This window comes from Nuphar pumila, chromosome 9, assembly GCF_984573655.1.
Source record: "Nuphar pumila chromosome 9, dmNupPumi1.hap1.1, whole genome shotgun sequence".
NCBI classification, from domain to species: domain Eukaryota; kingdom Viridiplantae; phylum Streptophyta; class Magnoliopsida; order Nymphaeales; family Nymphaeaceae; genus Nuphar; species Nuphar pumila.
In genome coordinates, this window is record NC_143257.1 from 92,634,786 (window position 1) to 92,706,874 (window position 72,089).

Sequence of the window (72,089 nt, forward strand, 5' to 3'; positions counted from 1 at the left end):
TGTAGATTTACCTTGTGTATTTAAATTAGATTATTAAGTTCTTATTCATTATTTCGTAAGTTCGATTCATGTATTCAGTCCAAGTGTTATTTTATGTCAGAATTTTCTTTAATAAATCTCAGAAAATTAATGCTAAATAGAGGCATGTGTTCTGAATTTTCTGCTAAAAACCTAGATCCATTTGGGTTTTGGAACCCTATTAAATAGATCAAACCCTAATTCAGGTTTTGAACCCTCTGGAAGTTCTAGATTTCATTTTAGCAGACACGAGGACCCGAGATCTCCCACATGGGAGATCCAAATCTTTTTCTAAAAAATACAGTAGATTCAGGATAGAATCTACTATTTTCATGTATTTTTCTGGATTTTTCCAAAATGAATTGATGCCTGTCAAAAACCTATTTTCCCAATCCACTGTGAATAGCCTGTTATATCCTTGTCAGGGTCTACACCGACCCTAATCGGCTGTGGAGCTTCAATCTGTAGGTTGAATGTAAAAAACTTTAACAATGGAGTTGTTTTTAATGAACTCCTTTATCATTTCCCAGAATTTCAGGTATTTTAAGGTTCAAATTCTTAGTTTTCCAGATTTTATAAATTCATTAGTTAAATCTTTGTTTTATCAATTTTATCAAAATTAGAGGTCTGATAAACCTCTGTGTTCGTCCAATCCGCATGCCCAATGCAGAAACAATTAAAAGAAGAATTGTTCCTCTGTGTGTCAAAGTCATTCTCTTAAAATGTAAGAAGTTTTGGCCTCTGTCTACAATTTGTCTTTGAATTTATGTGAAAACCTGCCAGTCTGCCCTAAATTCCAGAGTCGCCGGATTTTGATCCGACTTGCTGGAGCTGTCAAGCTCCGACCATAGGTCAAAACCAAAATCTGTAAAAGGAAAAAATCTTTGACTAACTGTCTTCTATCCCTCCAAAAAATTTGGTGAACTTATATGATAGTTTAGTACCCCAAATTGGATTTTCATTAGGTTAGGTTTAGAATTTTAGGCAAAAATCTTGATTTTTAGGGTTTTTAATTAATTTTCATATTAACAAAATGTCAAAAAAATATATTTTCGAGTTCCATTCTGGTTTTAGGGTTAATATAGGTGTCCATGACAAATTTGAGCCAATTCCAAGCTCATTTTCTTTTTAGGTTAGTTCATTTTTAAAATCAAAGGCGAAAAACAGGCGAAATTAAGTGTTTTATGATATTTTTGCAATTTTATGGTTTTTAATATGCATATCATCATTTAATATCATGTTATAGTTGATTTTCATATCATTTGCATTCATTGGAAGTTTAAAATTTGCATTTTTCCAAAATTTATTTCAGAAAACCCTGATTTCAAGGCCATAATCTTGCTATCAAGGGCATTTTGGTCATTTGGCCTCAATTTCGAATTTCCAGACTTTGATTTTCAGATTTTCAACCACATCATATCATTTTGTATTTTATTTATTTTCATTTGTACTTCAAAATCCCTTTTTTATAAAATATCTTTCTGAAAAACCCTAATTTCAAGGCCATAGTGTTGTTATCAGGGGCATTTTGGTCATTTTGACCCCAATTTCGAATTTTTAAATATCATTTTTGTATTTCCAATCCAATTTCATCATTTATTTTTATATCAGGGAGGTATGAATTGGGTTTATATTTGTATAATATCTAACAATTTTCAATATTTTTGGATAAATCTGGATAAACCTACATTTTTGTGCTAACATGTTTTCTAGTTTTGTAGGAACGTTCAAGAAGAATACTTAGCTATTTTATTTATTTTTCAATTCAATGTAATATCAAAATTGTAATATTTGGAATAAGATTTACATTTTCTGCTTAGAATAAGACTGCATTACATATAGTTTAATTCTACAAATTTCAATATCTGATGCATGATTTATGTGCATTTATTTCAAATCCACTATGGTTGACATGAATGACACGTGCACAAGCTCTTAGGGAGTTGACAAACTTGGTGAAATTTGTATTTATGGCCATAGTCAGAATACAAATGAAACCTAGATTTGTAATCTTTCTATTAGCCACATTCAGCCTATACTCTTAGGCTAACTTAAAAAATGCACTGCATTTCTCAAAAATACAAAAGGATTTTCTCAATTCTTCAGAAAATGTCTTTCAAATCCATATTCATTCATTTCATTCAATTTGCATCATTGTTTCTAACTTAAATTCCAATTCTATTTCACAGAAATCGATTTTCTCAAGATTTTTGAAGTCTTTCTCAGGAATTGATTTTCTCAAAACTCTGGATTTTCAAATGATATTTTAAATATTTACCAGGTTTAAATCATGATTTTTCAATGTTTTAAAATTCTCAAATTTCAAAATCCCAAGTTTTCAGAAATCGATTTTCCCAAAATCCTTGAATTATTGCTGAAACAGTTTTTTCTCAAAATTCTCAACTCTTCTTCAGAAATCGATTTTCTCAGAATGAGCATTCAGATCAAATTTTAAAAATCGATTTTCTCAAAGTTCTACTTTTCCTAAGAATCAATTTTCCATTTCAAAAGTTGTTTTCCAATGTAAATTCCTGATTTTCAATGAAATTTTGATTTTCACAGAATCATCACTTTTTCCAAGTATTTCCAAGCATTTTCCCAAGCAAACATCATATTTCTCAAACTTGCATCTTTTCAAATATCTATAGCACATGCCTGATTCTCTATGCATTTTAGGAAAATAGAGCATAATTTAGATAATTGCACTTAATCAAAGCATACATTTGATCCTTGGTTCAATTACCCCTGGTGAAGGCGCCAGGAACGATTGAACCTCGTACTGACAGGCGGATCCCATTCCACAAAATTTTCCTACAAAATTTCAAAACGGAGGTGAGTAATTTTTAAAACCAATTTTTAAAACCTTGGTCGAGTTTGACTCGCAGAATCGTTTCTCTCTCTCGCAGAGGGAGGGGAAAAACTTTGCGATGATAACAACCCTCCTTGCCTGACGCTGCTTATATTAATAGATGTCTGGTTCTTGGCTCTCCACCATTTGAGAATTGTCTTCACGTGGAGACTAAACTCCTTTTTTCCAGTCTAGAGAGTCATCGTAGGGTGCATAGGGGTAGAGTGTGAGGAAACATAGTGTGCAGTGTCACAGATGACACTATTTTCCTTAGAACCCCTGATTGAGTATGACTTCATGTTCATTGATCTCATAGACGATGAAGGGTCTTCAGAGATCTGTCTGGCTGTGGGAGGCAACCTATATTTATGATATACCAATAGTAGCTTTAGTAGTTTTTCTGTTTTTAGGTAGTTTTTCTTCAAAAGCGTGAATGATAAATCATATATGCACTGTATTTTTTTGGTATATTTTTATGAGTTGCATAACAAGTAGACAAGTGAAATCTCTACAGGGCCAGTACAAGGCAACATTAGGTAAGATTCTACAGTATGGATCTGGTGACTTCTACTCCTTTTCTCCCAATTACTTATGTTCTCATATGCATTCACTTAGTTTCATGCAAGCATGAAAGAGTGCCGCTGAGGACAGTGTCATTCAAGCATGGGGGAGGGTGTAGTTTGCACACCCAGATTTTTTTGTCTTTGTACTTGCATATTGATGAAAACTCATAAAAATTAGGCTTTTAAGGAATGAGTTTGAACTTATATGAATGCTTTATATAATCTAATGTTTTTAGAGAATTTTTAAGCCCCACAATTTTTTTTCTTACTCTGATCTAGAAAAACTGTGGTTGTCTATGTGGATTTCAAAGAAATGGTAATAGATGCATGTTAGAGTTATTTTGAATCATAAGTATGAATATGCACAATTTATTTTTGAAAACATAAGCAAATGAATAATATTGCATTCATGAGCTCAAAAAGTGAAAAAGAGCATACGTTTAGTTGTTTGATATCTTCGTATTCCTCAGTAGCTAGGCTCAGACACAAGTTGAAGTGTTTGAGTTTTATGTTGAAAAAGATAACAAAGGAAGTCACTTCTAAGTCTAGTTGATATCTGTGACCTATTTGGTTCGAGCAAGTAGAGTATGAGGGGTGTTTACACCTGGTGCCCTAAAGCCATATGTTTTGGGAGCCACTGGTCTGAAAGCTCGTTATATGGACATTATAGAGAGCCTAATAGATGTTGATATTGCACATGATAGAGAAGCAAACTATACGTAAAACTATGAAAATTGAAGGTCTAGTGACTCAAGCAATTAGGTTCGAGGGATACTTCATATCTGGTGCCCTAAGGTCATCTGGCCTGGGAGTCATTGACCTAAAGCTCGTTACACGGGTCACAAAACTGGAAATTTGATATAGTGCTCAATAAAAGAAAGAAAAGAAAAAATGTGAAAAAGTGAAAATCAAGAAAAAGAAAAGAGCGTAAAAGAAAAAGTCCACTGCTTAGAAGCAAATATTGAGAAAACCTATATAGAAAACATGAGTAAGAAAAAGTAAATAATAACATGTATATATTTGATTTTCTGATAATAAAGCATAAATAATTATGCTATTTAGAAAAGTAGAAGAAAAGGTTTTATTCTGTGGTGGCCTATGAAAGACTTTAATCATGTTTTGAAAATATAATGCCATGAAATATTTGTGAAAATAAACTCCTTAATTGCCTAATGGTTTTTTAAGTTGAAGTTTTATGCATACATGATAGAGATGTTTGTGGGTAGCATCACTGCAAACCTTCACGAGACCTTACTCATCCACTGGGGTAACCCAGGGGTTGAAAGGGCTTGTTGCATATGCTAAATGCAACCGTGATTCTTACGAAAGTGAGTTAGGTTTTTATTTTGATTAGTTTAATATTTTTGCTTTTTGCTTCAGTTTGCTTGACGACTAGCAAGCGATAAGCATGGGAGTATTTGATTATTCATATATTTTATTCATCTTTATTTATGCATGATCCATGATAAAATTGCATTAAAAACCCACCTTTATCGTTGTTTTCGAGTATCTGCTTTGAAATCGAATTTTCAGAAAAAAAAACGTATTTTTCAATGCGGCCCTACACTTTTCAATATTTTTATTAGTTTTAGAAATTTTTTAATTATAATTTAGTTAGAGTAGGACTTACTTAATTATTTTGAATGAGTTTTAGAAAAATATCCCTTTGAAAAATATATTTTTTAAAAAGAGACCCTATTTTGGAAATTGAGAAAAAATAGCAAACTCTTTTTAAAAATTTAAATTTTAACCTAATTAGGGATTATAAATAGGATTAAGAGGGCTGGAGAAGATGTTTTTTCTAGCAGCCTCAAGCTCCTTTTTCTCCCTCTCTCTCTTCTCTTCCTCCTCCTTTTCGATCCTTACCGATTTCTCTCCCGCTCTTCTTTTTTTTTCTTCTTTCTCTTCTTTTTTCATTCAATCCATTGTCGGCAACTGTGCTTTTCATCGGAGCAGCATGTGTGCAAATGGAACAACTATCTTCTCCTCTCAACCCTTCCATCAAAGGCTATCTGCGGTAGGTCATTTCTTTCCCCCTCATTTTCACTGTAGTTTAGGTTTTGCATCTCATAAAGCATAGCATCACATTTAGTTTTAGTTGATCTTCACATCATCTACAGATTTAGTTTAGTTTATTTTAGTTTTATTGCATCTAAAAAATAAAAAGAACAAAAATATGTTACGTTTTGATAGTTTATCCGTTTTCTGGATTTAATGATTGAAAAGTCTTGATTTAGGTAGATCACAGTCTTAATATAGGATTTATATTGTGTTTTCTTGTTTCTTGATTAGTTCTAGATTAGTTTAGGATTATATTTAGTTTAGAATAGTTTGCAACAAGTTTTCTTTTATGCGGTTTACTTCTAGATCATATAAATAGAATTTTTGTTATTAGTCGATTAGTTTTTTTTTCCTTTTTATCGTTTTCCTGAAATTTGGTTTTGACACCAAGTAGTTTGTTGTTTAGTTTCAATACCAGGTTAGTTAGCTATTGTTACTCCATGTGCTTAATGTTTTAGTTAGTTAGTTTAATTGTTGGTAGCTTTTGTTTGTTTAAATAAAGTGCTTCAGCCAATTCAATAGTTGTAGTTTAAAATTTTTTAGAAAGTGATTAGTCGTAGGTTACTTGCAGCCTTAATTTCTTTACAATAGTGTCTTTTGTAGTTTTGTCAATTATGCAGCAATGTTTTAGTTTTTTATTATTAGTTGTTTTCAATCAATGGTTAGCCTTAGTTGTAATTATTTTTTTAGTTATACGCTTTCATTAGAATTATATCTTAGGTAGTTTTTATTTCAGCCGAGTCCTTGTTTTTTACTTTTAGCAGACTTTTTTTCTTTTTCTTTTATAGTTATGTGAGTTAGTGCTTTACGTTGATTAGTGTATTGCATTACTTAGTTCAAATCATGTTAATTCATGTTGATTGAGTTTTAGATTTAATAGTAGTTCATATTTTTATTATTTCTCATGAATAGTTAGATTGGTTAAAACATCAATAGCTGATTGCTTTGTGATTTTGATAACTTTAATTTCTCATGCATAGGTTAGATTATTTAATTGCATAATTTTGTCTTTTAGTGGGTATTAGGCCCAGCATGTTTGTGTGATTCACGTTAAGCTAATTTAGTCTTTATTTTATTATCCATCCCGCATATAGTTAGCATTAGCCTTAGTTGTTGATTCGGATTAACCGATTAGCATAGCTTCATTTAGTCGATTTCTCTTTAGTTCTTGCTAATTGTTTTTCTTTATCACTTGTTAATTTTAATTAATCAATTAGTTCAGCTGAGTACTTTCTGGATTTTTTTAGTTTACTTTAGTTTCTTGAATTCTTGAATTAGTTAGCCATTAGTTTGTTGCAATTTAGTTTTTGAGTAATTAGTTAGGTGGTTTTGCTATTTTGTCTTTTAGTGTTAGGTTGTTACATTAGTTAGTTCATAGTTTAGTTCATGTTTAGTTTAGTTAATTAAATCTTGTTTTTGCTGAATTTGTTTAGTCATTAGATAATTAATTCCTGTTTAGATCGATTTGTACTGCTTCATTTTGTTTTTGTGTCTTGCAGGGAAGCGTTTGGACGTGCAGTAGATCCCTTTTTGTACCCCTGAAGTACCCTCTGAGGTTCCTTTAGGCCCTCAAAAGTGTCCTCAGAAAATCAAAATTTCAAGAAAACAAACATTACCTAAAGTGGGAAGGACAAATGTAAGCAAATCAATTCAAAAAAAGGGGACAAGAAGACTCAAGCACCGAAGACATTTTTTCTTTCTTTTAGAATTAGGTTTTTATTTTTATTTCAATTATTTGGGTTGTAATAAGGCCGTTAATTATTGTTTAAAGTCCTCCACAGAGGGTTGCACTCTCTTCCTTATTTACTCAATTAATTGATTTTCTTTTTGGTAATAAAGAGTAGTTTAGATTGTGTGTTGAATACAAAGTATTTCCCATTCCCTGAGATCGACCCATACTCCACCACTCGTGTGAGCCGATTTTTATTATTTGGTGTCTGGATTTCACTTGATTTTGATTAAAAATATTGTTTTAAAAAATATTTTCATAAAACTCACACCACTGCATATTTGAACTATGCACTGTGTGTCCTCTGAAGTTATTCAATTGCTGATATATGCAATTTGTTTTGGAAAAATATTCTGAATATAGGTTTAATATGGAAATCTCTGAATCTTCATATTTGAACTATGTATTGTGTGTCCTATGAAGTTATTCAATTGTTGATATGTGCAATTTGTTTTGGAAAAATATTTTGAATGTAGGTTTAATATGGAAATCTCTGAATCTGCATATTCGAACTATGCATTGTGTGTTCTCTTAAGTTATTCAACTGCTGATATGAGCAATTTGTTTTGGAAAAATATTCTGAATATAAGTTTAATATGAAAATCTCTAAATCTACATATGTGAACTATGCACTGCATTTTCTCTGAAGTTATTCAACTGCTGATATATGTAATTTGTTTTGAAAAAATATTTTGAATATAGATTTAATATGGAAATCTTTGAATCTACATATTTAAACTATACACTACGTGTTCTCTGAAGTTATTCAACTGTTGATATGTGCAATTTGTTTGAGAAAATATTCTAAATATAGGTTTAATATGAAAATCTTTGAATCTGTATACTCGAACTCTGCATAGCGTGTTTTCTGAAGTTCATTCAACTACTGATGTGCATAATCTATTTTGGGAATGTTTTGAAGCATTTACAAATTCTGAATATGCGATTTGCATTATATTGCACACCAAAAGGAATCTATATTTGATGAAGTTTTAATACACTTCTGAATGCCTTTGCGCACTCTGCACGTTCAACACATGTCTCTACATTTTCTGTATTTTCAATTAACAACTGAAGGTTTTTGTGTTTTGTAATTTGATACGCTTCAAGTGCTTATAATTCTGCATATTAATACCAAACAACATGTGACTGTGTTCGGTATTTTAATGCACTTTAAATGCTATATTAATACAAAATGGCATGTGCCGGTGTTCTCCAATTTGATGTACTTCAAAGTGTATAATTTTGCATATTAATACAAATTAGCATGTGCCTGCATTCTGGAGTTAGGCACTTCAAGGTGTTTATGACCTATATGCTTTGCCTCTAACATTTTTGTAAATAGTGCACATGAGAATTTTAATATAGTATTGATGATTTAGCAATAGTGGAGTTGTGACATTTGTGATTATTGCTTTTATTAAACTTTATAATTGCATTAATACTTAGTAATTGTTGAATGCAAAAATAAGTTAATAATAGAGCTTATAATTTGAGTGGACCATAGTGATGACTTGTGAACACGGGTTTTGCCCTTATATATAAACAACTATCATGGCTGATGCTAGCACATGAGTTGCAAAACCAGGGAATTGAGGGTTTCACATTGGCCCCTCGAGTTTATAAAAGTTAATACATGAGAAAATTTAAATATTATATTTCTGCTTGACTGGTTTAAATGTACCGAGGCATTTGTGCTCGTCGGGTTTAAACGTACCAAAGCACACTGAGTGGGATTGAATAAATAACTTAATAATTGGCAACCTACCTACTTAAGGTAGAAACCTCTAGGCTTATGATACCACGGTGGTATGATTTATTCATGTGAATACTTGTAATATTAATTTTTAGGGTTCAAATAAAGGGAAGCCGTGAAAAGTCAGGTAACAAAAGTGATGAGTTAAGCAAACCACTCAAACTCGGGCTTACCTTGGAGAGGGTAGGTGGTACACAACTTTGGGGACATATACTAGTTAGCTTTGAGTGACAATGGCTCGTTGGTCCCCAGACCTCAGAGTTAGGGAACCTGGACTACCAAATTGTCCTAGGTGGTAGGTCCATGTTCTTTTGCAGAAGTTGGGATGCATCCTGTTTGTTTGGCCTTCAAGATGTTTTCTCGGTTATTTAATCGTTTCCTTAAGATTTCAGTTTCAGTTAGTCATTCAGGTTAATAAAACACCAAGCATAATATACCCTCAAATATTATCTGCTATTATGGTTGACTTGGCCTGCGAGTACCCACAAGATAATTAAAGAGAAACTTAATTAAAAAATTTATGTTCTTTCATCCTGTGAAAATTTATGAGATTTTGTGTTTGAACCTGTTATTATTTATTTATGCTTATTCATGCATCAGAAATGAGTTATGCTATTAAATGATCCTGTGATATTCATTTAATTATTCCATGTTATGTCATAGCTTTAATTTTCATTGAATATCCAATAGCATTGCACATTTTTGTTGCATTGTACACCTGCTTAATCATAGTATTCTACTGCTCAGACTGGTTGTAGTTTGATCCAATTACCTTACCATTTTTAGGTGAAGAATAGAGGAACCAGAGCAGTTGCGAGATGATGTATGGATTATGATGCATGAATTCTTGATGTTCTCAAGATATTTAGAAATAGAATAATTATTTTCATTTCTATTATTATAGTATTCAAAACATTTGGTTATTATTAAATTTCATTAGGAATGGATTGTGTTGTTTTGATTTCCCTCTGACGTACCCGAGATGCTTAACCTGAAATGGATCGAATAGTTTCATTGTTTTAAAAAAAAATTCTCAAAATTTTGGTTAAATTTTGGGTCATTAAATTTACAGTTTTATTGAATTTGGATTTCAATTTAGAAATTTTAATCCTTGTTGAAACTAAAATTAAATTTTAATTGAATTTGGATGTAACACTTGTGATTTTTCAAAGCATTTTTAATGAATAAAATGATATTAATAAGGATTTTATGTGAAAGAAATGTAAAAATGCGAATTTGTCTAAGCTGAATTTTAGAAGATGTTTTATGAAGAATTAGAGTTGATTTTAGTAAAATTCGCATTCAAAATCAAATATATGAAAAATTAGAATTTTAATGAAATATTTGGCAAATTTCATCAAAATAAAGTCGAATATGATTTTAGATGAATTTAGGTTTAATTTGAGATGTTTGTAATGTAATTATATTAGATTAGAATTGGGTTTATATGGATTAAAAATCCATAATCTAAAATATTAAATATAGATTTTATGGAATGAAAAACTTGAATTAATTACATGTTATAAAATTGCATAAATCCATAGGGTGGGGCATCCCCCTATGTGGGCTCATCATATGTGGCACCTCATGCTCGAATTTAATTTAAAAGTGTAAGTTAAAAACCTTAGTTAAAATATCTTTCTAAAAATTTCATAAAAACAAAAACAAGTAAAAGTAAAAATAAAAATAATGAAAAATAAATTCAAAACTTACCAAATAAGTGGTGTAGTAGTGTTAGGCTATCTGGTTTTGGAATTTATAAAGTTTGGGCTGAAACTTGAAGAATTAGGAAGGTTTTAAAAATGAGAAGAAGAGTTATAAAAAGCCATGGAAGGGCTCATGCCCCCTATTGGAATTTTCTAGAGTTTTGCTTATTTTCTCTATCCTCTTCTCTCTCTCATTCTCTCTTTTTTCTCCCTTTCTTCCTCCATTGGGTGTAGGAGGTCTGAACCTCCATTGAAGGTGGGCTGACCAAGGAGTTGCAGTTACACATCAAAGGAGTTGAGTGGATCGAGCCATTGAACCAATCATTTTGATGTTCACACCTACCAATTTCGACAAAACAAGGTAGGGGATTTTAAACTGATACGAGTGAATTGGGATTTGTATACACAAATCATACTTCATATGACATCACTAATAAATACAAATATCAGTCCTAACTAGTTAGGAGTGATATTGGTTTCATCTTAAAGAAGAAGAAAAACTAATTTTTATTTATATGTGTGGATCAGTGTAGTGTGGACAACACTAATCTGCTTAGGGATCAGTGTTGGTTGGACCCAAGAGATTTCAATCATAAAATATTTATTTCAAAAAAAAAAATCTTTCTTTTTTTCTTATTATGTAATTCTATTAAAATAGATGTTGTAGGAAACAAAGTTTTACATTGTCTAAGATGCTCGCTTGTCATGGTCTTTCACGCTCCATGTTTTGGTTGTATCTAACCACATAAAGCTCACAACCATGGAATGATGATTTAAATAATTTTATATTTATTTAGTTGAAGCATATAGAGCAGCTAAGTTATTTTTTTGTTGGTCATGATCGTGCTGGTTGCCTTGGTGTTTTAATTTTCTTTTCACTATGGTATTAGAGTATAAGGTTCATGGACTAGGTTGTTATTATTGTCTATTGCTCAACGTATTTTTTTTTGGATTTCAATATTCTGTTTATTTTTATTAGTGCAAACGTGTTTCTTAATGCATAAATGTTTTATGAATCCATCTCATGATATGCACACCTGAATGGACACTAGGACTGATCGGTCTCAGTAGGGTTTTTCAAAAAAAAAAAAAGTTTTTGGCAGTTTGGACGGATCCTCTTAGTATTAGTATGAGGAAATTCATAAAACTGATCGACTTGTGGATCAGTCCTGAACCTTCCTGAATACAGACCAGCCCTCAAGTGGGCTAGGCCTGTTTTGTTTAAAAAAAAAAAAGGAAAGACGTAATATATATATATATATATATATATATATATATATATATATATATTGCTCAAGAAAGTTCATATCAGACTTTGGTCTAGCAGGGACTGCTCAGTGAAAAAAAAAATAATATGTAATAAAAACAAAAAGTGGTCATACGAATTCGTGGGACTGATCCAGTTATGGATCAGACCTAAATCTGAACTTGAAATGGGTCAGACCAGTTCCCTTTGGCATTGGGTCTGATCGGTTTCAATAAATCTGTTTGTATATGAAAAAAAAATAGAACAAAATGTGATCAATGAAACTAAATTGCCTCACTAGCATTAATGTCAAGTTTAGTGCATCAAAAGAAGAGTATAAACCTGACCTCATGCATATGCACCTATATGAAAATTCTTATGTGAAACTCTCTCAAATATCTCAAATTATTCATTTTCATGAATTCATCTTAGTAAATAAGGTATTAATTGATTTAAGAATACCTCATAAACACCGTGAAGCAATAGACAATGAAATAGACCTTTAACTTGTAGTTCAAGAGCCTCTTCATATCCACTCTCCTTGACAAAAGCACGCATTAATTCATGCAATACATGTAGTTATCAAATCAAGGCTTCATGTATATTGTCATTTGTAAAAGTTTAAGGTAAAAAAGAATTCCAAATAAGTATGGCTCCAATGAGTCCATTCAGTCAACTAGACAACCTAAAAAACTAATTAAGCTTACAATAATTACATGTATTTACAATTAATTGAAAGTATATATATATATATATATATATATATATATATATATATATATATATATATATCCCATATTCTAATTATTGGATCACACAAAAATAGACACATTGATATTTGTGACCTGGAGGCACGTATGGTGTTAGAAGAATGACTACACATAGACCGACTTGGGTCTGTTGATGCCCAACTGGCTTTGATTTTGATGCCGCAAGCTGTAGTGCTTGCTGCACACAGTAGATGCATTCTGCTGTGTGGGTTATGCATAGCAACTGCTGCACCTGTTGAGGTGCAACAGACTGGGGTCAGTTTGACCCCAGCTCATCGATCAGACCTAGGTGACCAGCAAGGTGCAATCTTGTTGGCGCACCTTGGCCGGACTACAACGAGCTGAAGGTGCCCAACACTTGCAACAACTTAGTTGCAGTCCTGATATAACTATATTGTTAACTGTCACAGTGTATGCAAATGATTGAAAAAAATGGTGGTTGATATCTAAATGCTTGGGTTGTACTTACCAGTATAAATGTGGCAACCCAGCTCTACCCAGTAAAATGTTCGTATCTCTTTCGTTCAGAAGAGTTTTTATGAATGGTTTACGACATTGAAAAGCTAAGAAAATTTTGCATATTCTGAAATTTTGAGCTCTATTCTCATATTATGCACAAAGTTGTGATAGTCAGAACAATAGCGTAGATATGGGCCTAAGCGGGTCTCAAACTGGTTATAGACCAATTAAACAATGCATGAAATAAATGTATGATCTGAGCTTATATTTTTTAATACTAAATGATTATGCAGATGTAACATATAATGTTGTATTTATGCAGGTGCTAAGTGCTTAAAGGGGCATGACACGAAAAAGCTCATTTTTGTATGCTTACGATTAAATGCACATTGTTATTGAAGTGCATGTGTTGTGCATTATATTGTTTATGTGATTGTGTATGAATGCATAAAGTTAATCATGATTAATACATATAAGTGAATATACAAATGAGTTTAATATGTTATAAATTGCACATGTGACATGATAGCATATTTGGCATTGAATTATGAATCCTTGAACCCAAATTAAAGGTCTGAATCTTAGATTAGATCCATTATGTATGTGCATGGATAAATAATAGAATTAATGGATTAAAAAGAATATTCATGTGAATATTAATTTTATTTGGCATACAATGAGGGTGTAAGCGGTACTTTTGGCTTCGTAGAATATATTTTGAGCATAGCCGATTGCTCCTCCCCAGCCATGAAGATAGGAAAAGTCTCAATATTAGCCACGGGGTTGTAAGTTAAGGAACCCATGAATGAAGTTTGATGCATCACGATAGAGGTGTTGAGAGTTCTCTATCGACTAGGTCGTCTCTCACCCAAGACTGGTGAAAGGTGTCCAACTAGGATAAAACCACAACTTGTTTGAATATACCTTCTTGAGCCATGATCCTGATTTAGGTATCGCCTATGTAGTACCCACAGGGCTAAGAAGTGAAAACCCTAATTGTTTTGTGCATTTACTTAAGCATAACATGCATCATGTAAAAAAAAAATTAAATAAAGGCAATTAAAGTCACTCATGTATAAAAGATCTCATGTCCTGCAATGGTAAGTGCATGCATGTTTATTTGTTCATCTATAAGAGTAACTATTTAAGAATGATATTCTTGTGATGCACTGTGATGATATGCATAAAATATCTATTGGCTTTTAAAATATAATGTAATCCTGTCATGCAATTGTTATAACATGTATACTTGAATTGGATGTTTAATTATTATAATGGTTGAATGTATGTCTCATGTATATTGGTTTCAGTTTACCTGTATTGGCAACTCCTACCAGGCTTTCACGAGTCTGACCCGTTTTATGGGTTTTTAGGTGAAATATGATGTATAGTTGTGGAGCAGATGCGAGATGCTTGGGTAATGTTGAGATCCAGTCTTTTCTTTTCCCGAGAATGGTTTTGGAAACACATTTATTGTTGTTTTGGATTGAAAATACTCTGATATTTATTTTAAATTATTGAAACATAATTAATTTTTAATAGTAAATGTTATTCGTATTTTAATTTAGTTATGATGATTGATCATACTATAACCCGCCAAAAATGTTTAACCCAAAGAAAAATATTATTTTTGCTATATTTAAAAGAAAAAATATTTCTCAAAAAAAATTATATTAATATTTTGGGGCGTTACAATCCCCTCCTAGGTCAAAATGCTTCATCCACAGAGCTTGATCCTTCTTAAGCAAATCTCCATAAAATCTATACAAAAATATGCCAATAAATACTTTGTAATTCATAATTCTAAAAGAAACAAAATAATAATGCATGTTATGGAGTAGGGTGGAAGATTTCTTGATTTCTCAAATTTAAAGCTTTACAAAATTCAAAATTCACATGTTCTAGAACTTCTAACATATTTAAAAATTGCAACATGTTGTCTTTAGGCAAAAATGCACCTAAAATAGAATACTTAACAATTTTTTCTTTAAGCAAAACAATCATAATTTCAAAAAAAAAATTTGAACATCAACATGTATATTTTTTCTATTTAGCATTTCACACAAAAGATAAGATTTCTTGCTAAGTTCATGCAATTTTCTTTTCAAAACTAGAATTAAAATACATTCTAAGGATCAATAATTTAAATGAACTACATGCATTTTTCCTAGTTTCAAATGCAATGTTCAATGCATGTTCTAGAGCAACTAAGTCCTGATAAAACCAAAAGATGTTTGGAATTTTCACACGCAAAATATCTAATGTTTTCAACTCATGTTTAGGAATAAAATGGATAATTGTACACTCTAAAGGCTCTATATGAGGAATTTCCTCCTCAACTCCTAATTGCTCGACAAAATATGTATCTGGATGATCCTCCCTATCATCAAATTCATCAAAAATAGATTTACCCTCAATTTTGTGCATAGGTTCCCTACAAATCTCATCAACAACTAAGGTATCCTAAAAAACAAATGGATACTCTTCTTCGATTTTCTCATCGACCTCGTTGAAGATCGGATCACTAAGGATTTTATGAGAAGGTTCTTCATGAGACCCTAATTCAAAAGGAGTTTGAATAAGGTCTTTCAATTTCGTATCTTCATCGAAGATGGGTTCACCCTCGAATGTAAGTAGAGAATCTACATAAACCTCCTCTATGAATGGGTCACTCAACTAGGACTCATGTGACGTGGTTGACAACTTGGACCTTACCAAATTAGGAAAATCGATAGACTTACATTTCAATTCACAATCAAAACTCGATTCTTTTTCAAACTCACCCTAAATGCACTCGCGAACCTAACCCTAGATGCCACAAGGTTGGGTTGGGGTGTGGATGATAAAAATGATGGCAATTAAGATTTCTTACACATTCATCTACCCTGCATGTATCATGTTCGAGGTTCTTGTACCTCGGGTACAATTCTTTGTGATAATTATAAGGCAAAAAATGTGTGCAGTTTTCGCTATATGTGTGCTCATGTGGAGATTGAGGCTTTGCCTTGATTGTACAAGGCTTGCTTGACTCGATGCCACCATGAAATTGCCCTACCTTTAAGTGTAACGGCAACCAACCCTACCTTTTTATGTTAAAAAACTTCTTGGAACTCCAATAAATTCTTGACTTCTCCTAACCAATATAAGAAATCCTCAGGAATGTTAGTTCCATTAAATTTAGGGATTTCAAATTTAATCTCAGCTTCACAGTTAGTTCTTTTAAACATTTGATGGGATCTACTCGATTGGGTACAAGTATGGATCTCAAACTCATACTCTAATGGGTACTAGTGGGATTTGTGCGATCTCGCAAAGAGGGTTCTACCATTTCACTCAAATGGGCGCTCATTTTGCCTAATGTGTGCTTGATCACATTCTCGTTCTTTTCCCAACTCACAAACCTTATGAGTCAAGTCATCAACTTGACAGCATAGGTCATATCCATGACTCCCTAGCTTTAGAATCATCAACGTAGTCATGGCGACTATGTTCACCTCATCACCAAGCCATTGCAAACCATGCAAGATCTCTCTAAGGAATGAACCCTAGCCTAGGGTTCTTATACCAAAATGGCATAGACGTAACCCAACTACTGGAGGGCGGTCTCTCGAATGCGCGTATGCGCCAAGTGTATGATGCAAAAGCGACTAAACCTAAATGAAAAAATAAATTTTGAAACAAATGCATATATTTTTTTGAAACTAAAACTAACTAACTATGCCTAACCACTGAGGTGGTATCCCATGTGGTAAGCGGGGTCCTATGTCATGCTGAAGGCCCATGGTCGAATCCCTCTGCCACATGGGACAGCTGCTGGTAGGAGTCCACCTACCCCAGCTTGCCTTTACAAAAAACACTATGTTCACCTAAGACTATATATACATATTTATATATAGGCATCAAAGATGATATATATATATATATATATCTGACAAGCTGAACCCGGCCAGGTTATGTTCACCACTCAAGGTGTGTGTGTATATATATATATATCTTCGAACAGGCAAAGTGGAAATGAAGTTCACACAATCAAAATTTAGATTTAAAATTTCCCACGACAACTTAATTGAGCATGCATACAGAAAATTACAGACATTGTGATAGGAAATACGCTTGCTCAAACGCCCTCAAAGATCCATTAGAATTCAACGATAATTTTATTCAGTCCATACTAACGTATGCAGTCTAAATTCTAAACAGGTTCTGCAGGAAACAACGATGGCTGTTGGGTTAAAGTTGTCAAGACCACACATGAAATAGGTAAAAAATAAAATGACTTGATGCGGGACTGATTTAATGAATGGACAGAAATTAAATCTGAATTCAACGCAGGTCTGATAAGTTTAGAGGTTCACGAATGCCACATAGGAGCACACCATATAAATGGAGGTCGTCAAAATCGATTCTAAGGACATAAATCTCCAACATTAGGCTGAGTTCCAGACCCAATCAAAGTTAATCAGGAAATTTCCAAATCACAAATACACTCTCAAGAATAATTTCAGACTGCAACAAGAAATTCTATAAGTTAATAACAAACAAACAGGATGTGGTTTTCTGCAGAGATAAAAATTTGTTCAAGCGTCCAATACATACAATGCAATCAAGTTTGTGACATGCATAAGCAGTGACAGCCAGTAGTCAAATGCCAAACTGATTTCCAATCAAATTCAAACAGGGTTTTGGAAAACCGATTTGAGCAAAGACAACAGGTTCACAAGTACAGGATTCTGTTACGAGATGGTAGTTCTGAACAAAAATATAAACTAAAATTTAACCGGATGTGTTCGAACAAGTTCAATAGAACGACAATTTATTTGAAGGTTCACAACATTTCAAATCAATCATGCAACAAAAATCATAGAGATGTAATTCGGATTTAAAGGAAATGTATCTGGTAAAAAAAATGCAGCCACGAGAGACATGGTCCAACTACACTCGTTCACCACAGCTTGGGATGCACACGGACTGGTTCAGTAATGGCCTGGTTATGCCCAACCACAAGTTCGAACTACGCCACAAATTTAGTTCACGCCAACCACAAGCTGGTCTTCACGCCCAGCTGATCGAAGACACCTAAAGGGGAGCTGTCCTAGGCTTCTCTCAAGCTTGGACGGGTCCAAGAATTTTCTAAGCCACAAAAACTAGTTCCTCAAGTTCACAAGTTCACTCACAAGAGTCACACTCGCAAGCTCAGCAAATCTCTCCCAACCTTTTTCCAGAATTTGTTTTCACAAAATAGACAAAAGACCCTCACTTTTCTTGTTGGAAAAGTTTTATATGAAAGAGTCAAAGTAACCTGGGATCTCATTGGCCACAAGGAGGTTACCCCTTAGGCCAATGAAAAGCTCATTTTTCAAATTGTTTGTCTTATTCTCTGAATGACCAATGAAAAAACATCAAGGTAGAATGAACTAGTGGTCTTGAGTAGCACTTTCATTCTAGACCAAAGAGGATTGAGAAAAGGCTGCTAGCTATGGTTGGTCACTTAAATAGCCACCTTCCTTCAAAACTAATCACATTAAGCCATTTGTCAAGTGGGATCCCATACTCAATTGGATCAAAAAAAAAAAATCTACTCATTTACCCACTATACCATTTAGTACTAAAAAAAAGCCTATTGCATACTAGAACTATCCAGATTCATAAGATCCAGCCTTATAAAAAATAAAATAAAATAAAATCAAAATATTACAATATTTTTCTAGCTTTCAAAAATCACAAAATAAGAACCAAGCGTGAGATACAGTTTCTGAGATGTGAAAACCAGAGTTCTCATAAAATTATTAATCTAAAATTACTAAAATGCCCTTCAAATCCGTTTCGACCCAAATGGGTCAAATTTGAATAGGATCTTTTTGGGTAAGCTTTCTCAGATTGCGTAATCATCAGCAGATCCTCCTCTTGCTCCCTGTAGAGTGTAGAATGGCCCGGATGCTCTGCATCAGAGAGAGGACCTCACTCCACCTGTTTAGTTTCCTTTCTGGTTTCTATAGCGGCCTCACACTTCTTTTTGTTTTTTTGGATGAGACGAAAGACTCTCACCTAAAACCGGCACTTAATGGGCCCACTTCCTTCTTTAGCTGTGGTCTAAGTGTATAGGACGTTCTCTACCATTTTTTTTTATTTAGTAACATTTGCCTGATACAAATCTTATACTGTAAAAATATTCAACTACAGATGGTGCCCGTTTTTTATATAACAGAAGAAAGTTTCACGCTTAATAGAAATTCAGCTTCATATATGTACTATAAACACTTTTTTTTTTCTGGCATGGTCCAAAGCAGCTTCATCTGAAACGAGAAACACGAGGATAGATATTCATTACTACTATGGTTCTGATATTAAAAGGGTTTTTGTCAAGGAAGAAAGCTCCACCATAGCTTTTGCGGTGGTGCTCTCTTTCCAGAAAGATGATTAATGACATACATTGATTTAGTTGAAAATAAATCAAAAAATTGATAAGTTAACTGTCAGTTAACCATATGGTTAACTGATCCAAAGTAAACCAGGAAAAGTGGTAATTAAACACAATCAAGTCACACATGTCAGTTAAACAGGAAAATAAATTTTTTTGCATTGATCATAGGATTTTTCATTTAAATTCTGAATTTTTTATGGATCTTACAATCGACATCATCAATTTTTCATTCTTAAAACCCATTTTTATAATTGATTCATTGATAATTGATAAAAAATAACAACTGACCAAATTCATGGATCTCTCGTCTATGCTAATTGACAAAAATAAAATAAAATCTCTAATATTCTAACCAAAATCAAGCATTCATTATTCATGTATTCATCTTTAATGTTAATTGAAAGAAGAAAAATGCATAAAAATACTAAGACCATAATCAAATGTTTAAGCCAATTAAAAAACGAAATCAAATCCCTAATTTCTACAAAAATATCATAAATTATGCATTTTATAAAAAACCACTAATATTCTACTAAAATAAAGCATTCATTATTCACGAGATTCATGCCTAATGGTAATTAAAAAAAAAACACAAAAAACCCTAAAACTATAACTAAATATGTATGCCATTATTAAAAAAACTAAATTTAAACCCTAAATTATAACAAAAATCATTTATAGATGTGTTAATTAAAAAAAATAAAACCCCTAAACTTCTAACCAAAATCAAGCATGCATTCATGAAATCATGTTTAATGTTACTTGAAAAAAATACCTAATTGAATATTCATGAAATTTGAAATGCCAAAATTGAAAACCTAAACCCAAACAAAATAAAAAATTTAGGGTTTTGATAAGTGATTAAAATCAAGCATTTCAATAATGGAATCATGCTTAATTATAATTGAAAAGAAAATGAACACAAAAAAACCCTAAAACCCTAATTAAGAAATTTTTGTTTTGTTTCATGGTGTTCTGAATTATCATTGTCTTTCGTTTTGTGCATAATTTCTGTGATAATTGCTGCAATCTTGTAGATGTCTGCATATTTTGCTCCAGCTTTTTTCAGCCATCACTTAGGAAAATACCTAAGGCATCAGATCCAGCTTTTCAAATCTTAAAACTAGGAATAGCAGTACATTCTTTGTTATTTTGTCGCCTTCCTCTAGTCTATTAAAGTAGTCTTAACGGTGAGAATGCACGACTTCCTTGTGTTTAATCTGATTACCACAGGTTTCCTGTTTAGCTGCATTTGAAAGGGGAAACTACCAGAACTAAGTGGCTAACTTTTAGTGCAACACTTGAGTTTTTGCGAAGGTGGCTCAGTTTGACCCGAGCCCACCCTGGCCTCAATATTGGTCACTGCTATATATATATATATATATATATATATATATATATATATATAGAGAGAGAGAGAGAGAGAGGAATGAAAACCTATCACTAGAAAACCTACCAAATCTACCCACTAAGAAATATTTTATCTCTGTATTTTTTTTCAAAATTCTGACCTTACAAGTGTGTTCAGCATGATTGACTTATAGAAATTGATACTAGGATCATGCATTTTGGATGAAAGAAATGGTATTTGGAGTCTCAAAAATTTATAAAAATTGTAGGCGGTTGATTTTTTAAACCTTTTAAAAACCTATCCATCCATGAAATCAAATGCTCCAAGGACTGATTAATAATAAAAACATGCGCATAGATCACATCTGTAAGAACAATGGTATGAACCATCAAAGAAGACAGTGAACAAAAACTGATTATATACGTCATATGATTGTAAAAGACGTGGTGGTGTGCAAGGGCTTATCCATGAAAGAAGACAAAGGTATGGACTATCCCACTTTTGAAAACACTAAACCACTTGTCTTCGTACATTCCAAATAAATGTCTTTGTCCGTGTGTCAGCCGGTGAAATACGTCTCAGCCGAGTATTGACTATGAGGTCCATCTCCGTAATTATGAAGTAAGCCTGGATCCTCATCAGGTTGGACAGGCCAGGCTCAACCACAATCTGGGAGCATAGCCAGTATTTCATTCTAGGTAATTAATTTTGCCCACCAATCTCACTCTCTTTCTGGTAGGGTAGGCAACGGTGCCCGCCCCCTCATGGGCTGGGTTTGGGTTAAAATTTTAGACTTGGGCCCATTAGGTATCAGGCCAAAACCCGCCCTATTTCATATGTCGGCCCGGCCCAAGCCAACTCACAGGCTACTAGTCCGATAGCCCAATAAGCCTGAGTTATTTATTAATTTTTTAATAATATAAATTTTTTTAAAATTAACTATTACATAGTAACTTGAATAACTATTACTATTTACCTAATTAATTGCACGAGAACTTGCTATTTACTTAATCAGTTGAACTAATTAAGAATTAGGTTTTCATGTCATATCATAAAAATAATAAAAAAATAAATGGGTTTGGGAAGAGTCAGGCTGAACCTGATCCGCTTCACATTAGCACGTTGGATCAATGAGCCAGGCCATGGGCTTTTCTTCAAACCCTAACCCATTAAAAACTGGGCCAAAACTCAGCCCGATAGTAAACGGGCCAGGTCGGCCCAGTCGAGCCGGCCCCATGCCCACCCCTACTTTGTGGTATATTCGACGTGTATAATTCGAGGTTCACAACAAAAGGCTGCCGACGTAAGGTCGAGTTCTCGATGCCCATGTGCACCCGCAACTATTAGCAACGATCCAAACAACATAATTTCCTTGAAAAAAAAAGAGCCACAAAAGAAAGGCCAAGAAACAACAAACTATCACTTTCATTATTAGTATTATTACCATGTCAGCTCAAGCGCTTAAGCCAAAATATATAATAATAAAATGATTAAACGGTGATGGCACAAGCAGTAGAATCAAATTGAATGTGCCTGTTGGAATCGAATTTGTTTGTCATCGATTTTCTAGAACATCCGATCGGTTTTCATTATGTCTTCTAGTTTTGATGACAATTACAATATTTATTGGCAATTTTGATTGTTTTAGGAATTAAATAATTATTTCAGAATTCAATGGTTCCTATAAGTCATCATTCACTTTATTTACGTATTTTCATAATTTTTTTATTTTTTAAAACCTTTTAAAAATAAAAAATTTAAAAAGATCAATTGGTTTGGTTCTTAATGGACTGATTCTCCGGATCGGTTTGAAAAAAAAGGATTCGGACAACATTGCTTGAAACAACTGTATTAGTCATTTGAACCATCACTTTTTATGCTGACGTTAACAGCTAGCTAATGTGGCCATATGAAACCGGAAGTCGACCGGAAAGCAACTCTCTTGTTGTCATTTTTTTGCCATCTAAATATAGCCATCCTTCACAGACCATGAAGGTCATCATTCTTACCTCTGCTAAGTCTGTTCTCAGGTGAAAGCCAAAACCTAGACGATGGGATTCTTGGAGAACACAAAAGGTACTTCTTTTCTGGTTCACCTTCTCCTTAAGATCATGTTTTTGATCCATTTCTTTAGTAAAATTTTGGTTTGAACTTTTGTTTGTTGTTGGGTTGCAGATGGGTGGTTGTCACTGGTCTGTGCTGGTGAGTATGATTCTCTGTCAGCGTGTCTGCAGAGGAGTTTGATAGACGGTCTCAACATAGCTTTCCTCCTGGTTTACTTGCCTGTTTTTCTTGTGAATATTATCAAGAAAGACTCTGTTGGTGGAAACAGTACCAGGAATAGATTCCTCATGGTTGTTTCATTGTCATGCATTCTTATAAGCTTTGCTCACTTTGGTTTTGGACTATGGCTTCTGTTGGTGGCAAAGGATGGCCTTAAGCATTTTGACTGGCTTGTTCATCTTCTAAGAGGATTCATATGGGTAGCTATAGCAATCTCATGCAATTTTCAGATGACATATTGCGTGAGAGTTTTGATTTTGATCTGGTGGGTGTCTTTCTCATTGTTGGTATCTGTATTTAATGTGAAGACTTTGGTGCAAACTCATACCTTGCAGATTTTAGAAGCTATTTCTTGGTTGATAAATCTGTTGCTGCTGATTTCTGCATGGAAAGTCCTTCGCTTGTTACTTTACCATAAAGTTTCAAGCCAAAGTATACGTCAATCTTTGTTGAAAAAAGATGTAGAAGGGAAATCAAATAAGATCAGTTTGATTAGTCATTTAACTTTTTCATGGATTGATCCTTTACTGCGTTTGGGTTACTCAAAACCATTAGTTCTTGATGATGTTCCAGAATTAGAAGTGGAAGATTCTGCACTAACAGCATACCAGTCGTTTATAAAGGAGTGGGAGATCCAAAGGGAGACTAGATCAAATTCCAAAAACTTGATTCTCAGAGCCTTGACTAACTGTTATTGGAAAGAGGTGTCGGTGATAGGTGCCTGTGCTTTTATTCGATCAGCTGCTGTTTCGGCTTCCCCTCTGCTACTAAATTCACTTGTGCAGTACATTAGTATGCATAACCGGAGCTTGCGTGCTGGCATCCTTTTGGTAGGGTGCATGACTATAGTCAAAGTCTCTGAGTCCCTTTCTCAGAGGTACTGGTTTTTCTATTCAAGAAGAATTGGTATGAGGATGAGATCAGCACTAATGGCTGCTGTCTTCCAAAAACAGCTTAGGCTTTCTAGTTTGGCAAGAAAAAATCATTCAGCAGGGGAAATTGTGAATTATGTTGCCATCGATGCTTATCGTTTAGGAGAGTTTCCCTGGTGGTTTCACACTGCATGGACTTCCCCACTTCAAATGATGTTTGCCATTTTCCTTCTCTTTGGATGTGCTGGGTGGGCAACTCTTCCTGGTCTCATTCCAATCGCATTCTCAATCTTTCTAAATTTTCCCTATGCAAAGTTGATGCAGAATTGTCAAACCTGTTTCATGGAAGCACAGGATGAGAGACTCACGGCCATGTCTGAGATCTTGAACAGTATGAAGATAATCAAGTTACAGGTCTGGGAGGGAAAATTCAAGAACTTGATAGAGTCTCTTCGAGCTTCTGAATTCAAATGGCTGTCTTCAATACAGTTCAACAAGACATATAATACTGTTCTATATTGGATGTCACCCACATTTGTCTCAGCTGCAATCATTGCAGGGTGTGTGTTAATGAAAAACACATCATTGAATGCTGCCACAATTTTCACTATTCTTGCTACTATGCGGGTAATGGCAGAACCTGTGAGAATGCTCCCTGAAGCTATCTGCATCTTGATTCAAGTTAAGGTCTCATTGGACAGACTAGACACGTTCTTGCTTGATGATGAGCTTAAACAAATCGAGAGGAGTGACCCTCACAATTCCAATTACAGCATTAAAATAAATGAAGGAAATCATAGTTGGGATCTGGATGCTAAAACTCCAACACTCAAAGGAATAGATTTAGTGGTTAATGAAGGAGAGAAAATTGCTGTTTGTGGACCAGTTGGTGCCGGGAAATCATCACTCTTACATGCCATACTTGGAGAAATACCAAAGCTCTCAGGATCTGTAAGTACTTGTTTTACAATCACCAATTTCAGTCATATGTGTCCATTAAACTGAACATCAAGTTTTTCTTCAATTCAGGTTAAACTCCATGGATCAGTGGCTTATGTCGCCCAAACAGCTTGGATACAAAGTGGGACTGTTCGTGACAACGTGCTGTTTGGAAAGGAGATGGTGAAATCTAAGTATGAGAACGCCATAAAGGGATGTGCTTTGGATAAGGACATAGAGAACTTTGATCATGGAGATCTCACTGAGATTGGAGAGAGGGGGCTTAATTTGAGTGGAGGACAGAAACAGAGGATTCAGCTGGCAAGAGCTGTCTACAATGATGCAGACGTCTACCTTCTAGATGATCCTTTTAGTGCAGTTGATGCTCATACTGCGGGAATACTTTTCAACGTAAGCACAATATTTTGCAAGCACTTTTCTGTGTTCCTCTGTTTCAATTGATATATGTGATGAGCATCTAGTTGCATCCAATTCTCATTTCCCCCCCTTCTTCCTCTTCTTTTTTTCCTTTCTTTCCCTTATTCTTTTTTCCAATATGGAGATTTTGAGAGCAAACTTGTGAAATGCAGGACTGTGTTATGACTGCTTTACAAAAGAAAACTGTAATTCTTGTCACCCATCAAGTTGAATTTCTGTCAGATGTTGACAGAATTCTGGTAAGTGGTGTAAAATGTAAGGCAAATATTCCAACATTTTATTTTAATTGCAATTATTGTTAAGAAGAAGAAAAGTTCAAAACTTATGACTTTTCTTTTTCAGGTTATGGAAGGAGGGGAAATCAGACAGTGTGGAAGTTATGCTGAACTTTTGAATGCTGGAATGGCATTTGAACTGCTAATAAGTGCACATAAGGAAGCAATGACAGTGTTTAATCCTACAGCTACTAGGTGGTCCAAGGAAGTAGAGAACTCAAACTTATGTACCTCTGAGTTTGCCTGTTTTCAAATTACACAAGAGAACAGTGAGGGGGATATTCCAGTTAAGGAGGCACCAATGATGCAACTAACTCAAGATGAAGAGAAAGAGGCAGGAGACATGGGACTGAAGTCATACCTTGATTATTTAGGTGTCTCAAAGGGGCATCTTCTCTTTCTCACAGTTATCTTATCACAATCCATGTTTGTTCTTTTGCAAATGTTGTCAACATATTGGCTGGCAGCAGCTGTCACAATTCCTCTTGTCAGCCGTGCTGTTTTAGTGGGAGTTTTTTCAGGAATTTCAATCTGTAGTGGCGTTTTCGCTTATCTTAGATCCTTCTATACCTCTGTTCTAGGACTAAAGGCTTCAAAGGCCTTCTTTTCCGGCTTTATTGATTCTATATTCAGAGCTCCCATGTCATTCTTTGATTCAACTCCAGTAGGAAGGATTTTCACAAGGGTAAGTTTCTAACTTCATTTTTTATCAATAAACTGGATGTTAAAATATATATATATATATATATATATCTTTTGTAATGCCTACTAGGGGCAATTTAGTCTTTTCATTATTTTTATAAATAGACATGTCCATTAGGGACATTTTTGTATTTTTATATTTTTCTTTTTGGTTAATTAAAGGGGTAAAAGGGGATCCCTTAAGAGTCGTTGGGACTCTCCCCAATGGTCACAAATGTGACCATTGGGGAGCTCCCCTTGGCCCCTCTTGTGGTGTATATAAAGGGGACTTCTCCCCTATTCTTCTCAATGCTTTTTCAAGCATTTCAATAAAGGTTCCACTATTATTTCAAGTTCTCTTCTCTCTTGTGTGTTTTTGGTGTTTGCACTTTGTGGCATATTGTATCTTGTCCATTAGAGACATTGTGCTTATGTGATTGTGCCTTCTTGTAGTTATTTTGTGACATTGTTTTGACACTTGAATTTTATTACATGGTATCAAAGCCCTTAGGTGTTGGAAGCACTCTTGGGACTTCTCTCTCTTATGTTTGAGTGTTGTTAAGCTTCATACTCTTATTCTTCTTTAACTCTTCCGCAATGGCCAACAAAGATGCAAAGATCGACCTCTCATTCAAATTAAATGGAATCAACTATACTATGTAGGCGGCCGCTATGGAAAACAACCTCAAAGGTACGAAACTTTTGAGATATATATGTGGAACCGTTCCAAAACCACAATTGAAGCTCACCAAGAAGGAAGGGAATGAAGAAAAAGCTTTGGGTGATGAAGAAAATGCCAAAGCTATTGAAGAATAGCAATCCAAAGTTGAACATTGTGAAAGTGAGCATGCCAAAATATTGGCATGGTTCATGAATAATGTCGAGCTTAAGATTTGTGCTAATCTAGCCAAATTTAAGAAGGCAAATGAAGCATGGTTCTTTATGAAAGGTATGTACACTCAAAAGGACCTTCCTAGACATTTCTTTTTACAAGAAAAAATAAGAGGAACCAAGCAAGGGGATATGAGTATTAGAAACTATTATAGTACTATATCCCATCTATGGGATGAACATGGTCTCCTTGAACCACAATGGGAAAGAAGCGGTATTGTCATGATGCAAGAGCAAATGGAGAGATAATTTTTTTCAATTTATTCATGGGCTTCGTCCTAAATTTGAACAACTAAGAAAATCCCTTCTTCATAGGGCTTTTACTCCTCTTAGTGAAATCCTTGTTGATTTATGCCAAGAAAAAACTTGCTTAGTTCTTAAAAAAGACTTTGATAAAGTCCATGCGGTATCTAGACCGGGAAATAACATGAGGACATATAAACCTCCTCATTTTTCGAAAAATAATGGTGGAGGAAGAAAAATTGTTTGTTGCCATTGTAATGAATCGGGTCTTAGATCCGATTGTCCTAAGCTTAAAAAGAAGGTGGCTTCCATTGGAGATAGTCCAAGCAATTCAAGTGAAGAATCAAGAAAAGATGAAGACATAAATGACTCCATTGCTCAATTTACGAAAACTCTCCAACAATTTATAAGAATAAACTCTTTCACACCTTTCACCTTCAGTGTCGCAGTCTCATTAACTTTCGGTATGTCCTCTTAAATCCTTGATTCGAGTGCCTCCTTTCATATGATTCCAAATGCATCTTTTTTATCCAAACAAAGTCTTAACTCTTTTAAATCATTCGTTTCTACGGCTGATGAAACATCATTAGATATTAAAAGGATGAGAAACCTTGAAATTTTTTTAAGTCAAGACAAAGAATTTTATGTTCAAAAAATTAGGATTATTCCAAAACCTAACTTAAATCTTTTTTTGGTTTCTCAAATATCTGATTTTGGATGTACTCTCTTTTTTACCAACCAATTGCTATATGCAGGATCTCCGGTCCGGAAAGCGGATTGGGCAAGGCCATAGAAGAGGCGACCTATATTACATGGATTTTTTGTATTTGTGATCCAAATCATTTTGTAATCTTGTCTAATATAAAGATATTGTTACTTAGCAGAAATGGCTTGGTCACCCTAGTGTTTCTAAGTTGTTTCTTTTTATTTTTTTTGAAAAATTTTGTAATGAAAAAGAATTTATATGCAATGATTGTATCTTTTAAAAAATGCATTCTCTTCCTTATCCACATAACAACTTTATTTCCAAGAGACCATTTGAATTAGTGCATTAAGATGTATGGGGACCGGCACCCATTATGTGTAGAGGAGGATATTCATATTATGTTGTCTTTATTGATGATTTTACTAGATACACTTGGGTTTACTTTATTAAAAACAAATCCGATATGTTTTTTATTTTTAAAAAATTTCTTATCTATATTCAAAATTAATTTCAAAACAATATAGTTATTTTTAGATCTGATTCCAAAGGTAAAGACATGTCAAATGAATTTCAAAACTACCTTAAACAAAACGGCATTATTCATCAAAGATCTTGTCCTAAAACTCTTCAATAAAATGGTCTTGCCGAAAGAAAACATAGGCATCTTATTGAAACAACAAAAACTCTTGTTTCTAAAAATATTCCAAAGAACTTTTGAGATGAAGCCACTCTTTCTGCAATTTATATTATAAATCGGATGTCATCCTCATCTTTAAAAAATGTTTCTCCTTAAAAAAATTGTTCAAAATATCTCTAGATTTTAAAAGATTAAGAATTTTTTGTTGTAAATGCTTTGTTTTTTATATGGACAAGATAAACTTTCATCAAAATCTCTTGAATGTGCTTTTATTGGCTATGGTGAAAATCAAAAGGGATATAGGTGTTATGATATTAAAAATAACAAACTTTATATTTCAAGAAATGTGACTTTTCTTGAAGAACAAAATGGATTTGAATCTCAAAAACCTAAGAAAGATGTTGATTATTCTTTTCTCTATGACTTATTGCCTAGAAATAAGTCTAAAGATTTTAATGATACTATTTGTGATAATGTTTGTGATGACAATTCTCTTCAAAATGATTCTTTGTTTCATCAAAATGATGATTCGCATAATGAGAATCCCAATGATATACATGCGTATACTCGATGAGAGGGAAATAAACATCAAAATGCTTTCGACATATATTCTCAAAACATTTCCTTAGAGGACCAAGTTGAAGAATCCCTACCTAGGCGATCTTCTAAGAATAGTAGACCTCCTAAAAAAATTGTCATATAATTCCTTTTCTCCAAATTATAGAACTTGTCTAATGATGATCCATTCCTATCATGAGCCTTTCAACTTTAGAGAAGCCAAGCAACATTCACATTGGATTGATGCTATGAGATTTGAATTAGAATCACTCAACAAAGCTAACACTTGGATAATTATAGGTCTCCCTTTAGAACAAAAGGCTATTGGATGTAGATGGATTTATAAAGTCAAAACTAAGAGTGATGGGTCATTAGAAAGATACAAAGCTGGGTTAGTTGCTAAAAGGTATGCACAAGAATATGAAATTGATTATGAATGAACCTTTGCTCCGGTTGCTAGGATGACTAGTGTAAGAACATTAATAGCCTATTTATCAATTAGACGTCAAAAATGTCTTTTTAAATGAAAATCTTTATAAAGAAGTCCACATGGATCCTTTGCCAGGTCTTGAGATTGAGAAAAGAAAAATTCTTAAACTCAATAAAGGCCTTTATGGTCTTAAACAAGCTCCAAAAGCTTGGTATGATCGCTTTAGTAAAGTTGTTCTTGATAATGGTTTTACCTCTTGTTATACTAATATTGCTCTTCTTGTTAAGAATGCAGGTGATTACATAACTATTTTATTATTATATGTTGATGACATGATCATCACTAGGAATGATAAAAATAACATTGAGTTTATTAAAAATATTCTTAAAAGCAATTTTGATATGTCTGACCTTGGATTTGTAAGGTAATTTTTAGGGATTGAAATTGCATATTCTCTTCGGAGATATGTTCTGTCTCAAATGAAGCTTGCATAAGATATTATTGCTAGGTCTGACTTAACTGATGAAAAGAAAGTGGAGACTCCAAAAGTAATCAATGCCAAAATGAGAGTCGACGATGGAACTCCTTTAAAAGATCTCACTCCTTATCATTAATTGATTGGATCACTAACATATTTTGTCAGAAATATCGTCCTGCAAGTGTTAAAGGTGAGGTAAAGAGAGAGGAGAGAGAGAAGAGAACAGAGGAGATAGAAGAGAGAAGTCGGCGGCAATAGGGTTTTCCCTCTTTTACTTATTATTTATAAGTGTTGTACATGGTATGACATTACACAAGAAATAAAAACAAATTACAAACATGCCACCGCCCATGCATCCCAAGATGGATCCTTGGAATGTGGTGCGGGTCGGATCCATGATCCAAAACTAATCGGATCCATGATCCAAAACTAACAGCCTCCCTCAAGTTGAGTATGGTCTTTGATCATGCTCAACTTGTCTTTGAGTGCCCAAAACTGATGAGTGGATAATCCCTTGGTAAAGATGTCAGCAACTTGCATATCTGACCGAACATATGCAGGTTCAATTTCCTTTTCTTCCACCTTTTGCCTAACAAAATGTTGATCGATCTCGATATGCTTCATGCGACAATGAAGGATGGGATTGAAGGCAATATTAATAGCACTCTGATTATCGCAAAGAAGCATAGAGGACGAGATCGGTTCTTGTAATTCTTGCAGTAGATGTCTCACCCATGTAACATCGGTTGTTCCTGCTGCCATTGCACGATACTCTGCTTCAGTACTAGATCGCGCCACTGCCTTTTGCTTCTTGCTACTCCATGTTACAATATTATTGCCGATAAGAATGCAATACCCCGAAACTGATCTGCGCTTGTCAGGATCACCAGCCCAGTCTGCGTCTGTGTAGGTGAATAGTCGATGCCCTGACATATAAGCTGTGTCCTTGGTGTACATCAAGCCATCTCCAATCGTACCCTTTAAATACCGAAGGATCCTTTTTACTCCTTCCATATGTACATCTGTAGGAGCATGCATAAACTGTGAAGCCTGATTGACAGAGTATGCTATGTCAGGCCTAGTGAATGTTAAGTATTGTAACATCCCTACAACTCGACGATACAAAGTAGGATCATGATAAGTAGTGCCTTCTTTAGCACTTAGCTTATGATTTAGAAGGCAAGGTGTGCTAATTGGTTTACAATTCTCCATCCCTGTAGCAAGTAAAATATCAATGGTGTACTTATGTTGGCTCAATGTAATAGTCTCATGTCGACTATCAACTTCCACACCAAAAAAATATCGCAAGGGACCCAAGTCTTTCATCTTGAATTTAGCCATCAACATAGACTTAACCCAAGATATGTGAACCTCATCGTTCCCGGTAATAATGATGTCATCAACATATATAAGCACCCAAACAATAGCTGAATCACTTTTGAATATGAACAATGAATGATCTAGAACACTTTTAGTGAACCCATGATGCTGGATCTCCGTGGAAAAACTCTCAAACCAAGATCGAGAAGCTTGTTTCAAGCCATAAAGAGAGCATCGAAGTTTACATACCCAATTGGATGAATCATGCATACTATAACCAGGTGGCTGCTCCATGTAAACTTCTTCCTTTAGTTCACCATGTAGAAAAGCATTTTTAACATCAAGTTGACTGAGTGATCATCCATGTTGTAACGCCAATGCAATGATAATCCTGACGGTGCCCAATTTTACTACTGGGCTGAACGTTTCATCGTAGTCCTGCCCATACTGTTGTGTGAAGCCTCGTGCGACCAGACAAGCCTTATAGCGCTCAACACTGCCATCCGGTTTATGCTTGATCTTGTACACCCATTTGGATCCTACAACTTTCTTGTTATCTGGCCTTGGTACAATTTTCCATGTATTGCATTCATGTAATGCTTCCATTTCCTCATTCATGTAATGCTTCCATTTCCTCATTCATCGCCTCTACCCAGGCACGGGAATGTACAACCTCATGAAAAAAGGAAGGTTCTGTTTCTTTGAAGACTCTGGTTAGAAATGTTTGAAAATCCAAAGAGAAATTGTTATAACTTACCCAGCGATCTATAGGATGTCTAATCCGAGTGGAACATCGTAGAGGAGTCTCATCATTGACTGGATGAGCTCTACGAGAATAAACAAGACCAGAAAAATGTGAGGATGTTGTTGTAGGAGGAATGTCTTCCATATGCGGTTCCACATCTGAAGTATAGGGTTCATTGTCTGTCAATAAAGATGAATCCTCATAAGGCAACGAGTCATATAAAAGTGAGTCATTGAGCCAAGGATCATAACTGTCCTGTGTATCTGTGGAAGACGAACCCAGAGTGTCAAAATTTTCATCATAAAAAACATTTCTAGATACCTGAATTTTGCATGTATGAGGATCATAACACCCGTATCCCTTATAGTCATCTGCATACCCAAGAAACTTGCACTGTACAGCTCTGTCTTGAAACTTATTTCTCAATGAATGATCAATGTGAACATAACATACACAACCAAAAGGATGTAGTTCTTCATATGATGGATGACAATTATAAAGAATAAAATACGGAGAATTATCTTCAAGGATGGTCATGGGCAACCTGTTGATAACGTAAACAGCTGTATGGAAAGCTTCGGTCCAAAGACAGAAGGGAATACCCACAGTGTGCATCATGCTCAAGGTTGTCTCAACAATATGTCTGTGTTTTCTCTCAGCTACTCCATTTTGTTGAGGGGTACGAGGGCAAAAAATGTTACGTGTAATGCCATGCTCCTTCAAATATTCACTAAAATCATGGGATATGTATTCTCCCCTCCCATCACACTGGAAATATACAACATTGGTATTGAATTGGTTTTGGACTAGTGCATGAAACTGTTTGAACAACTTGAAAACTTCATGTTTGTTTTTCATGAAGTAAATCCAACTAAATTGAGGGAGGGTGTTAAAATATATGAATGTTATACATATATATCTTTTGTAATGCCCACTAAGAGCAATTTGATCTTTTATCATTTTGTAAATAGACATGTCCATTAGGGACATTTTTGTATTTTTATATTTTTTTTGGTTAATTAAAGGGGTAAAAAGAGGATCCCTTAAGAGTCATTTGGACTCTCCCCAACGGTCACACATATGATTGTTGGGGAGCTCCCAACGACTCTTTTGGGAGCTCCCCTTGGCCACTCTTGTAGTGTATATAAAGGGGACTTCTCCCCTATTCTTCTCAATGTTTTTTCAAGCATTTCAATAAAGGTTCCACTATTATTTCAAGTTCTCTTCTCTCTTGTGTGTTTTTGGTGTTTGCCCTTTGTGGCATATTGTATCTTGTCCATTAGAGACATTGTGCTTATGAGATTGCACCTTCTTGTAGTCACTTTGTGACATTGTTTTTGGCACTTGAATTACTTTACACTATCAACTTTGCTTCTGGAAGTTGTTTAAATGTACTATCCATACCTTGCAGGCATCATCGGATATGAGTGTGTTGGATTTTGACATACCTTATTCCTTAACTTTTGCAATAGCAGCTTGGATTGAGGTGATAGCATTTCTGATTCTTATGTCTGTAGTAACATGGGAACTTCTGACTGTGGCCATTCCTGCTATTTTGATCACTGTCCATCTACAGGTACAGTCATGCTCCATATATTTCCTTTTCCTATTAGATCCTTCATTCTTCATATTTGATTTGATAAAAGTGATGGATCTTTTTTTCTTTTTTTTGAAAAAAAAAGAGATACTATATGGCCTCTGCTAGAGAGCTGATCAGGATCAATGGAACAACTAAGGCACCTGTCATGAACTATGCAGCAGAAACAACTCTTGGTGCAGTCACCATAAGGGCCTTCGTTGTGATGGAAAAATTCATAAAAACGAACCTAGAACTCATTGACGTAGATGCAAAGCTTTTCTTTTATACAAATGGTGCCATGGAATGGGTCCTTTTAAGAGTAGAAGCACTTCAAAATATCATCTTATTTACTTCAACACTTCTCATTGTCCTTCTTCCTTCCGGTACAGTTAGTGCAGGTATGATATGATGTAATTTGAATCTTATCATAATGTTCTTCGCATCATTTGCATAATAGCTAATTTTCATTTATTTGGTTTTTTCACAGAACTTGCAGGTCTGTCTCTGTCTTATGCTTTGTCAATTACTGCTACCCAATCATTTGCAACTCGCTGGTGCGGCAACTTAGCCAACTATATCGTCTCAGTTGAACGAATAAAACAATTTATGAATCTACCATCAGAGCCTCCATATATTATTGATGATAATAGACCACCATCAACATGGCCTCAGCAAGGAAGAATACAGCTCCAGGATCTGAAGGTACTCATTTGCGGCAATGTTTTTTCAAAAAATTAGCTTAGACATTTTCTATATGAAATATTAAGTAACCTTTCTGCAGATAAGGTACCGCCCAAATGCTCCATTAGTTCTGAAGGGAATCACATGCACACTTGAAGCAGGGAATAGAGTTGGGATTGTTGGAAGAACAGGCAGTGGGAAAACAACATTGATCAGTGCACTGTTCCGACTAGTTGAACCTGTGGGTGGGAGGATAATTATAGATGGACTAGACATTTGCTCCATAGGTCTGTGGGATCTAAGATCAAAGCTCAGCATAATTCCTCAAGAGCCAACACTCTTCAGAGGTAGCGTCAGAAGTAACCTGGACCCTTTAGGCTTGTATTCAGACCATGAAATATGGGAGGTCAGTAAATGAATTTTATTTTGAATATTCATGATCTCTGTGAAAATATATTATATATAATTCAATGAATATGTTAACAAACATGTATGAACTATCAAATGAGCATAACTGGCTACAAATTTTTAATCCAGTCTTTTATCAGCAAGATCGTGATCATGCTTATCAAATTAGAATTCCTCTGTAACTAGAAAATGATAGTTGGAGGATGAATCGAATGTTCTATTTACTTCAATGACAAGCATGAAGTCGATGCACCTTTTAGCAGTTTATCAGTTGTATTAACCAATCTCTCAATTTGTTAACTGAATTATAATATTCATAATAACATGAATTGATATTTATTACAGGCTCTGAGGAAATGTCAATTATTGACAACCATTCTCAATCTCCCAAATCAGCTTGATACGTCTGGTAAGTTGGTTTGATAAAGTGGGGTTTGTTATAATCCACTGCTTTAGAGGATCTTAACAAGTTCAGCGAGTTCTTTTTGCCGCTAATAGGCCATGAAACATCAAATCAAATGAGATAGCTAGATGGTAAAGTCACACTTATCATTACCAAGGGGTCTCAGGTTTGAACCACACGGAGGCTGTCTCCCAGCATGCATATCAAAATGAAAAAAAACAAAAAACTATGAAATACTATTTGGTGCCTTACAGGAGTTGGAAGTGGTAAGAGCATTTGAACTAATTTGCAGCATAAGTGGAACACAGTTTTATGATATTAAATACTCTAATAGATCTTTAAGATGTGAGGTATGCTTTTGCATAAATGACAAAGGCCATTTTGGTGTCACTTGATATGAGGCACCAACTTAATTTTGAGAAATTGGTTAGAGATACAGATGCATGGTGAACTTTTAATATCTGCTAAAACATATGCATACCAGAAAGGCTAGAACTGATGCAAAATGATAGTGTGAGTTCATGGGCTTGGTGAATGGACTGTAGACTCGGATTTGACCTGTAGGGAGATGAGCCAAGACCTATCTGAGGCCTCAACTGACTTTGCTTCAGTCTAGAAGCAGTCCAACCTACTTGGAACTACACTATATACTTTGAACTTTCAGACTGCACCTCACCAGCTCTATTATTCATGTTCCTTTGATGTGCAGTGAGAGATGAAGGTGAAAATTGGAGCGCTGGGCAGCGCCAACTTTTCTGCCTCGGACGTGTACTTCTCAAAAGAAACAGAATCTTAGTTCTAGATGAAGCAACTGCATCCATTGATTCTGCCACTGATGCCATCCTTCAAAGAGTTATTAGACAAGAATTTTCAAGCTGCACTGTCATAACAGTTGCTCATAGAGTCCCAACAGTCACAGACAGTGACATGGTTATGGTTCTTTCTTTTGGTAATCTTTCTTGGACCGACCTGCTCATGTGCATGCACCGATAGACACGTTATGTATATACACATACTGACACAAGTATTTAACACATGCATGTGCATGCACACCACACAAATGAGTTTATCTAACCCTAAACTAATTACATTAATGTTAGCAGCATTTTATTGATTGAGTTGACCAAAATACTCTTAATAGTAATGATATTTTTAAAATACTCAGTTAACTTTTTGGGTAAGGTGAGTCTTGTTTTAGAAAATAAAAAGTTAAATATATTTTGCAAAAACTAACAATGTATATGCTACTAATGTAGATCTGAAAAGTAAAAGTAACTTGTTCAACCTCAAAATGTAACGGAGTATTTAAAAAATGTTGTTTTTTAAGAGTGTTTTGGTCATCCCCATTAGTTTGAAATTGCTAGCATCAATCTAAGTTGTCTAAAGTTAAAGTGAGAGAGAGAGCTGACTGCTGTGGTTCTAATTTACAGGTGAGCTATTGGAATACGATAAGCCTGAAAAACTCATGGAAACAAACTCTTCCTTTGCTAAGGTCGTTGCTGAGTACTGGTCCAACTGTAGCAGGGAAAACTCTGCAGAATCTGTCAGGTTGCTAAGAACATGAAACCTTTATGTCAAGGAAAATGAGCTAAATTATATATTCATACAAGTGTTTTGTAAGTTTATTGGAAGCCAGCGTGTGGGGAGGCATTCAGTTCTGATGTTGCTGGACTTACAGTGGTCAAGAAAACAGAGGAGAATGGACTCCAACCACAATTAACGAGACGAACAAATGAAATGGCATCAATAAAAGGGCATATTTTGATTATAGTAGCATCAATGAGGGTTCCAACCGCAACAAGTTTTGATGAGATGAGAGTGCTTTTGTACTTGGTGGTTGATAAAATAAAATAAGATGAATTGAGTATTAATGATCCATGTGATTCATATTATGCAAGCAACCGGGCCTGCTTTTGTAGTTTTGTGGGGAAAGTACAGGAGTCTTCGTCACCATGCGAAGTTATGCATAGAAGTTGAGCAACCATGAGAGGGTGCCTTTGCTCTTAGAATCTTCGTTAGGGAGCACTCGCAAAGACAATAACAACTAAAGAAACACACGTGCGCATAAAAAACAATGGAATTTGGCAATGTTTAAACAAACACATGATGGTAAAATAAATACCTGCCATACTTTGGTCTTTCTATCATCTCCAAATGCAGGCAAGAGTCACTGCAGATAGTGCAAACCACCAATTGGTTGTGTCCTTCTCTAACCCAAAATAAATAAATAAATAAATAAATAAATAACCAGTCTATCCCTTATTTAAAACTCTAAAACCTTGTGTCAAGATTATGGTTCTCTGTATACAGTTCAAGGACCACTAGGAACAAACAGCAAGAAACACGTTTCTCCAATTAAAAAACCCAAGCCCAAGAGAACCTTTAACCATCCTCTCACAACTAAAAGAAATTCTATCCCAACGAACACAGATCCAAATGCCAAGATAGAGCGTTCACCTTCTCTCTGTCTCTGTTCGCCGCACCAAGGAACCTCTCTCACTTTCTAAGACCTAAGAAATTAGGGGATCCATCTCCCTTTCAAACCACAGTCAATGCACTCAGGGGTATGAATAATCGGCTTGAATATTTGTATAATCAAATCCTATCCTATATATGTTGGACATTTTGGGTTATGGGTCCAACCCGCAGTCTGACCCGGTTTGACACCCTCTTAGTGGGTCACGTAAGTGGCTGAGTAATGGAGTTAGTGGGTGAGAGTTACTTGAATGTGGAGAAACCACATTCACGTAACTGCCCAATTCCTCCATTATATAAGGGGTTAGGGGTTATAAAGATGATGAGAATTCGTAACACTTCTCTGCCCAAATTTAGTTCTGCATTCAGATTTAGCATAATAGGGTCCTGCTCATCGTCGACATAAGGCCTGGGCTCATTGTGGGCGTCGACCGGCTGAGGAGAACGCCAAACTACCTACACGGACTATGGCGAATCCAGGTACGCTCCCTGTCTATGTTGCTTTACACAGGGTTTCGCCAACATTGGGTTATGGGCCCACACTCACGCATTTCCGCTGTGCGTGGCCGTGTAGGCCGTTTCGGTGATTTGGCGTCGGTGGAGTCGCCGTGGGGCGACAACCACCGATTAGCTGCAGATTGTCGCCGTGGGGCGACAGTCTTCACCGGCTACTGTTGCCGTAAAGGGCGACATTATATTCCCGGTCCAGGCAAACCTCATAAAAAAAATTTAATCATTTTATACATGTGGCCGTTGGGCTGCAGGGAGGATTTGCGGTCATCGGGTTCATTGCCGGAGAAGTTGCCGAGGTTGAACGCCGGATGGCCGGCGTCTGGGGCCTGAAAACCCCCTTTTCTCAGCCCGGAGTTCCATCAGGCCGCCATGGAGTTGCCGCTACCGGGGCTGTCGCCGGATTGGACAATCGTCTTGGGGTGATATGCCGGCTGAATCATCCGCCGGTTGCCGGCGATCTTGCCGGCACTGTTGTTCCAGCCGTGCCCTTCATCCATCGGATGACGAAGCCACTGTCATCGCCGTGGGGCGACGTCATTTGACCGGAGGAAAGGGGGGGTTGTCGCCGGATAGACCCGGGTCAAACCCGATCCGAGAGAAAGACCCGATCCTTTCCGGATCAGACCCAGACCCAATACCTTTATGGGTCTCGATCAGATCCAAAAAGTGAAACAGCAGACCCGATCCATCCAAAAGGGTTTGGATCGGGTCTGTCATCGGGTCTGTCATCGGGTCTCCTCGCCAGACCCGACCCGGTCACCCAGATAAAAAATTGAAACAGAAACCCGAAAAGGGGGTTTTCGGTTTCCGCCCTTTTCGGTTCCACGGCGACCCACGTCGCCGTCACGGCGACCGGCGTCGGTTGCCGGCGACCTGCATCACCCCACGGTTTGGATCGGGTCTGATCCAGACCCATTAAGAGTCGGGTCGTACCCGGGTCCGGTTTGGACCGGGTCGTACCCGGGTCCGGTTTGGACCAGGTCGAACCCCGGTATCCGGTTTGGACCGGGTCATACCCGGAGTCTGTTTTAGACCGGGTCTGATCCAAGTCTGTTTTGGACCGGGTCCGACCCGGGACTATTTCGGACCGGGTCTAACCCAAGTCCTGTTCGGGCCGGGTCTGATCCGTATTAACTAAGGGTCGGGTCAGACCCGGATCCCATTTAAACCAGATTGGATCCATAAAAGCAGGATCCGAACACTATTAAGACTGAATCGGATCAGGAACCTGATCCGACCCCTTCCGGAACCGGTTCAGAGCCATTTTTGACCGGTTCTTTCCAGTTTTTCACCGGTTCCGGGATGCTGAGACCCTGTTTTCATAAATATAAAGAAATACAGGGATTTTGGCATACAGTTATAGCATTTTTATGAACTTTTGTTCATATTAAGTATCAGTTTATAAGGTTTAGAACCGGTTTGGACCCTTAGATGACCGGTTCGGGGCGGTTTCAGACCGGTTCAGAGTGTTTTTAGATTGGTTCCTACAAGAGGACTCTGGGTTTTACCCATATGAGCATGCTTTTGTTATTTTTCATGCTTTATAAAGTATTTATTTTGAATAACGCATGACTTATGCATGTTAATTCATGTATTTAGTGTTGGTTAAGTTATGCATGATGATTTTAAGCATGAATTGTAACTAAATTTATGAGAATTAGTTTATGCATTTTTGTTGAAGTATGAACTGATATTATGTCATGAATATACATGCATTAAAATGTGTGCATGAGTGTGCTCCATAATACAAATAGGTTTTTTCGGTAAAAGATCTTGATTGACCGATTCGTGTAATCACCAAAGTGATCTGAGTCGTGTTAATTAAGGATTCTTTGGACCGTATTAAGATTCGTAATTATGATTGTGTGTGAATTTATGAAACATCGATTCTACCCAATGATAGGTCATTGTGTTCCAAATTTACACAGGGTGTGATAGTAGATGTGCATTCCAGCCCATGAAGCATGTTCGTACCCAAAAGTACAGTGCTGAATTGCCTCTAGATTTATGATCTACTAGTTTCATCAACTGAAGTCAATTCCTTGAGAATTGAAGAGATGGAGCAATTATGAGTATTGTCATTTTCACCAAAGTGAAACGATAATGGCTCAACTATGCTTGTCTTAGAAAAGGTGAAAATAAAGAGTCTCACTTTTACCTTTTCAACACGAGTCTCGTCTGAGCAATAATAGTAATGTCTTTTCATTTTTCGTTCCTTGATTTATCAGGTTCCTTCCATATCGACGGTTCTAGTAGTATCTCTATCTTAGACGGATCAAATTTTTCTGATTGGAAAGAAATCATGTTATTCACTTTGGGCTATATGGATTTAGATCTGGCCCTTAGAATTGACGAACCTCCCGCTCTTACAGAACAGAGCACAACCGATCAGAAGGTTGCCTCTGAGAAGTGGGAGCACTCGAACAGACTTAGCTTGTTGCTTTTGCAATCTCGGGTGGCTAAGAATATTTGAGGCGACATTCCTTATTGTAGGACGGTTAAGGAATTTCTGGGAGCCATTGAGGCTCAATTCGTCACTTCTAATAAGGCAAGGGCCAATACCCTCATGTCCAAATTAGTGTCTATGAAATATGCTGGTGACAGTCACATCCGACAACACATTTTGGAAATGAGGAATATTGTGACTCAACTGAATGACATGAAATTCGCCATCTCTGACTCCTTTTTAGTCTATCTGATCTTAATCTCGTTACCTACTGAGTATGGATCATTTAAAATCTTCTACAACACACATAATGATGAGTGGTCTTTTAATGACCTCTTGAGTAAGTGTGTTAAGGAAGAGGAGAGATTGAAGGGTGAGAGGGTGCCAAGTGCACATATGGCCTCTCATAAGGATAAACAGAGGTCGAGGCCAAAGAAAAACTCCTTCAAAAAGAAGAATCAAAAGAAAGCCACTGGGAAGAGTTCAAACTCTCAGGCGAAAGCTAAACCCCAGTTAGGTGGTCCTTCTATAAAGTGTTTCTTCTGCAAAAAGAAAGGGCATAAGAAGGTGGACTGTTTGAAGTTCAAGAAGTGGCTCAAAATAAAGGTAATAAGTCATTCGTTTCTCATGAGTGCAATTTAATTCATGTTTCATTGCATAGTTGGTGAATTGATTCTGGTGCCACGGTGCACATTGCCAACTCTTTGCAGGCATTTTTGAACAAAAGGGAACCAACGGAGCATGAAAGATGCATCTTCTCAGGAAATAAGATGCGTTCGCATGTCAAGAACGTTGGGACCTGCAGAATTGTGTTGGAGTCAGGATTCATGTTGGATTTGGTCGATACATTTTATGTTTCATCTTATAGTCGGAACCTAATTTCAATTTCAAGACTTGACAAGTTTGGTTTTGCTTTTAAATTTGAAAAATCTGAACTTATTATTATAAAAAAAAATTCAATGAATATAGGTTCTGCATATGTGTGTGATGGTTTGTATCGATTAAGAACCAAACTCCAAATTCAGGAATCTCACTCCATTGAGAACACAATGATTGACAATAAACGTGGTCTAAAGGATGATCAATCCTATTTGCTTTGGCATCGAAGATTAGGACATATCTCGAAAGAGAGAGTCCAAAGACTTGTAAAAGAGGGAATCCTTGGATCCCTTGATTTTATGAATATAGAACCATGTGTTGACTGCATAAAAGCTAAGTAGTCTAACACATATAAGAGAGATGCCAAACGCAGCAATGGAAAGTTAGAAATAGTGCATACGGATGTCTGCGGCCCTTTTTCACCGTGTTATACGGGTGAAAAATATTTTGTCACCTTTATAGACGATTACTCACGGTATATGTATCTCTACTTATTATCTGAAAAATCAGAGGTCTTTCAGGTTTTTAAGGACTTCAAGAAAGAAGTAGAGAAACAAAACAGTGAAGTTATTAAGGTTGTCAGGTCAAATAGAAGTGGCGAATATTATGGTCGTTTCATTGAGATGAGACAAAATGAAGGTCCATTAGCGCGGTTTCTAAAAGAGGAAGGCATTGCACCTCAGCATACCATGCCTGGTAGTGCTTACCAGAATGGTGTAGCTGAAAGGAGAAACCGTACGCTTAAAGAAATGGTTCGAGCGATGTTGAATCACTCAAACCTTCCTTTGACCTTGTGGGGTGAAGCTCTTAAGACAACAATGCATATTCTGAATAAGTTTCCTACGAAGGTTGTTCAAAAGACTCCTTACGAGTTATGGACAGGTAGAAAACCTTCTTTGTCATATATACACATACGGGGATGTCCAGCAGAAGCAAAATTGTATAACCCACATATAAAAGCTTTTGATCCTAGGACAACTAGTGGTTTCTTCATTGGTTATCCAGAAAGATCGAAAGGCTTTAGGTTTTATTGTCCATCTCATATACCACAGATAGTGAAAACAAATAAAACAAGATTTCTTGAAAATGGTTCTGTTGGGATAGATGCATCTCAAAATATTAATTTTGAGGAAATGCAGGATTCAGGTTCTACACCTGCTGAGGATAATGACCCGATTTTCTCTATCAATGTTCCTTCGAGTAATGTAAGAGAAAGTCTAGTCAATGAACATCAATCCCAACTAGATCCGGTTGTTGATGAGGATATACAACAACAACAGGATATAGAGGCTCATTTTGAACCACCTGTAGCTCCTGTATGGAGGTCCACCAGAATTAGGAAATCTGCTATCCATCCGGTCTATGTGGTGTATTTACAAGAGTCAAATGATTTCATAGACATTGATGAAGATCCCTTCACATTTGCAGAAGCCATTGAAAGTGAAAGATCAACACATTGGATCAATGCCATGAAAGAAGAGCTTGACTCTATGGCAAAGAACCAAGTGTGGGATCTTGTACCGCGACCTGATGGAGTTAGTGTAAAACCCATGAAATTTATGAAATTCTAAATGAATAAAAGGGAGCAGTTATGTGAGATAGTAAGATTTTAAGTTAGGCAATACAATTTTTATGACTTGTGGTTTCTAGAACGAAACCGATAACAAACTCTCACAAGTGGTTTTGGATCCAGATCTTGGCAAGATCCGATGATCCGACCCAACTCACAGGGCCCAATGGGAAAATCCAATGGTTTCGGGATAACAGCGTGAGATCCAAATCACATTTAAGGCAAGAGAATGAAAGTTTAGAACAAACGGGTGAAAAATCAATGTGAAAACGAAAGAATCCATCAACAAGGAAAAACGTCTCATCGTGACATAAAGAGAATTTTCTGCAAAAGTAAACACCAAGTGATGGTGTGGTGTAGTGGTAGGGCACACGGTTGTTTGGAGCCACAACCCGAGCTCAAAAACTCGGAGCACCCACGTAGAAGTAAAAAACCTTGCTTTTCATGAAATCCGGAACGAAACTGAAAGGGTTAAATACAATTTAATCCACACACGTTGCAACAAAAAACAATGTAGCACAACTGGTGGGGCTCGTTACCCCTTAGGTTGAAGACCCAGGTTTAAAACCCCTTGTGCACAAATTATTTTTTTGTTTTCACAAGAAAGTGATGATTTCTACCTTGGTGAAAAGGGTAAAAACGTGGGATTAAGTTAAGCCTAAATTTTTGGCTTTTTCATCTCACTCTACCAAAGATTAAGGAGAATCCCATGTGACATGGAAGAGGGGTACCCATAAAACAAATAGTGAGGGAAGTTAGAGAAAATCATGCCAAAGAGAGGAGGGGGCATTGTTAGAAATAGACATCACCCACCAAAAACGTGAGATTAGGGTGAAGATTTAATGCTTTGAAAATTTAGTAACTTCCCCTAAATAGAGGAGTTAAATGAGAGATTTTTGGTAAGAAGTTACACTAGACGTATCTCTCTCTCTCTCTCAACGTTTCACCTTCTTCCTCCTCTCCCATCGTGAGGGTCGACCCCATTGCTAGTCGTGTGGACCATCTTTGCTGGACGCGTGAACATCCATTATCGACGTGGGGTGCCGCTCTAACGAAGAGAAGGGGTTGCAACCTTGCTGTCGTGAGACTCCAAAGAGGTAAGGAGCATTGCTATTTATATGTAAGTGGTTGATGCCTTGTTGCACATCTATGTTGCAATATCATGGAGTTTACGCGACAAGCACCACCTATATGTAGGTGCGTTTAGGGCCTCAAGGCCGAGGTGGCACGAGCTAAAACACCTACTCGCCAATAGGTCAATATGTAGTGGTTCAGCCAATGGTTCTCACCCTTGGCCAATGTTGGGGCACTGTGGTGTTCTTGGTAAGGGCATTATGTTTCTATGTGTATGCCTGGTGATGTGTAGTACTCATATCAAAATCTATAGTTCAATTATATGTAGGAAAATACATATATTTTGGTGTGGGCGTTAGCCATAACGGATCCAAGGTTGAAACAATCTTAGGTAGGCGAATGACATGGAACCTATGAGGGGTTGCCGGAAAACGCCTTGGTCCGTGCATCGATCCACTCTATACAGTGAAATCGGTAGTATTAGCCTTGTATTGAACGCTCACAAAGAAAAAAAAATAAGAAGACGCGCCCTTTTAAAAAGTTACAGAAAAATGACAAAATTAGTCGACTTGAACAATAGTTAGTCGACTGATAATATCATCAGTCGACTGATAAACCCTTCAGTCGACTGCTGCTAAATTTCTCCAGAAAACAGACATTCTGTCCGGTCGACTGATAAAACTTTCGGTCGACTAATTTTATGATCAGTCGATTGATAAACCCTTCAGTCGACTGCTGCTAAATTTTTCCAGAAAACAGACATTCTGTCTGGTCGACTGATAAAACTTTTGGTCGACTAATTTTATAAAAAAAAATATAACGTTTTGCTTAGAAGATTTGAAGCAAAAAGGTTGGTCGGCCGGTGAGCCTATTGGTCGACTAATAAACATGAAAAATTAAGTAAAGAGTTTTCTAAAATGATTTTCATGAAGGGTTCTTTTTGAAAAGTTTTTCTAAAGACTTTTTAGGTGAAATGCAATTGAAATATCTATAAAGGAAATAGTTTCGATGGTAAACTAAATATGTGATTCACATATGGACTTTAGCATTATGTCCAATACATGGAACACACATGATAAAGTTGGATAATGCCATGTTGCGGCATAACCAGTGGGGGTACGAAATGTACACTCAAGCTCATAAACAAAACTGAAAATGCCGAATGTTTAAGTACTCGACACAAAGTTGAACCAAAATTATGAGAAATTGTGGTTGGTGCCTTTGAGGCATTCGATGGGTAATGTGCATATACTAAGATCAACCTGAGTGTGGGTTGGGGTTTTCAAAATCCCCTATGGTGCAATGACTTGCACATAAGAATAAATAAAATTAAAAATATGCACACATAACCTGAATATGGGATTCTGGGTATACCTAAAAGATGGTATATGTTACTGGTTTCTCAGGGTTCTGGGTACATCTGAAAGACGATGTATGTTACTGGATCCAAACAAAACAAGAATGAAAATTATGCACATATATAATAATTATGGGATTCTGGGTATACCTGAAAGACGGTATATGTTACTGGTTTCTCGGGATACTGGGTATACCTAAAAAACAGTATATGTTACTGGTTTCCCAGGGCTCTGGGTACACCTGAAAGATGGTGTATGTTACTGGACCCATGGTCTACCTTGGAGAGGGTAGGTGGTACAAGATTCGTGGACATTCTAGTTTTTTTGTGAGAGATAGGCGTCTCACCCGGTCTCCAGTCCATGAAGTTAGGGGACCGGGACTACCAGTATGTCCTAGGTGGTAGATCCAAGTCTTCTGCAGAAGTACGGGGTGCATCCTAATTTTTGTTCTAGCCATTGGGGATTTCTCTCTCGGTCACTGACTGTCCCCTTTGGATATCCGTACGGCTAGTCATACGGGCTATTAAATAATAGACCCCCGTATGGTCTCGGTCCGCTACGAGGTCTATGCCTGTGCGTACCCACATGGTAAGAGTAAGATAAACATTAAATAATTTAAGTTGACTGGAAACTTATCTCTGAAGGATTATATACTGTTGATTTGACTTTAGTAAAACTTGTGGAATCTACAACTTGTACTAATATGGATAAATATACCTCTAGTTCAGTCATCTTTTGCACTATATCATGAATTAGAAAGCATAATCATCTTCTTAGAATGTTATAAACTTCCATGCTAGTTATATCTGCAGTTATTGCACATATTTGTACACAGGTCACTGAGCACCACATATAAATATAATGCTTCTTACGCAGACAGGGGAGTCTGCCCCTTCTGCTTTAAATGTTTTTCAGGTAGCAACTAATTGGAGCATCGGGGTGTCGTTTTGGATAAAGCCAAGAGATCTCATTTATTCAGTATTTTATGTTTGAACTCTGATTAGTAGATTTACATTTCTGTTATGGGATGTAATTAATGACATTAATATTTCAATTAATGAATGGTATGTTTAGTACTTCTCTGTTTTACCCTGTAATGCACCCGACTTGTGTTTTCCGCACTTTCGCTATTTAAAAAAAAAAATTACTCCAAAATTTTTACTATAAAAAGTTGGGGCGTTACAGTTAGACCTGTTGGTTGTAAATGGGTTTACAAAACCAAAACAGACTCTAAAGGTCATGTGGAGAGGTACAAGGCTAGGCTTGTTGCAAAAGGTTTCACACAAATAGAGGACATTGATTATAATGAGACTTTTTCTCCTGTCTCAACTAAAGAATCATTGAGAATAATCATGGCCCTCGTAGTTCATTTTGATTTAGAGCTGCATCAGATGGATGTGAAAACGGCCTTCCTGAATGGGGATCTGGATGAGGAGGTATATATGCAACAACCTCCTGGTTTCAGTATAGATGACTCGAATAACTTAGTTTGCAAATTGAATACGTCAATTTATGGACTTAAACAGGCCTCCCGCCAGTGGTATAAGAAGTTCAATCAGGTAATAATGAACTTTCGCTTCACTGAAAACATTGTTGATTAGTGTATTTACATTAAGACTAGTGGGTGTAAGTTCATAATTTTGGTTTTATATGTTGACGATATTCTTCTTGCAACTAATGATTTGAGTCTTTTACATGAAACAAAAGACTTTCTTTCCTCTCATTTCGATATGAAAGACATGGGTGAGGCCACTTATGTCCTTGGAATCAAGATCCGTCGTAACAGAACTAAGGGTGTCCTTGGCCTATCTCAGAAATCCTATATCCTTAAGGTTCTTAAAAGATATGGGATGGAGAATTGTTCTCCTAGTTCGACACCTATAGTGAATGGGGATAAATTGAGCTTGAAGGACTGTCCTCAGGATGATATTGCGAAGGCTCAGATGGATGCTGTCCCATATGCCTCGGCAGTTGGGAGTTTACAGTACGCGCAGACCTACACTCGACCTGATATAACATTTGCTGTAGGAATGCTTGGTAGATATCAGTCAAATCTAGGCATTGCACACTCAAAGGCAGCGAAGAAGGTCATGCGCTATTTACAAGGAATGAAAGACTATATGTTGATCTACAGGAAAGTTGACCACCTAGAGGTCGTTGGATACTCTGATGCGGACTTAGGAGGGTGTATTGACAGTAGAAAATCCACTACTGGATATATTTTCCTTCTAGCGGGTGGTGCTGTCTCATAGAGAAGCGAAAAGCAGTCTACCACTGCTGCTCATACCATGGAGGCGAAATTTATTGCTCTATACGAGACTTCATCACATGCCATTTGGATAAGGAACTTCATTATGAGTCTTGGTATAGTGGACTATATTTAGAGACCACTAAAGATCTTTTATGACAATGAAGCAACCGTGTCCTTTTCAAATAACAACAAGAGCTCAACATCGTGTCGACACATGGAGTTAAAATATTTTGTTGTTAAAGAAAAGACTAAGAATCATCTGGTATGTATTGATACAATTGGGACGAAGGAAATGACTGCGGATCCCCTTACTAAAGGGCTAGCACCGAGATTGTATTCCCAACATGTAAAGGGGATGGGTTTTTTTTATTCCTTCTGATGTATGACAATACATTATGTAATCACATTTGTGTTTATGTTTTGATTCTCTAAGGTTTTGAGTTATTGTTTATTTTGCATAAAGAATCTCTCATATGAGTTAGAGAGAATAGCAGAATAACAATATTAAAGGACCAATAGAATAGGTGAAAGACCAACCTATTCATAAAGGTAATTTCTTTACATGCCTAAGCACTGAAGGTGAATTGTAGAGTAGTACAAGAAAATATGACATTTCATAAAAGAGTGTTCATATCCTTGACTCATACAATTCATCCTTGTGATAAAGGGTGGCATGTGAACCCACATAAAGAATTAAATCGAGATAACGGTATATACCTCGATTTAGTACACTTTTGGTGTCAATGGGTCAAGTGGGAGAATGTTAGACATTTTGGGTTACGGGTCCAACTCGCAGTCTGACTTTGACACCCTCTTAGTGGGTCACGTAAGTGGCTGAGTAATGAAGTTAGTGGGTGAGAGTTACGTGAATGTGGAGAGACCACATTCACGTAACTGCCCAATTCCTCCATTATATAAAGGGTTAGGGGTTATGAAGATGATGAGAATTCGTAACACTTTCCTGCCCAAATTCAGTTATGCATTCAGATTTAGCAGAATAGGGTCCTGCTCACCGTCGACATAAGGCCTGGGCTCATTGTGGGCGTCGACCGGTTGAGGAGAACGCCGAACTACCTACACGGACTATGGCGAATCCAGGTACGCTCCCTGTCTATGTTGCTTTACACAAGGTTTCGCCGACAATATAGTGATTGGAAAAAGCAAAACCCTAGACCTTGGTGAAGAAACTGAATACTCTGGCTCAAGTCCAACACGTTAAATGCAATTTTACATGTAACTTGCCCTCGAACGCTTTTGGTGAGGGGGCAACACTTAAATGGTACAAAGTTGACAAAATGCCACGAGTTCAAAGCCCACAGCTACGCGTCAATGACCATGTGGCCTAAGCTGGATGTACTGTGGAGTGAGCAAACAAGGGGAGGGTTTTTTATCCCGATTTTCTAGACAAGAATTTTCAGTGTGGATTCGCATCTTTGGCCTGGCCCCTGAACTATGGACGATTTCTGTTTTTGAAAGCATTTGCCAAGGGTTTTTGTGGATGTTTCGTCTCCTTCGATGTTGTCACACTCACACGGGATCGTTTGAGGCTCGACTTTGCTCGCATATACGCTCTGCTGCCTAGGCCGTTCCCCTCTGCGACCACTCTGGAGGTGGTCTCAAGGGCCAAGGTGTGGTCGGTAGTCCACATTGAGATTCAAGGACCTCCTAGGCGCCAGGTTAGAGCGAAGAGGATTGAGCCGGAGGCTTTGCCTAACACCACTAGGACTAAGTCCTCTTCTGTTCAAACTCAGTCAAACCTGGGACACGCGAGTGCTCTGATACACCGTCGCTCCCTTCGAACAGGTTCCAGTGTCTGGCCATGCCCGAGCAAGTTGGCCATCTTGGCTTCGAACAGGTTCCACTCATTCGTTCCCCCTCCTATTGGTCCTCGCTGGTCTTGTCTTGGGTGGGAGGTTCTAGTCAAGGCCAGGATCCTTGCCCACCAGACGATGGTGGAGATCTTCAGCAATCGGAGGCGGTTGTTCTCCCGGTGGTCCTTGATGCAGGGACTCCGTCGAACGCGGCTCTGGTGGGCTCCCAAGGAACTGCCGCACCCGGGCCTTCTCTGGCCGGCCAAGACTCTGGCGCGAAGCCCCCTTTGAAGCCCTCCAATCACGTTTTGGTCGGCAACCCCTTCTGACCCGGGCCTCGCTTGTCAGTTGCATGCGAGACCCTCCCATGCCGTGCGCATGGGACGGTGACCGTTTTGCGTCAGGTCGTGGGTCACAACATGAGCATTACCGAGGTGGCGGTGGATTCCAGTAGCGGTTGGGCAGATCCAGTTTTCATCAATGTTGTCAGTATCGGTGTGAAAAGGCTTGAATCGGTCGATTCGTAATACTAACTTTTTATTAGATTTATAACGCGCACCCGGCACAAGACCTGGTAGCGCTGGCTCAGCCTGCCATACCTATGGTCGTCCTGCCAGCAGTGTCAAACTCTGAGATTAGGACTCCTGTCCTCGAAGCGTATGCCAATGCGCAAAGAGGCGACATCCATGAGAATCGAACCTAGACTGGCCCTACCCTACTACGCCAACCCTTCTTGGGTTTATGATACTAACTTGAATCGGTTATTTTTTATAAATATAAAAAATACTTAAAATTATTTTTTCACTATTATTTTAACATATATCACGCATTCTGATTGTCATGAAATAGAAATATATTTTTAATTAATCGATAAGAACGATTCGGTATCGATTCACCTGAATAGCATTTTTTCGATAGACCCCTACACTGGACAGACTAACTGCTTCTGCCGGACAAGCACCTGAATAGTTGGCCAAACGATTCGAAAGCCGATACGATTGGTTTGCATGCAGCGGCCTAACGCTCCTGACTTGTCTAATCATGATGATGATGGTCAAATCCTTATCGATAATGTGACTGAGATGATCTTGCCTCTTCGCCTCTTTATGAGGGTCCCTCCATCTTTTGAGCCAGGGAACATCCCAACTAAAAGGAGAATCGTCAAACCCTCCAACCCCTTTTCAGAATGAGCCTCTATTCCCCTTGGTTTTGGTCAGGACTCAAGGGCAGATGTTTGGATCCAAAGAGTGCTCAAATGACCGGCTGCCTGAAAAACAAACGACCTCTCTTTACTAGAAGATCTAAGCGTGCTTACTTGGCTCAAGATGCCTCAATAGCTTCGGACTCTCATTTGATTTCCCCGCTCTTCTAGAACTATTAAATGTTAATTCTTAGTCACCTGCTTAGGTGCATGGGTTCTTCTTGAAGGGTATAAATTGAGCTCAGGTGTGGGTTTTTGAGCATGATGGATCTGCTAAAGGTGTTTTAGACTATTGATCTTGGGGTGATTGCTTGTTCCCTGGTCACAATTATCACCATGATTCTATATGTTCTCCTGCGACCTACTTTTGTTGAGTCTTGATGTAAAGTGTCAAGTCACTTGCAACTTTCTTCGAGCCACTCATGTACTTTGGTTCGGGTTGATGAATACCCTTAAGGGTTAGCCTGTAGATCTGAATTTTAATGAGCCATCAGGCAAAAATATGAATGAATGTAAATGCAAAAAGCTTTCTTTTGTTTACCCTCATTGTGATTGCTTTCGAGTGATTGTGATTTTCCTCCCTTTCAGTGGTAAAAAAATAGAAGGCTTGTAGTGGTAAAAAAAGATTGCCGCACCACAGTGGCCTATTGAAGAAGTAAGCTCATGATAAGTAGTACCAGAGTTCGTTCTCGAGTTGGGAAAGGAACTCAGGAGACAATGTCGAGACACACATCGACAAGCCACGATTAGTGAGCAAGACATCGTGGCGCCCTGCAAAGCACCAAAGGAAAGACAATTGCCGAAGTTGAGGGGATGGGTTCACCTCGAGGCCATGAACAGATGGCTACGACCATCAACAGGCTGGTAGCTGATATGACTTCATATGAGAAAGTGATTTTATGCGCAGTTGAGTCATTTAGAGGATTGGATGACAATGTGACAAGTCTGCGAGAGCAGGTAAACTTGCTGATGGAACAAATTACTTCACTGACTATGACAGTGACCACCCTACAGACTGAAGTTGAAGAGCTTTAGTTGAAGAACCACACTCTACAGCGGATAATTACCTTCAATGGCAGAAATGATGATAGGCCATCAAAGACAGATATGTCGAGGCTAGCTAAATTCAATGGTTTCAGTGATAGCAAGGCCATAGAAAATTTCTGTTCCAGGTGGAAGACTACTTGGACATTCAGAATGTATTAACCGAAGACCTCAAGGTGAAGGTGACAACAACTCTACTCAACGGAGATGCTATAGCCTGGTAGAGATGGAAGCGTAGTGACATGGAAAGGGGTCACTACGTGATTGATACCTTTGAAGCCTTCAAAAATGAGCTATAAAACTACTTTATACCAAGAAATGTATAATGAAAAGCTTATCAGATTGTGGCAGCACTCAAGCACACTGGAGCATTGATAGACTACATCAGGATGTTCCAAAAACTCATGCTAGATGTACCTAATATGCCGGATAAAGATAAAATCAATTGGTTTATTGTGAGACTACAACCTTGGGCACAATCCAAAGTTAAAAGGAGCAACCCCCAAACTTTAGAAGATGTGTATGTGACGGCTGAGCGACTAGTGGATACATAGCGGAAGTCATTCACTCCATTGACTAAGATTGGGAAGAATTCGGACCATGGAGGCAAAAAGGAGGATCAACGCAATAATAAAGGTGAGTCATCGACCCAACACCATTCTGACAAGAAGCAGAATTATAGAAAGCACAACAATAACAACAAAAAAAGGTCAGTTGTGACTTATTGGTTTTGTGGCGAGAGGCATATTGCTAGGTAATGTCCAAAGCACCTCGTGAAGGATGACATGCAGGCCAATGCAATGCAGGAGGAGAGTACTGACGCCAAGGTCGTGCAACAAAAGATGGGAGCCATGCAGACGATCAACGCAGTTAGAAGTTACACAACCAAGAACATGCCTGTAAGATCCACGATTTTAATTTTTGATGTATATTGCGTAATTATATGGAAATCGATGAATTTTTATGTTTTGAAAATTTCTGAAGATTTGCTTATTTTGAGAATCGGGTAAAATCGCGTAATTTTAGGTAAAAAGAGTAATTTCGAGAAATCTAGAGCGAATTAACTTCCAAAACTTCTAGGGTAAGTTTGGAATAGGTTTGTGATGTTTCACCCCGAATTTGAAATCCGAACGACGAAAAAACCTCGTCAGTGCATGTGAATTATGAGTTTTGATCTACGATTGGACTCAAATCTTAATACGCTTAATTCTAACGAAAGAGAGGTAATTTCCTTAAGAGGCATTGACCATTCTACGTTAATTAAGGTTATGTAGAGAATATAATGATATGTTGGAATTAAATTAGCATTTTAATGTATTAAATAAGCATGATTTTAAGATATATACAATATGCGATTTTGGTTTTGGATCCGGAGCATTTAGTGGATCCAAAACCCATGGACGCTCCCTAGACGTCCATGGCCATGGTTGACCAGCTGGTCAAGGGCTGACCAGCTGGATGGCATTTTTGAAATAAATCTTGCATGGGTTTTAAAGAAGGCCTTTATTGGCCATGTATCTTTTCCAACACACTCATGATGAAGCCTAGGCTCCATCATGATGGGCGTCATTTCCAAAAGGGAGCCAAATTTATAATATTTTGAAAACAATTCAAATCCTCAAAGTCGATAGGTGGAGTTGGGTGGCAGCCAAGGACGCCCCCTTGTAATTGTTTAAAGTTTTAAAGGCTTTTAATAGTGGCATTTTAGAAAGTTTTCTAAAACCTTTTGAAAGCTCTACATGCATTGGTGGTTGGGGGGCGTGGAGCTCCCCAACCCTCCATCTTGGAGGGATTAAATCCCAGCCGTCCAACCCTAAGCAAACCTCTATAAAAACCTTAAAAAAAAATGGGCTCTCTTGTTGGACGACTTTTGCAAAAAACTCCTTCACTTCTCTCTCTCTTCTCTCTCCCAAAATCCTTCTCTTCTCTCAAGCCTCCTCACTCCAGCCGTGGGTTCTCTCTTTGGTGTGAGTAGCTGCACCAGCACACTCCCTTCTCTTCATCAAGTATAGCTAAGGTGAAGATTCAAACTCATTTTTGGTATACATAAAACCGAAGATGCTAATGCACCTATGTGTGCATGATCTTCCGGTGGATTAGTTGCAAGATTCAGTTCTTTTGCATTAGTTCATTGTGATTTGCCTTATTAGAGTGCTGCAACCATGTGAAATAGTTTACCTTGTTTTTTTTTCTACTTTATCTTTTTTTTTTCCAGTTCTTTTCCATTCCCTAAGTACTATCCTTGCTTCTATGGTGTTAGTTCCAGCATGATATTATGTTTTTCGTCTTTCCTTATTGTGAGTTGGGTTTATGGCATGTGACGAACTTGGTAGTTGGCTGGGGCGTGCTGGACCAAGCTGGGCTCATCCAGCCTACCCCCATCACCCTCTTTATCACCTACTTGTATGCTTGGGCAGCTGCGGCCCTCCAGCTCGAAACACTCCTTTCTTTTTTTTCGCTTGTGTGTGCTTTGGGGCTTAACCCAGTCTCAACAAGTTGGGACTAGCGTTACAGCCATGTTGGGCTGGGTCACGGCGTGACCAGACCTCATTAGGAAGAAGGGGCCCTAGGCCCCATCGTTATGTTGGGCATTTCTTTTTTTTTTTTCTTTTCCTTTCAGTTTGGTGTGTGTTGAATGTCTTAGGGTAACCAAAGGGGTGTATCCGTTGGGGCCGGTCTTGTACAGGCGCCCAACGCCTCCTTGGTGTTGGTGAACCCAGCCCTTGGGGCTTTGGTTCAGAAGATTGAGCGTTGGCATGGTCTGGTCCAGCGGACTAGACCATTTGGCCAACCAATTTTTGCCTTAGTTGGTGCTGGGCGCCATGCGGGTAGCCCGCGCGCCCAGCGCAAGCTTTCTATGAGCTTTTCTTTTTTTTTGGAGGTAAGTTTGCTGTTTTATTTTCTTTTTGCTTCCTTTATTATTCTTCGCCTCGGACGGGTGCCGGTCTAAACCATAGGTTCAGACCAACACTACAGTTCGGTTTTGACCGGCTGGGTGCGAGTTTGGACCCAACCCGATTTACCTCTTTGGCTGGAGCTGGGTGCGCACCTCGTGGGTGCTGTGCACCTTTGGCACCATGTCAGCACCTTGTGGGTGCAGGTCTGAACTGTGGTTCAGACCTGAATCCCTTGTGAGCCCAGCTAGCACCTGGTGCTAGCTGCGACTTCACCTTATTGAAGTCGGGTGCCAGCCACTTGGTGCTAGACACCCCGGGTCTCCCCTATTTGGCTGAACCTCTTCGGGCCCATGTCTAAACTGAAAAGTTCAGACCTTGGCATATGATAGCTGCTGTCTGGTCCTAGGGACCAAACACTTTGAACCAACTTTGGAACCTCCTTGCACGGCCGTTTGACCTTGGTCGGGGGCTGGAGCTAGCCCCAACCGAATCCCTGTAGTGGTTTGGTCCAACCCACAAGTCGGACCAGATTTGGTTAGCAAGCGTGACAGTCTGGTCCGTGGGACCAGACCATCGCTTTAGTTGGAGTTTTGGGCAGCACATGTGCGGATCCGCGTGTTGACACATTTATACATGTAAATATATATATGTAGGTTTTTGGCACAATATATATATATATATGTATATATGTGGATGTACATATTTATACATGTAAATATGGAAGTAAAATATATATGTATATACATGTACAAACATGTGTGCGCCTCTTCGAGCATGCGGATCCGCGTGTTGGCACACTTGCAGCCCTGTATTTGTCACTATTGAGGTTGTCAACACGTTTTATCCACAACCCGCTCACACCTTATTCGAGCCGAACCCTATTAGGTTCAGATTAGCCCTTGTAATGCCCCGCACCATCCTCGCACCTTAGTTAGGTTTTTGGTACGAGTGCATGCCTTGAGTTGCACTGGGTTTGAGTGGATTTATTTATATATATATATGTATATATGTATATATATGTATATATGTGGATGTACGTATTTATACATGTAAATATGGAAGTAAAATATATATGTATATACATGTACAAACATGTGTGCGCCTCTTCGAGCATGTTTGAGAGAGTGGATATATATATATATATATATATATATATATATATATATATATATATATATATATATATATATATATATATATATATATATATATATGTGCAAACACACATAATGATCGATTCGGTATGACCGAATGGACTTGCGACACTCCTGTGTCCCGTCCAGATATTTCTTTAGATGATTCCTCACCCTGAGCTAAATATAGAATTCCATAGAGTTGTTCCACTTTCGGTTTGGCAAACGGTTTGTTTTGGGCCCGCGGGCGCGGTATCCCGAACCGTGGTAATGCTAATGTAATCTCCATTAGATGGGTTACTTCAAAATCATGTTCGACACACATGTGTGTCGTGTTGCATAAAAAAAACCCTTATGCTTTGGTTTACATTCGACAGACCAGAACGGTATGCTTTGGTCGTTATTGTAAATTCACAAGCTTAGAGACTTCGTTATTTAAAACTATAAGTGTTGTTTAAATATCTTTGTTTCAGGTCCGCAGGCGCGACACCCATACCGTGGAAATAGCTAATGTTATTCTGATAAGACGGAATATCCCAGATTACGCTATAAACACACACCTTCCCTGCAAGAGCGACGATTCACCTTGAGAAAGCCAATGTTATTCCCATTAGACGGGAGGTTGGCTAAGTTCAACTTCAAACCCTCGAGAAAATGCAAACGTTATTCCCATAAGATGGGATTTTAGATAAATTCTATTTTAACCCTTTGAGAATGCGAATTGATGAAATACCACATACATGAAACTGCCTATCTGCTTACATGCTTACTTGTCTTCTAGAGATAGAATTGTACAAATGCCTCTGATTATTTTATTGTGCAAAATGATAGAAAGCTTATATTACTCTTACACTTTGCACTTCGCACATCCTGACACTGTTACTGAGTAGTGGGTACCCTGAGGAGGTACATCGCTTGAGGCATTGGTAAGAGCACCACGTGCGCTTACTTCAAGAAATGAAAGGATAGAAAATTTAACACCATAGGGTATGAATAATGAAATGACTTGTTGTGGGCTCAGTTGGAGTCTTCGGGCAGTGGCCCTTATGTTGTGTAAGACTCTTGTGTGATATACCCTAAACAGAAAAAAATAATATGGTGTTTTGACTGCTTTCACGAGCAGTGTGCTCCGTTGGCTGCCTGAGGCTGAGCACGTGAATGGGCAGGCCAAGTCCTCGTTTTGCGTACCCTGCGGGGATCACGAGACAAATTCCTTGTTGTGAGGTATGAATGAACATAAGCCTAAGAAAGATAAACCTGCTTCGCCCCATTCACAAAATGGTTCACCTTGGGAGAGGGTGGATGGTACAACCCTGAGTGACTTGTCGTTACTACGACATGTGTTTTGACAGGAGCTGTAGCGTCCTTTGGCCTCCAGTTACTCAGAGTTAGGGAGGTCGAGGTTGCCTTCTTAGGACCTCACTACTATAGTAGTATAGATTGCAATCCTTACCTATGCGAGTGTTTTCTCCTAGCCGTGTGTTGCTCGCATGAGGTTGACTCGGTCTGTAGCTTCTCCGGTTACCACACTATAATTGAATAACAAACGCCGGGTTCATGTCTCAAAGAATGCGAGGTTTCCTTCACGTACCCGAAGAAGTAATCAGAAGAACTTAAGAACTAACCAAACAACTGACTTACAGTAGATATTGCTTTGCTTGCTCAGTAGACTTTACGTCAGTTGCCTCACTTGTACCCATTGTTGCTTAGTTCCTTTACTTGTTACTTTTGGCTACTGCTTGAGTATTTGCCTTACAGTTCTTTCAGTGGTTACTTCATTACTTTACTTGCTGTCAGCACTTGTTACTGCTTTAGCTACTTGTTTTCTGTTACTACAGCTTGTTGACTAGTACTTGTCACTTTGCACTTACACTTGTCAGTTTTGTTACTGCTTTTCTCTTTCGATATATGTATATGTTGTGGTTGTTTCTTCACCACCTCGCAAGAGGACTGACCCTATTTTATGGGGATGTAGGTGACGAACAAGTATAGTGCCGATGCGATGATACGCGGTGGAGGCTCGGAGGACCCACACTTGACCTGCAGTTCCTGTACCTGGTGGTTTTGGGTTTTGGGATTTTGTTTGGGATGTAATCCCTATTTTGAGACTTGTACTTATATTTTGTAAACTCTTTATACTGTTGGGGTGTTTACCCTTTTTACTTCATAGCTAAACTTTTGTTACACTGTTGGTTACTTGTTGCACTCACCTGTGGTGGCCGCCCAGACTTGCGGCTTTGTTGTTTTCTCACACCTGCTTTCCGTTGGTTTTCTGAAATTCCACTAGAGGGGGTGTGAATAGTGAAATTCTTAAAAGATCGATAAATTTAAAATAGAATACAATAAGGCACAACACATAAAACACAAAGTTTATACTAGTTCGGTCAAAACCTTGACCTACATCCAGTCTCCAAGCAAACCATTTGAGCTTTCCACTATAACATCCGAGTTACCGGATAAATAGTACAATACTCTCTTCCTCAGAGGTCTTCTTCTCTCAACAGAGAAGGGGAACACCCTCTTTCACAGAGGTCTACTTCTTTCAACAAAGAAGGGAAACACCCTCTTTCACAGAGGTCTTCTTCTCTCAACAGAGAAGGGGCACACCCTCTTTCACAGAGGTTTACTTCTTTCAACAAAGAAGGAATACAGTGAATAACAGAAAGTTACAATACTTCCTTTAGAACCTTCAGAATGATATGAATGCACGAATGAAGGATTCTCAGAATGTTCTGTTCTTTTCGCTCAGAAGATACTCTTTGTCAAAAAGCTATTCTTGACTTTTTCTCTTTCTTTTTCTAGGCTCTCTTTTTCAAATATCAATAGGAATTTTTCTCGTTGTAAGCTCACATGTCCATTGTGAATTTGATTGTGTTTATATAGCCTTAGAAAAATAGTCGTTGCCTTTTTGAAATGATGGTCTTTTTGGGATGTGAGATGTCAAGTCATTTCAAACAACACTTTATGGATTTTTGAAAAAAGTCTTCTTTCTATAAAAGTAGTGTATGGGGTACACTAGTCGTTGTAGTATTTTAGGTATGATATATTTTATGTAAAAAGTCTATTTCTCATAATAAATGACTTATAGTACATTGAACGTTGGATTATAAACCATCAAGTAGTTTTGTCTTTATTCTAATTAATGATTTAGTACTTTAGTATTTTATTTAGAAATCGTCACTTCTTTACTTAAATGGGTGTAAGTACAATAAATGCTTTGAGTCCTTTAATTTGTAAATGGTCAAATCTCAAAATACTTTATGATGTGCTACTTAATGTCTACACAGAGAATGAAGACTTTAAGCAAGTTGACATTCTTGAGTGGGATTAAGATAGTCATTTCTAAACAAGTTTTTGAGGAAGTATTTAATGTTTTTAGAAATAATAATGACTTTAAGTAAGTCGACATTCTTTGAGTTGTAAAAAGTAACTAAAGTCTTTTCTAAACATATTTTGTTTTTCTTTGTTTAGTTCAACTAGTCGATTTCTATGTTTTGTCTTTTTCTTACATACTTGAAATCATTACTTTTTATTTCTTTTCAAGTTGTCTTATACATGATACAAGGTACAATTAATGCTTTTGAAATCATGAGCTAAAATACCTTTCTCATAAAAGTTTGTAAGAAGGTACAATGATTGATTTTCAAAAAGGTACTTTTTGAAAATATCATATACTTTTATGAAGCATAGCTTTTTGTGAATGAGTGACTTTTATGATAAGGTATGTAATATGAAATATGCATGCTTCTGAAGGTTCTGTTACATATGACTCTAAAGAAGAAAAAAATCTTCATGTTGAAGTAGCCGATTCCTTTAGATGAACTTTAAGAATGAATGACCCATCTCGTTAGATACATGACAAAGCATATCCAGTCATAATATAACATTTTTCATGAAGACATATTATCATATCATATTAAATCAAGTATGACAGTATATCATATTGTGTGTCATCAAAATATAGTTTCTCAACATTCTCCCCTTTTTTGATGATGACAAATATGCTCCCCCTGTCAAAAAGTCATTATGCATAGTAATAATAATATCGTAAAAGTGCATAAAAATATAGAAAAATGTTAGAGTAATTTTTCTCCAATGTTGGAGACAATTTTTCTCCCCCTTTGTCATGGACAAAAATGAGGGGATCAGAGTAAATAAAGTTATTACAGACCAAATGAATAAAATGTTCATTCTGAGCCGGATGAGGGGTGAAACTTCCTAAGTAATGCATCTTGGCCGATTTGCAGTGATTCGAAGGCTTGATGCAACGATGCTTGATTCTTGATGGCCTCCGTTGTTAGAGTTGAGGTGAGAGGACTCTTCCTCATGGAGAGAGGAGTCATCTTGGAGTGGTAGACGACATCGGTTTCAAGCGGTATTTCAAAGTATTCAAGGATAAGGGTGATGAGGTATCCGAAAGGAAGAGAGTGAAAAGATCAAAAGTTAATCATGTTATGAAAGATTACACTGGACCAATTTATTGGAAATGCACATAAGATTGCATAAAGAAGAAGGGAGATTTCATTGGCAATAAATCCCTTAGAAGACAGCTTAGGGACTACATTGGAGGAAAGGATTTTGGACAACAACAGAGCATGAGGCTTCAAGTTGCTTTCATGCCACGGAAAGTGGGTTGAGCAAGTGGAGAGGAGGATTTTCTTAAACACAGTGCGGTCGATAGGAACTATGTTAGGGAGCTCAATCCCATAGGAAGAGATGTTTAGAATGCAGCTTAGTTGAGAAATGTCGAAAGAAAAGGCTTTTCCATGAACCATGGAAGTGATAGTGGAATGGTCGTGGTTGACAAACAGGTTTGTGTAGAACACTTTGATGAGATGTGGATAAATGGTCATTAGTTGAGGAGAGGCTATGACATGAATAAATTCTGAAAGTGAAGTTTGTAAATCGAATGATGAAAAGGCTTCAAGATGAACTAACTTGCCTGGTTGGATGGGCATGAAGTTAATGGAATGATATGTGTGAATGAGATATGGAAATCTCAAGTCTGAGGCTTCAATCATATTAATGTCGGATGTTGAAGAGGATGCCATTTGATCGAATGGAAACTTAGAAAGAAGAACTTGGAGATAGTGATAGCTTGTATGAAGATAGAGAAATTCTAGTGGAATGATGAGGGATGAACCAATTCATTAAATAGAGAGAAAAAAATAATTTTGATGAGAAGTGAGTGACACTTGACGTGAATGATTTTTAGATTTTAGTTGAATGAAGAAATTCGTGAGTTGTAACTTAAGAGGCTTGTGAATGATAGATCAAATCAATTTTTGGAAGATAGTGTGTTATATTAGCATGAATGACAAGAAGAACATAGTTTCACAAATAATTTTTCTATATAGGGAAAAAATACTATGGGAGAGTTTATCGAATAGTGAGATGTGTCATACATTGAGTATGGAGTGCTCATTAGACTTGATGTGTGATGAATAAAGTAAAAAAGGTGTATAATCTATGGATTTTAAAGATTTTCGTGTGAGGAAGTGATGAGATGTGAGGATTGTTATAGAGTGAAGATAAATAATAGCCTAATAAAAACAAACAACTTTTTATACAATGTTTTTACTTTATGTGAATGCATTCTAAATTCATGAAGAATGAGTTTGGAAAGAGATATATGAGTGAGATGCAATGATTTCTTATTTAAGAAGTATTTTTATGGATATGCGTGGAAGGAGTGAGAATAGTCATAAAGAAGGTGATGCTATATACGAATTTGTAGTGAGATAAGAGTGGTCATAAAGGAAAAAAAAAACACTTGATGTTAGATATGAGATGTATGACATAAAGTAAAGTTATGATTGACATGAATTGATGTCTTACTTAAAGGACATGGTTTTAATGAATCTCGATTGGAGGAAGTTCATGGTTTTTGAAAAAGATATTAATTTAAAATATGTAAAGGAGTTAAGGTCACGGATGGAGGCTCACTTCGTATGAGATAGAGAGAGAAAATGATGGTACTAATGGTACAAAAAAAATATAATAGTTAAGAGAATTGAAATACAAGTTGTCGAGAAGGAGTCCTTTTTATGGGAATAATATATAGGAAGAGTGAAAGATGATAGGACAAAAAGTAGATTGTACATGAGATATGATATAAAAGATGACATAAAGTATTAATTTAAAAGCAAAACTTTATGAAGTACGTGAAGTATGAAAGATCTTTATTTTGAAAAAGTTGGTGAATGAAATAAAAAAAATAAAAGTGCAAAATAGTAAGAAAAGCAAACAATCGATTATGACACAAATTTGTAAAACAATATTTCACATAAAGTGGTTTTATCATTTTTACTTGTTATTCTTTGGTTAAGTCACGTATAGATTATATTTTAATATTTTATGAAGGTGAACTCGAGTAGACTATTCTTTCTAAATTTTAATTAGTCATAAGAATTATTCTTATAAATCACTTAATTTACATATTCCTAATTCTCTCGTAATTCTTATAAAGTCTTCATTTTTAAAGGTTTAGTGAAAATGTCTGCTAATTGTTTATTAGTGGGTATAAATTTCAGTTTGATTATATTGTTTAGGACTTGTTCTATTAAAAAGTGATGTCTAATCTAAATGTGTTTAGTTCGAGAGTGTAAAATAAGATTTTTAGACAAATTTATAGCACTGGTGTTATCACATAAAATAGTTGTATTTTCTAATTTTAAACCAAAATCTTTTAAAGTTTGTTTCATCCAGATGACCTGTGTACAGGCTAGGCTAGCAGCTATGTATTCAGCTTCAGTAGTTGATAATGATACACAATTTTTTTTCTTACTGAACCATGAAACTAGTGAGTGCCCTAGCATATGACATGTTCCACTTGTGCTTTTTCTGTCAGATTTACTTCCAGCAAAGTCAACATCACTGTATGAGATTAAATCAAATGTAGATGATTTTGAATAAAATAATCCAAAATTAACTGTGTCTTTTAGATATCTCATTATTCTTTTTACAACTTTAAGATGTGATTCTTTTAGATTTGACTGAAATCTAGCACACAAGCAAACACTGAACATGATATCTGGACGACTAGCAGTTAAATAGAGTAGTGATCCTATCATACCTCGGTATAACTTTGTATCCACAGACTTACCATCTTCATCTTTGTCCAAAATAGTAGTTGTGCTCATAGGAGTATTCTTTGAAGCAGTTGAGTTCATGTTGAACCTCTTCAGAAGTTCATGAGCATACTTAGATTGATTGATGAAGACTCCATCCTTGGTTTGCTTAATATGCAGTCCAAGAAAGTAGGTGAGTTCTCCCATCATACTCATTTCAAATTCTTTCTGCATGGACTTAGAGAAATCTTCACAGAGAGTGCTGTTAGTAGATCCAAAGATGATATCATCCACATAAATTTGAACGATTAGGGTATGATTATTCACTATTTTCACAAATAGAGTAGAGTCTACTTTGCCAACAAAAAAATCAGTTTTTAATAAAAAGGTTTTGAGTCTGTCATACCAAGCACGAGGTGCTTGTTTTAATCCATATACGGCACGTTTTAGTTTGAAAACATGATATAAAAATTGTTCATTTTCAAATCCTGGAGGTTGTTTTACATATACTTCTTCATTTATAAAACCATTTAGAAATGCACTTTTAACATCCATTTGATATAGTTTGAAATCCATATAGCTTGCATATGATAAAAACATTCTAATAGATTCAAGTCTAGCAACAAGAGCAAATGTTTCATCAAAATCAATACCTTCTTCCTGGTTGTATCATTGAGCAACTAGTCTTGCTTTGTTTCTTATAACATTATCTGTTTCATCTAGCTTGTTTCTGAAGATCCATCTTGTCCCAATGATCTGATGATCTTTAGGTCTTGGTACAAGATCCCAAACATCATTTCTTTGGAATTGATTTAGTTCTTCAGTCATGGCCAGCATCCAGAACTCATCGATGATGGCTTCATCAATCTTCTTTGGTTCAAGTTGAGAAATGAATGCCATGTTTGCAATCCGTTCCAGCTGAGCTCTAGTTTGAACCCCCTTGGTTAGGTCTCCCAAAATCTGCTTTTGAGGATGATCTCTAATTTCGACAAATGTTCTTTGAAGATCATCTTCATTGGGTTTAGCTGTGTTGTCTAAGAATAAATCTGTACTTTCAACATCATCATCGTTAGTATGCTTAAGAACAAATTGATCAATAGATTCACAAAAACTGACATGCATAGATTCTTCAATGGTATTTGAACTCTTATTAAAAACTTTGTATGCTTTACTATGACTTGAATATCCTAAGAATATGCCTTCAACAGATTTAACATCAAATTTATCCAGTCTATCTTTTGTGTTAAGGATAAAGCATTTACACCCAAAGACTTTAAAATAGTCTATCCTTGGAGTTCTGTCATAAAATAATTCATAAGGAGTTTTATTTAATAAGGGTCTAATAAGAACTCTATTTGTTATATAGCATGCAATATTAACAACTTCTACCCAAAAATATTTTGCAAGGTTATTATGTTGAAGCATAGTTCTAGCAGATTCCTGAAGGGTTCTATTCTTTCTTTCTACTACACCATTTTGAGGTGCAACTCTAGGGAAGACAAAGTTATGAGAAATGCCATGCAAGTTACAAAAATTTACAAAAAGCTCATTATCAAATTCTCCTCCATGGTCACTACGGATTTTTATAATAGAACAAGATTTTTCATTTTGTAATTTTTTACATAAAAATTCAAATTCACAAAACCTATCACTTTTGTTTTTCAAAAATATTACCCAAGTAAATCTTGAGTAATCATCTACAATGACAAAAGCATATTTATTATGATTAAGACTAGCTACTCTAGAAGGACCAAAAAGATCCAGGTGGAGAAGCTCTAAAGGTCTTTTACTTGAAACAATATTTTTTGATTTGAAAGATGATTTTGACAATTTTCCTAGTTGACATGCATCACAAAAATAGTCCTTTTTAAAAGGTATTTTAGGTAACCCACGTACTAAATTGTTTTTAGCTAATTTGAACATGTATTTTGAGTTGACATGACCCATTCTCATGTGCCATAAATGTTGAGTATCATTATTAGCTATAAGGCAATGTTCAGTAATGTTTTTTAGGTATAATTCATATATATTATTTCTTCTTATACCTTTTAAAATGATATTTTCGTTGGTGTCTGCTATAAGGCATGCATCATGTTTAAAGCTAACATTATAACCTGTGTCACACATTTGACTTATACTTAGAAGGTTATGTTTTAAGCCTTTAACAAGAAGAACATCTTTGATAAGAGGTTTATCAATATTGCCAATATTACCAATACCAATTATCAAACCTTTGTTGTTATCTCCAAAGGTGACAGTTCCTTCTTCTTTATGATTGATCATGCATATAATTCAGGGTTTATTAACATTAAAATATGCATGATTTTATAAAATAATGTTTCAAAAACCCAATTTTATGTTAGTTTTTGAGTAAATGTGCTAAAATGATTTAAAAATAGAAAATACATGAAAAATAGTTTTATTTTACATTTTTATGCATATTTTAGTTTTTGTTATAGTCATAGTAGTTTGGTTTTAGTTTTTATTAAAATAAAAATAAAAAAATGGAGAAAAATAGTTTTATATTCATTTTAAGTGTTTGTTTTTTAGAAAAGAAAAAAATTAAATATAAATATAAATAGTTAGAATAGTTTTTGAGTTTCTTCATAAATAAGTTTTGTTTTTAAATTTTTGAAAACTTTATAATAAACTGGTACATAGTTTTTGATTTTTGAAAATTGAAAAAATAAACACAATCCGGTTTAACCGGTTTGCATTTCAAAATAAAACTGTTACAAACCAGTGAACCGGTTTGAATGGTTTTAAAAACCCAAAAAACGAAAATTTCATTCATCTCTCTCCTGTGCATCTCTCCCTCTTTCCTAACCCTTCCCCTCCACCTTATTCTTCTCTCCTTCTTCTCCTTCTCCCTATTTCTCTCTTTTATTTTCAGGTGGAGGCTTCTTCAATCCGGCGATGGTGTACCAGAGGGGATCAACTCTTTTCTAACCCATCTAAAGTCACGGTGAGTGTTCTGCAACTTCTTCAGTTCTTCTTCTTCTTCCTTTGCATCTCCTTCTCTTCCTAATCTTCTTTTCTTAAATTCCTTTTTCTATTTCATTTGTAATTACAGTAGTCGATCGGTTTCATAAAATCAAAATAGAAAATAGTTTTACTCTTCTTCCTCAGATCATCTTCTTCTTCTTCTTCTTCTTCTTCTTCTTTTTTATCTTTCTGAATGTTAATCTTCATAATGTTTGAATGTTAATTTAAAAAAAAAAGAAAACATAAAAAGAAAAAAAAATGTCTGAAGAGGAATATGGCGATTGACAGGGATCTACAGGAATAGTGTTCTGATGAAGAATTCTGATCACTTCTTGCATTAATCTTTGATAAAAAAATTCTTGATCGGAATCTGCTGAAGGAATTTCTGTATATTGAATCTAAATCAATATTAGAAGTAGATGAATTGTGACTAAAATTCTGTCGATCATATGAATTGAAATCTGAGTTCCGATAGATGAAGTCCAGCTGAATGAGTTTTCCGGTGATGGATTGTTTGAGTGTGAACGATTAGATGTTTGGATCAAATATCTCCAAGTGATTCCTGATTTACATTGTTTGATCTTCAAATTGAAAATATCGGATTACTGATCAAAGCAATTCCAGTAATCGGCTGAATCTCTGCCGGAATCCTCTGATTTTTGAATCAGTTTTTCTGTTTTTACATTGTTTTTCTGATTTACATTGTTTTTCTGTTTTTGAACCAGTAATTGAAAATATCAGATTAGAGTTTTAGTCAGGATGTAAAGAGGAATCGGGATACTACATCGGCATGTGAACAATTGAATTGATATGAAATCTCAGACAAATTTTTTACTGCTATCAGTAAAATTCAAATCTGATTACCAGAATTTTTTTACTGATATTCACTATATCAGATTTGAGTTTTGTTGATTATTATGTGGATTTTGATTAAAGTTGAAAATCTGAAGTTTATTACAGTTTGGTAATAGTATCATATATGGAATGTTAAAATTCATTGATTGAACTTCATTGATTGAAATACTCAATTTCACATGTATTTTTCTAAGTGTCTCACTGATTTTTATGAAGTGTTTTGATAATAGTGATTAAGTTAGCTGTTAGTTGTAATTAGATTACTTAGTTAATTAGCAGTTAGTATTACTTAGTTAAGAAAATATTGTTAGTTTTTGATATTACAATTAGTTTTAAAAATTTCTTAATGAATTGTCATTTCAGTATTAACATTTAGTTAGTTAGTTTTTGTTTTTCTTTCGTGTACTGCTCGTGTTCATTTGAATTGTGCAGGATAGCACAGGAGTGGAGTGGAATTGATTACGTGACACGAAGTACGAAGAATAAAGCTTCTTTTTACTTTTTACTTTAGAATTAGGAATTTAATTGGGTTTGTAAATATTGCACTTTACGCCCTCTGCGAAGGGTATTCATTTGTTGTAATAGTTAGTTGTTTTTACTTTTCTTGAACATTTTACATTTCAATAATTCGGCAATAAAGATTAGTTTAGATTTGTGTACTTGAATACGAAATATTCCCGTTCCCTGAGTTCGACCCGGTCTCATCCACTAGTGAGAACCAGTTTTTATTATTTGATGTCTGGTTTTCACATGTTTTACATTTAAAAATCTTTTCAAAATTACAACGATTTAAAAGAAGACATCAAATTTTTGGCGCCGTTGCCGTGGAACGGCGTAATATTAGTATTCACTTTATTGCCTAGTGTTGGTGTTGCATTTAGGTTTAGAACCACGTATGTGCATATCTTAGAGACGAGCTTACTTTTCTGCACAACCCACCTATTAGGATTCTCTTAGAGGTGACTGTGTACGATTGGTACCGTACACATAGATTTCATATTTCTTTGCATAATCTCTGTTATGTGTAACTGCGTGGTGTTTGTTTAGTTTTTGTTGTTTTTAGTTTACTCGCTTTGTGGTTTGCGTGGTTTGGCCGCTTAGTCGTTAGTTAGGTAGAAAACCCAAAGTTAGGACGTGTGCTACACCGGTCTACTCTAAGGTGTATGCAAGGGCGACACTCACTTGACCCCGAGCTGGTATAGCCGATTGAGGACCCCAAGTCCCTTATTAGGAGAGCCCAGAGATCTGCAACCATGGCTGAGAATCAGCAGATTACTCGTCCTCTGAGGGAGTATTTCATGCCCAACACTTACACTCCCGCCTCCTGTATCACAAGACCTGATGTAGGAGCAAACCATTTTGAGATAAAGGCCAGTGTGATCCAGATGCTACCTTCATTTTATGGCCTTAGCAATGAAGACCCATATCGTCATCTCGATGAATTTTTAGAGATTTGCTCGACAGTGCGAATCAACAACTTTGGAGATGACGCGATGAGGTTGACCTTGTTCCCCTTCTCTCTGAAGGACAAAGCGAAGAGTTGGTTAAAATCATTAGATACTGTTCGAATTACCACTTGGGAACATATGCAAAGAGAATTTTTAAAGAAATATTTTCCAATTGGTAAAACGAACCAGTTTCGTAAAGCGATAACCAGTTTTTCCCAAATTAAGGGAGAACAGTTTCATGAGTCACGGGAGAGATTGAAAGATCTTCTCCGTAAGTGTCCCCACCACCAGGTGCCTCGCTGGCAACTGGTGCAATATTTCTATGACGGTCTTACTGAAAAGAACCGTCAAATGGTGGATGCCGCATGTGGGGGCACATTTATGCTCAAAAGTGAGGATGAAGCATGGTTGCTTTTTGAGACATTGAGCGAGAATTCGATGCACCATGCGACAGCCTCACAGTTCGATAGGGCTGCACCTGCACAGGATTGCATTAAGATGGCAGGTATTTTCGAGTTAGGGATGAACCTTGAGTTGAGCAACAAGGTAGACCAACTGTCCCAGAAATTAGATCAGTTCTTGTTGGATCCCTCCCTTGCCATGCAGGTGTGCGCGTTGTGTGCGAGTCCTGCACACCATGTCTTCGAGTGCCCAGTTGCGCCACAACATCCTGAGTTTGTCCAAGAGCAAGCTTAGATGGCTCAAAACTTCGCTAGGCCCGTACCTAATCCATTTTCCAACACTTATAACCCGGGCTGGCGAAATCATCCCAATTTCTCATGGCGCAACTCACAGATCCACCCACCCAACCCTTCCCAGAGTCAACCAAGTCAAGGCGGTTATGCGCCTGGATTTCAAAGATCCAGTTATCCCCCAGTCCAACCTGTTTATATTCAACCCCAGTCTCATGAGCCTTTGCATAGTCAATCTTTTGAGGATAAGATTTTGCAAGCTTTGAGCTCACATACCCAGTCTATTGCAAAATTAGAGACTCAAATGGGGTAGCTTGCCGAAGCACTTAGCAGGCGAAGTGAGGGGACATTGCTTAGCCAGCCTATTGTCAACCCTAAGGGAAAGGAACCCATGCGTAGCTTGCATATGACCGATGCACATAAAGAGCAAGCTCAAGTAGTAACCCTTAGGAGTGGGAAGCAGTACCAAGCGAGGGAGGCTGCAGAAGAAAGAGAGAAGATAAGCGAGAAGCAGTCTGTCCCTAATATTTTACCTCAGGAAAGCGAGAAGGTTCTTCCATCTGAGCCTTCACCATCCTACATTCCCAAAGCCCCCTTTCCTGAGGCGTTAGAGAGGCCGAGAGCATTAGGTAAGTCCGGAGTGAACATGCAAGAGATGCTTGAGATATTCAAGCACGTTCAGATAAACTTCCCCTTACTAGATGCTATTCAACAGGTCCCTGCATATGCAAAGTTCCTCAAAGAACTTTGTACGCAGAAAAGAAAGTCGATGTCCCATGTGCAGAAAAAAATTTATTTAACCGGGCAGGTGAGCGCAGTATTGCAACATCAAACCCCACCTAAGCTCAAGGACCCAGGGACTCCTATCATCTCATGTGTCATAGGAAACATCACTATTGGGCGTGCATTGCTCGACCTTGGGGCAAGTGTTAACATCTTGCCGGGTTTCTTTTATGACCAATTTGGATTAAAAGAGATGAAACCTACACCTACGACTCTTCAGCTTGCAGATAGATCTATCAAGGTCCCAAGAGGCATACTTGAAGATGTTTTAGTCAAGGTGGAGGATTGTTATTTCCCTGTCGACTTTGTGATATTAGATATGGAGGGAGTTGATAGCCCACAACAAACTCCTATTATTCTCGGTCGCCCCTTCCTAGCTACCGCCAATGCGTGCATTAATTGCCGCACTGGTGCGATGGATGTGTCATTCAGAAATAGGAAGATGCGGCTAAACATTTTTCATGCTGCTATGGGGCCTGCTGTTGAGGAGGCTTCTTTCGAGGTTGATGTCATTCAAGACCTCGTAGAAGCAGAATATGCTTGGTTATTGAGTGATCCACCTCATGAGGAGGATAAGGATTCACTAGAAGAGGATCACCTAGAATTACTTGAAAATCAGATAGGTGAGTTGAATTGGATCGGGCACTTCAAGCCATTGATAGGTAGACAGGATGGGAACATAGTGCGCAGTGTCACAGATGACACTATTTTTCATAGAGAGCCCGATTGAGTCTGACTTCATGTCCATTGATCTCATGGACGATAAAGGATTTTTCCAGGGATCCGTCTGGCTGGGGACGTGAAACTTAGCGCTTTATGGGAGGCAACCCATATTCTGTACAGTATTACATTTGTTGTTAGGATTTGTAGATTTTATTTAGTTTTATTTTTCATTTTCTATATTTTTCTATGAGTTTCATGTTTTGTCATGTATACATTGCATTTATTACATTCATAGAATGTGCATTTTTAATTCATGTCAGGTCATTCTAATATTTTCCCTCATTTATTTCCTCCCATGTGCATTCATTTTGTTTCATATAAGCATGGGGGAGTGCCACTGGGATAGTGTCATTCAAGCATGGGGGAGGGTGTAGTTTGCACACCTGGATATTTCTGTTTACGTTCTTGCACATGTTTACACATCTCTCATGAAAAGTAGATTTTTAAAGAAAGAGTTTGAACTTATATGAATGTTATTTCAAATCTGATGTTTCTAGAGGATTTTTAGGCCCCACGAAATTTTTTTCTGACATAGATCTAAAAATTATGGTTGTTTATGCGGATTTCGAAGAAATGATGATAGATACATGTTAGAATTTATTTTGAATCATAAATATGAATATGCACAGTTCTATTTTTGAAAAACTAAGCAAATGAACAAAAGCATAAAAATGAGCTCAAAAAGTGAGAAAAAGCATGCGTTAAGTTGTTTGGATAATTCCATAATCCTTAGTAGATGGAACTTAGATGTAAGTTGAAACTTTTAATTCCATTTCGAAAAGGAGAGTGAAAAACTTCATGATCCTAAGTAACTGAGAACAGATACAAGTTGAAATGTTTGACTCTCACGTTAAAAGGGTGAATGAAGGAAGTCACTTTTATGTCTTAGTTGATATCTTTTGGTATGTATTGAAAAAGTATAGAAGATATTGACATTGCACAAGGCATAAAAGCAGACCACACACAAGCTATAAGAGAAAAATAAGTGCGCAAAAAGAAAAAGCGTGAAAAGAAGAAAAAGAGAGAAAAGAGCTTAAAAAGAAAAAAAAGTTCAATGCTTAGAAGTGTGATTGAGAAAACCTGTGTAGAAAACATATGAGTGAGGATAAGTAAATAATAATATGTTTTTATTAGATTTTCTAAGAATTAAACATAAATAATTGTGATATTTAGAAAAGTAAAAGAAATTCTTTTCTGTGGTGGTATATAAAAGACTCTAATTATGTTTTGATTTTGAAATAACAGGAAATATTTGTGAAAATAAAGTCTTTGATTACCTACTGATTATGAGGATGTGTAATATTATGCATACATGACATAGATGTTTGTGGGTAGCATCACTGCAAACCCTCACGAGAAGTTACTCGTCCACTGGGGTAACCCAGG

The 72,089-nt window shown here is 36.7% G+C and overlaps 1 protein-coding gene across 1 annotated transcript; it reads left to right on the forward strand.

Moving 5' to 3' along the window:
• Positions 1-22,890: 22,890 nt before the first annotated feature.
• On the forward strand, positions 22,891-37,261 carry ABCC8 (multidrug resistance-associated protein 6). Its single transcript, XM_090017689.1, has 12 exons — positions 22,891-23,004; positions 23,104-25,034; positions 25,113-25,433; positions 25,613-25,699; positions 25,803-26,420; positions 33,836-34,000; positions 34,107-34,401; positions 34,491-34,705; positions 34,785-35,090; positions 35,438-35,501; positions 36,205-36,444; positions 36,926-37,261. The coding sequence occupies exons 1-12, from the start codon at positions 22,980-22,982 to the stop codon at positions 37,057-37,059; spliced, it is 4,401 nt and encodes a 1,466-aa protein (XP_089873815.1). The 5' UTR covers positions 22,891-22,979; the 3' UTR covers positions 37,060-37,261.
• The last annotated feature ends 34,828 nt before the right edge of the window (positions 37,262-72,089 follow it).

What these genes read in the sequence shown, in the direction of transcription:
- ABCC8 (XM_090017689.1), top strand. Translation starts at nt 22,980, where the DNA reads ATGGGATTCTTGGAGAACACAAAAG. An exon ending in ATTCTTGGAGAACACAAAAG is followed by an intron (nt 23,005 to 23,103) that starts GTACTTCTTTTC and finishes GTTGGGTTGCAG; the next exon opens with ATGGGTGGTTGTCACTGGTC. An exon ending in TGATCACTGTCCATCTACAG is followed by an intron (nt 34,001 to 34,106) that starts GTACAGTCATGC and finishes TGAAAAAAAAAG; the next exon opens with AGATACTATATGGCCTCTGC.